The 69,392-nt window shown below is 43.3% G+C and overlaps 7 protein-coding genes and 1 long non-coding RNA gene across 12 annotated transcripts in view; 3 read left to right on the top strand and 5 right to left on the bottom strand.

The window, feature by feature from the left end:
• Positions 1-3,553, bottom strand: part of fdxr (ferredoxin reductase) — a 9,401-nt gene extending 5,848 nt beyond the window's left edge. The window contains exons 1-3 of the mRNA XM_070852189.1: positions 3,420-3,553; positions 2,904-3,007; positions 1,256-1,351 (exon numbers count right to left, since the gene is read on the bottom strand). Of these exons, the coding sequence (XP_070708290.1) occupies positions 1,256-1,351; positions 2,904-3,007; positions 3,420-3,501 (282 nt within the window). The 5' untranslated portion in view covers positions 3,502-3,553. The remainder of the gene's footprint in view (positions 1-1,255; positions 1,352-2,903; positions 3,008-3,419) is intronic.
• LOC139220122 (uncharacterized) lies at positions 3,459-5,465 on the top strand. Its single transcript, XR_011585749.1, has 3 exons — positions 3,459-3,662; positions 5,014-5,209; positions 5,352-5,465. It is a non-coding gene; the product is annotated as an uncharacterized lncRNA (long non-coding RNA).
• On the bottom strand, positions 4,473-6,690 carry LOC139220121 (uncharacterized). 2 transcript variants are annotated; one of them, XM_070852191.1, is made up of 5 exons: positions 6,552-6,690; positions 5,249-5,614; positions 5,040-5,161; positions 4,887-4,951; positions 4,473-4,661 (listed from the first exon to the last, which is right to left on the bottom strand). In XM_070852191.1, the coding sequence occupies exons 1-5, from the start codon at positions 6,625-6,627 to the stop codon at positions 4,631-4,633; spliced, it is 660 nt and encodes a 219-aa protein (XP_070708292.1). In that variant the 5' UTR covers positions 6,628-6,690; the 3' UTR covers positions 4,473-4,630. The 2 variants fall into 2 exon arrangements, with proteins under 2 accessions (XP_070708292.1, XP_070708293.1); XM_070852192.1 differs by having other exon boundaries at positions 4,473-4,951; positions 5,040-5,159.
• A 4,408-nt stretch (positions 6,691-11,098) lies between these two features.
• On the bottom strand, positions 11,099-19,132 carry narf (nuclear prelamin A recognition factor). 3 transcript variants are annotated; one of them, XM_070852410.1, is made up of 12 exons: positions 18,827-19,132; positions 18,050-18,122; positions 17,896-17,961; positions 17,299-17,427; positions 17,073-17,205; positions 16,798-16,932; positions 15,390-15,508; positions 14,866-14,998; positions 14,136-14,208; positions 13,231-13,368; positions 12,808-12,965; positions 11,099-12,663 (listed from the first exon to the last, which is right to left on the bottom strand). In XM_070852410.1, the coding sequence occupies exons 2-12, from the start codon at positions 18,104-18,106 to the stop codon at positions 12,416-12,418; spliced, it is 1,389 nt and encodes a 462-aa protein (XP_070708511.1). In that variant the 5' UTR covers positions 18,107-18,122; positions 18,827-19,132; the 3' UTR covers positions 11,099-12,415. The 3 variants fall into 3 exon arrangements, with proteins under 3 accessions (XP_070708511.1, XP_070708510.1, XP_070708512.1); XM_070852409.1 differs by lacking the exon at positions 18,827-19,132 and having other exon boundaries at positions 18,050-18,213; XM_070852411.1 differs by lacking the exon at positions 18,827-19,132 and having other exon boundaries at positions 14,866-14,995; positions 18,050-18,213.
• A 265-nt stretch (positions 19,133-19,397) lies between these two features.
• On the top strand, positions 19,398-23,709 carry cybc1 (cytochrome b-245 chaperone 1). 2 transcript variants are annotated; one of them, XM_070851543.1, is made up of 6 exons: positions 19,398-19,521; positions 20,383-20,470; positions 20,639-20,680; positions 20,821-20,991; positions 21,099-21,243; positions 22,645-23,709. In XM_070851543.1, the coding sequence occupies exons 2-6, from the start codon at positions 20,383-20,385 to the stop codon at positions 22,814-22,816; spliced, it is 618 nt and encodes a 205-aa protein (XP_070707644.1). In that variant the 5' UTR covers positions 19,398-19,521; the 3' UTR covers positions 22,817-23,709. The 2 variants fall into 2 exon arrangements, with proteins under 2 accessions (XP_070707644.1, XP_070707643.1); XM_070851542.1 differs by lacking the exon at positions 19,398-19,521 and having other exon boundaries at positions 20,105-20,470.
• On the bottom strand, positions 23,634-27,874 carry hexd (hexosaminidase d). The gene is made up of 12 exons (XM_070851540.1): positions 27,620-27,874; positions 27,436-27,534; positions 27,223-27,338; positions 26,947-27,034; positions 26,637-26,801; positions 26,370-26,553; positions 26,162-26,233; positions 25,845-26,043; positions 25,400-25,561; positions 25,183-25,290; positions 24,161-24,250; positions 23,634-24,047 (listed from the first exon to the last, which is right to left on the bottom strand). The coding sequence occupies exons 2-12, from the start codon at positions 27,520-27,522 to the stop codon at positions 23,876-23,878; spliced, it is 1,443 nt and encodes a 480-aa protein (XP_070707641.1). The 5' UTR covers positions 27,523-27,534; positions 27,620-27,874; the 3' UTR covers positions 23,634-23,875.
• On the top strand, positions 27,820-48,121 carry ogfod3 (2-oxoglutarate and iron dependent oxygenase domain containing 3). The gene is made up of 9 exons (XM_070851541.1): positions 27,820-28,214; positions 29,008-29,234; positions 30,871-30,946; positions 31,088-31,130; positions 32,421-32,485; positions 33,150-33,206; positions 33,615-33,768; positions 37,400-37,523; positions 47,313-48,121. The coding sequence occupies exons 1-9, from the start codon at positions 28,147-28,149 to the stop codon at positions 47,447-47,449; spliced, it is 951 nt and encodes a 316-aa protein (XP_070707642.1). The 5' UTR covers positions 27,820-28,146; the 3' UTR covers positions 47,450-48,121.
• A 6,355-nt stretch (positions 48,122-54,476) lies between these two features.
• Positions 54,477-55,565, bottom strand: LOC139220139 (urotensin-2 receptor). Its single transcript, XM_070852209.1, has one exon. The coding sequence runs from the start codon at positions 55,563-55,565 to the stop codon at positions 54,477-54,479; it is 1,089 nt and encodes a 362-aa protein (XP_070708310.1).
• Between the last annotated feature and the right edge of the window lie 13,827 nt (positions 55,566-69,392).

Below are 69,392 nucleotides of genomic sequence, written 5' to 3'. Positions count from 1 at the left end.
AGGACCAGTGTTGCTAGGGCAACATTATTAATAGTCCGAGCACCTTATCTAGAGTTAGTTACTCAAATGTCACTTTCAGTTTTTGTCCAACTTTAAATTAAATTACATCATCATGAAAAATTGGGTTACAAAGTGGAACGATTTCATCACTCCGCTGATACTGTGACACTTTTGCTTTCCAAAGCCATTGTTCTGCGTAAGACAGGCAGCAGCACATAAACCATGAGAAATCTAAAGTGGGAAGTCAGGTTTCTCTCGTCCCGTCTCATCAAAACTGGGTGAAGTGTAGGAGGTCAGATTGCAGTTACAAAGTTGCACAAGTGCATGTCAACACACTGAATGACATCAAACTGGTGGAGTGCCTATTAAAGTGACAGTGCATTCCAAACCACTGCTGGCTATAGTTTCTCATATAACAGAGTTGTAGAAATATTTGTGTCCAACTCTTTCTATAGAAAGCAATTAAGTGTATTTCCCAAACTGTATTTCTTAGAAGTATTGTGGCAGCATGGAAGACTATTAAAAAAGATTTTTCTTTATTTTGCATTTTGAGAATAAAGTCAAAACGTTGTGACTACAGTTAAAATACTTGTTGTACTTGTTGTTACTTGTACATGTTGACTTTATTTACTTTTGTACTTTTTGTCCCCCCCATTTGTCTTCACCAAGCATGTTCAGTGTTTCATTTTCTCTTGGGAATTTTTCAGAGCTTTACTTCTGGGCTGCCATTCACATTCAGGCACTGGTTTTCAAACCCATAAGCTGTTCACTGTTCTTTGGTCACACACTCTATCGTAAGTTTCCCTTTGATGTCATAACTAATTCCTTTCTGTTCACCACACACTACTTGGACATGTTTCCATTATTAAGTGGCTGTTTTCGATGATTGGTGCCAGGGAGATTCCACACAGGCCAGAAAGACTGGTGCGAAAACTGACTGTGAAACTATCCTACATCACACGCTCTTTCAAAGATGTAAAAAAACAGGTTTGTCTTAGTTCAGGTTTTGTGCAAATTTTCCAACCGTTATAACCAACACTACTAACAATAACTGGACTACTGGTGAAGTCTTACTTTCATTGTGGCTCACGCTGTATTACAGTTGACCACAAAACCTGCAGCCTGCCTCCAAAGTTGCAAAACTAACTCAGTGGCTACTTTAAAATCTCCTGAGAGCCCTGCTCTTATACTGTAAATACCCAAATAGTGTAAAGCAACTATCTGTTCTTTGATATATCAACACAGGAGTAGAAACCTTGACTTCAGGATGATCGGGGGCCACCCCGAACCGGACCAGGCCGAAGGGGACCGGCAGCCGCTCGTAAATGTCCACCTCAACATCTTGACGTGCCTGATGGGACGAAAACGAAAGAGGCACAACGTGTGAAATGGATCATTTTGAATACATGCAATGATTGGAAAGTCTCCTTGTGAGACCATGACCCTTCAGGCACAGTTACAGGGTCCTGATGTAGTGTGTGGGTTTTGTGTGTAATGCTAAGTAGCAAATGTTAGCATGAAAATAAACTAAACTTGTTGATGATGAGTATAGCAAACATTATATCTACTGAAAATCAGCACGCCAGCATCGTCATTGGGAACATGTTAGCATGCAGGAGTTTGCAGTTACCTCAAAATAACACAGTGCCTGAGGAGAGCCTCGCACAGCTGCTAGCATGGCTTTAGACTCTTGATCTTTTTATACATTAAATCCCAGTGAAGAGAGAAAACACAATGCGAGACAAAATCTAGGAGGAAATGTACAAAATCACACACAGGTATGATCATTACACGGCAATTAAACTTGCGAAACGGGATCTGTGATGGATCATTATTGTTCTGATGGTGATGATGTGCCCAAATTTGTTCTGTTGTCTGTTCTGCAGTGACTTACAATAAAAGTTTGTCTCGTGTTGAATTGTGTTCTGTATTTACTGGAAAATGTTAATAAAAACTTGAATTACCATTGAAAAACGAAACAAAAAAACATCGAAGAGCAAAACTGCTGCATTTACAGGCAATATTTAGAACGTATTGCCATTTTGCACAGAAATGCACATAAACCTGAGATCACCGTGTACTGACAGAGGCAGGGGACTCAAAAATACCACCGTTGCTTGGTGGTCTGCAACCTATTTCCTGTCCCATTTATAACATGCCTGTGGGGGTTAAAAGGCACCAAAGCTGCAGTAACAGAGCTCGAACTATTAGGATGTGCACACCCTTTTTGTTTGTCTGATTTGTTCAACATGAGCCTGAAGGCTAAATGATTGAAGCTGCACTTTGTGCCAAAACTCTACACCTTCACAAAAGAACATTTTGTTCCTGGAATATGCTGGAAGGAAAAGTTTCTTTTGGCCAAGCTGAAAAGTCTTAAACTTAACTGCATTTAGAATAAGTTAAGTGATCCAAAACATCATTAGAAACATACCAATAATAAAAAAAAAAAGTGCACTGCATTGCCACTGTTACAGACTTGTTATAGACTGGAATCATTATGTTATAACAGTTCTCTAGAAATTAATGCAAAGATATAAAGACAAAATGTAATATGGTGAAGAAGATGTAAAAGTTCTGCAGAAATAAAAAAAAGCGCAGGTACAAGACCATGATACCTTAGTAGGACTAGAAAATAATATAAAACATACCTTGAAATCATATAAATTTGCAAGTGGCCTTATAAATAAACCTTCTTTTAAAACCATGGTAGCAATCTGTGGACTGCTTCATGGCAACATGGGATTTCATTCTAATAAATCATTATTATTATTATTATTATTGTTCAGATTATTTGGCAAACAAACAAAAGCAGGAATGGAGTACCTTCGTGAGTAAGGTGTTTAATTCACGTGTGGTTATTTTAATAAGACTGCATTCTCCAGCAACGGCAGAACAGGAAGTACCTTGATCAAATGCTGCGCCGTGTAGAAACCTGCAGGACCGCCTCCCACTACACACACCTTCGGGCTGCAAGAGGAAAAGGGAGCGCTTCCACACGCATTTACACCTACACAATCAGTAAGAGATGGATTTAAAGTAGACAGGAAAAGCCAGCCAGACAGGAAGTCACCAGGCGAGTTTATGAGCAGCAGCCCGGGTAGATGTGACCACTGTCGACATGTGAAAGACTGGCATTAACTTTTATAACTTTATATTTTACTAATATAAGACCTGCTAGCTATATTGGGCATATGCCGAATTGCCAAGTGAAGTCACATTGTTAAATATTTTGCACATCTTCAAGCAAGTCTGTAGCTTTGTCGAAAGACAACGTAGACAATCAATAAATGACGAAATTTTGGACAGGGTTTTTGGCGTGTGCTGCCTCCATACTGTGAAAAGTAACGCTCAACGCTACGTACAGTATCAAGCATTAAATCCAGCAGGGTGAACACAGGAGTGGCTTTAGGGTGCCTCACCATCATAAAGTCGACTTATCCATCTACTTCTTCCTGAAGTCCACAGCTTTAGCCTGGAAAACAGCAGCTTCTGGCCGCTCATCTTTCCCTCCTGGCTAAAGGCAAGCTTGTCTGACTTTAAACCATGAAATAGTTCAGTCCACTGTGTCCACTTGTTTTCCTGGTATTTGATAAGCGGACCTACTTCGCTGGCTCTCTGCTGTGAGTTTTGGACAGCCCGCAGGACTGGGAGCAGGAGCCAAGGTGAAAAACGTTTATCTTTTTGCAGGCTGCGTGTCCTCCACTAGTTGGCTAACAGACTCTGGGAGCTAACTGCTAGCTCACTGATGCTAACACCACACGTTAGCTACATATATACATTATGAAGAACCGCGTTTGTTCGACGATACAAACACCAACTTTATCACACAGTTTCAGTAATATCACCAAACCAGACTGTTTTCAAGGCTGCACATTGTGTTACACCAGCAACAGTCCGCGGAACACCGACAATTCGGTCAAAGGTTCCACACGAACATTAGCTCGTTTGGCTAATTTGTATGTGAGCTAATTTGCTTTGGGATATCCCACAACAACTGGCACTGTGCCGTAGAGTGTTTTGTACAGTAAAGACATGTAATGTGAATGCTATTATGTATATTTTGTGTATATTATGTGTGTGTGTGTATATATATATATATATATATATATATATATATATATATATATATATATATGTGTGTGTGTGTGTGTGTGTGTGTGTGTGTATATATATATATATACACACACACACACACACACACACACACACACACACACATATACATACATACATACATACATACATACATACATATATATATACACACACACACACACACACACACACATATATATACACACACATATATACACACACACACACATATATATATATATATATATATATATATATATATATATATATATATATATATATATATATATATATATATATATATATATATAATCAGTAATGAACAGAAAATATCCTAGTTTTAATGAACACATCACATCAGACTTTGAAAGTTTGTAAGTTCAAAATCACTTTATGAGACACACAGGAAACGCAGAAGAAGACTCGACAGGTCAAGCCAGCGTGTCACATACACACAGCAGGATAACAACAATGTGTTGTCTGCAGTTTTTCTTCGCGAGCTCTGCTCACATGCATCACACCTGTACACCCCACATCAGCCAGGATGTGGTAGCTCAATCACTTTTCTGCAAACAAAACACAAATTTGTACATAAAAGGAAATGAAAAGCAGAGAAAAAAAAAGTGAGACATCTTTCCAGGGTTGAGCAAAAACGTCTCAATCATCCGATACAAATGTTCTGTGTTCATCACATTGACTCTTAGCATTACAGAATTCCCCTGAAATCCAGAGTCTCTGTAGATGTGATTAAGTAGGGGCAATGTTGAGCTCTCTGATGATGGTAGACATGCCTGTCAGACGGCCTGTCAGGTCTGGATGGTGTCACAGCTCCGGTCACTCTTAAGCGCCGTTCAAACTGTTGAAACACAAAGAAAATGTTATATCTGAAACATGTCAACATTGTCTTTTTGAGAGCAGGTCCGTCCGCTTGCAGCAGAACTCACTGTTTTGCATCTCGCGATCAGTGCTGCGATGAAGACGAACAGTACGAGAGTTAATGCTGTCACGCTCGAGGTGACCAAGATGAGATCCCAGCTGTGGTTGCTGCATTGCTGAGGAGCCCTCTCTGTGAGGAGAAGTGGCAGAAGAGGACGGTTAAATCGAGGACAAAAAGGTTTGTGCTGTTTGAGCTGTAACAATTGCTTCTCCCCACCTCTGATAATGATAACGGTGCCATTGCTGGACAGGATTTCTCTCTTCTCCTTCTCTGAGTTGAAGTAATTCCACCTGCAGTAATACATGTCTGTGTCCTCCAGCCCCAGCAGAGACAGGCGCAAGGTGAACCCATAGCCCTCCCGGATCTGCTGGTCCCGACTTGCGTGAATTCGGCCTGTAAACTCGGGAGCTATGTTATTCCTGGTGACTTGTCCGTTGTCTATGGACAGGTACACGATGCTCCTGTCGCTATGGAAACGCCTGTGCAGGGAGAATCCCATCGGATCAGACCGAGATGTGGAGCAGGTGATCTCGGCAGTGGAGTTGACTCTCATTTGACTGATGTACAGGGGGCTTTGTAAAACTGTTGGGGAGAGATTGACTGTCAGTGATTGCATCACATCACCAGCTGCAGCTCATGATGTCTGCGCAGACGTGTCGATCAATTCAGACACCAAAGCTGAAGCAGAGAGCCTAGGGAGAGCTTATAGATGCCTCCAGACAGCGGTGGGAGGTAACAAAGCGCATATAAGTACAATTCAGAGGTACTTTACGTGACTATTTCCATTTCATACTGCCTTCATACTTCTGCTTCATTACATTCCAGAGGGAAATATTGCACTTTTCACTCCTTTACCTGACAGCTTTAGTTACTGCTTACTTCTTAGATCAAGAGCTTACATAACATAATAATTTGATAAAATGCAATGCTTATATAAAGATTAAACCAGTTCCCAAGCTTTTCGGCTTGTGATTGGTTACAGTGATGTAGGGTCTAGTTGGACACTTCAGGTCAGGCTTCTTTTATGGTTTCATTTAAATTTAAATGTTTTGAGGGTCAAAATATCCAATAATTCACAATAAGCAATGATTAAAGAAAAGTTTAAAAGAATGAACATACATTTGTGTGGCACTACTTTGTGTTTTCCTCTCTCCCTTTCCTCAGAATCGTCTTAGTGGGAACCTTTAGCTGAACTATCTTCACCTTTAATAATAAAATGCTAACATGAGTCATAGGGGACAGTTTTCTGCAGAATGACCACCATTACTTTTTATACATAAAGAACATTTTGCTGATAAAATTATAATTTTATAATTATAAAAAGATACTTTTTGCAGTGGAAAAACCATCTGCACTTTTCTACCACTGTTTTATGAGGCCAGGGCAAAAACAGGATGAGGCTGCAAACAAACAGGAAAAGATGACTCAGACTCACCCTCGAAGACGTCCTCTTTTTTTTAGTCTTAAACCAAAAACTTCATCCATTTTTTGCACTAATTTATCGCTCACACACACTCACCTTCCATGGGGCTGAGCGTTGCCTCAGCAGGTATGCAGAGTAATCCCAGCACACAGCTCCACCAGTGGCCTGCCATCCTGCGAGCTGGGTGGCAGGCGGGCTACTGCAGACTCAGCTCAAGACGCAGCAGCACTGACTGACAGACAGGCCGACTGTCACATGAGTGTTTAAAAACAGCAGCGTGGTGCACAAAGGAAATGTGACTGTCACACTTGTTACTTGATGTTTATCAGCTGTGTGTGTGTGTGTGTGTGTGTGTGTGTGTGTGTGTGTTGTGCTGCATCAGATCAAGGATGTGGAAGTCCTGTTTACTTACAAAACTTTATTCAAAGACATGTTCCATCTACCCACACAATATAATCTGCATTAGTCACTTCTTCAACTTTCACAATATCACATTAACCTGTCATACTTCCAGTAAATTGTTGCCAAGTGCGAGGGACTCAAATGTCATGCAGCAGAGACTGAGTTCTTCTCATTTTGAACCTCTTGCACAATTATGTCTGATGCATTGAGTCAAACTGTCCATTGTGAGCACAACAATTTACTTTTAAGAAAGTTCCCGTCAGAGCATCAGAGGCTGTTACACAACTGTTCACAGTAGCATTCACAGTGACTGGGCTGGCCTTGGTGTGTAAGATTAGAGGGATGTCCTTTTAAGCATTGCATATCTTCATATTTACATGGATCAATCTGTACAAAGAGCTCAAAGAATTCTGTGGAAAAAATAAATTAAGGCAACGAGCTATAAAGGCAGCTATATATTAATATAAGAACACCAAATATTTGTACAAACACACATTTCAGCATTCATCCATCAAGGTGCTCTGCTGTGCAGGGTCCATGTTGGGTTCCTCCTGAGTCCCCTCCTTGGTACATTTGAACACATTTCTGACTCTTTTACTTAGAAACAGGAAAACCAAAATGCCAAAAACAATGAGGGTGGCGAAAACACCAAGCACGGCGTGTGTCACATGAGTGTTGGCCTCACCAAGATCTCCTTTCTTAGGGTCTGGTGAAGGAGAAAATACATCTGTTTCAACATGTGGATGAATAGAAATGGATATTAATGATGCACACGTACACTCATTTGCATACATTTGCTAAAAGAGTTAACGATGATGGTGATCTACTCACAGGTGTGGGGCTGTTGAACTCGTACTGTGACAGACGACTGAGCCTCGCCACAGTCTGTCTGTATCTGAATTCTGTACGTTTCCTCTGGCTGCTCAACCTTTGAGATGTTCAGCAACACATAGGTCCGACGATCCCATTCACAGGTGTAGCTCCAGTCCCCGTTACATGTTCTGTCACTGGATGTGTTAGTCCAGAGATATGATATGCCCGTACAGTTCTGCTCCAAGGAGAAAGATATATTGCAGGACAGTGACACCGTTTCTCCAGCCACAGCTTCCACCATGTCATTGCACTTCAGTGACACTCCTGGATGAGAAAAAAGAACAATAAATGATGGGATTTTTTTTTTACTTCATAATGTTTTTACAATATAAAGTAGATTTAGTTCAGGTACATGCAAAATCAATATACCATTGCTGGCTGAGGCACTGCTTTTCAGATGAGTAGCAGCACAGAGCAGAGAGAAGCATATCCACTGGCAGGACATCCTAGAAGTTTCAGTTTCGCTGGAAGAAAGAAAAGCAGACCATAATGAAGGCCCAGGTACTGTGTTGTGCCAGATCTGAAGACGGCTCAGCTGATGCCACGCTGTCATAAAGCTCATCAGATAAATGACATCCAGGGGAGACGGAGTTCGGTTGGTGCGTTTGCCTTCAAGGCAATATTTTTTATATAACCTAAAAATGAAGTTCTTTTTGTTCACATTCAAACCAACTGAAGACGGTTTACACGCCTGCTTCTCTGAGCCCCTCTCATCAAAAATGATTAAAAGGTGTACTTTAATTTATTTGCTTATTGCTTTCTTGCAGAGAGGTAGATGAGCAGATTGATATGGTTTTCATGTCTGTAGGGAAATATGGAGCTTCAGTCAGCAGACACCGGCATAAAGACTGCTGTTATGGGAATTTTGTGTTAAAATGCTCACGTGCTTGGAGCGGCAAAAGCATTATGAGGTGCATGTTTGCATGATGAAGTATAACTTAAGAGTGAACTGTTGTGAGGCTGTAATGATGCTATTCGGCCTCTGTATCTGTGCAAAAAACGTCCAACTGCATGACAACCGTTGCCGGGCGAAGAGCGCGAGCACGTAAAGGCTGCTGAACAGGAAGGAGGGAAACGGGCAGACTCTGCCTCTGGTCTGACCGTGATGTTGAGCGTGCACGTTTGTAAAAAAAAAAGAGAGACTCAACTGTCCTCTGTCTTTTACACGAACAGAGAGGCTGTTTAAATCAATAGTAATCCCTTGGAATAAAAGATCAATCAATCTTTGAGATGCAGACAGATGCTGCGTTGCAGTATTTAAGTGCTCTTCATCTCACCCTGACAAGAAGCAACATGTTTGACATGTGTGCTGACACGAGAACCAGGGAAACATCTGTAATAACTGGTTACTGAAAACCTTACAGTATTATCACGGTGTAAAGCTGTTAAAAAACAGCTGCTTTGTTTTTTTTTCCACACATGCAGCAGAGCTGGAGCAACATTAGCAATGATTTGGAGCTGTAATTCTGCCTACTGCTCCTAATCGTGCCCAATATCCACTCTGTTTGGTTTGGAAGCTCGTCTCTGCCAATGTGATGGAGAGGGAAAAAAGTCTGAAACTAATGACTTGATATCTTAAGTCATCATTTTTGAGAATGTCTCTCATATATGATGACTGACAGGACTTTTGTCATCACACTGGCAGTAACGGACTTCCATAGTGGCTCAGGTCCCGTTTGGCAACACCTATGTTTCTCAGTGTCCTCCTGGATCCACAGTCTTTACATTAGATCTCTAATCTACCTGTATGTGCAATGTTGTGATCATAATGTGTGTACAATGTGAGTTTATAATTGGTCTGTTCTGTCCATCTGGTGCATGTCGGGATTTTTAGGGGAATTCCGCTTTATGTAATCCGAAGGTTAGAGGACAGAGGGATATATTTGGGTTGTAAATTCCTTTGCTTATTAAAAAGCGGTCTGTTTTATCCTTTTCCTCCCCCTCTCAATATTCTACTGTCACACATTCTTTAAGGATTCACGATTAACCTGCATTACACCAGTGATTGAAAAGTACCCAGTTTACAATGCTAAGTTAGAACTCAACCAGCCACAACATTAAACTGCTGCTATGACATTGCTGCATCATGTATTATCCAACACTGATATTGTCTTTATGACCTTTACTGTAAATGCAGGGCTTTCATATTTGCTTTAATACACACTGTTGTGTTACTACTTTTACTGCAGTAAATGAAATGAACACTTTCTCCCCCCACTACAGATTAATAGCAGCCCCTCAGCAAACACGTTAACCTCTTTCAGTCAATATTTTGTTCCGATAGAAATTTTGTGAATGATCTTCAGAGTGACTCATTAAATGCTTCAAGTGCATCAAAGCAAATAAACACACCCCAAAGCGCACGTTTACATGGATACACACAGAGAGGGAGACTTGACTTACCTCACAGTGCGCTTCTTTCATTGAAGACAAACATTACAGGCGACAGTATTCCAACCAACCCTCAAGCTGCCCACACCACAGCTGGGGGAATTTATAGCAGGGAAGAAGGGAGAGTAAGAGAGAGGGAGGGGAGAGGAGAGGAGAGGGATTTCCCGAGACAGCTGATTAATAGTATGGAATTGCTTTCACTAGAGGCACTCCTCTTACTGGCAGCTGCTTCCCAGGCTGTAAACCCTCTTTGAGTGGAACTGTGGTTGCTGTTTTCTATTAGCGACAATTAAATGTACTCATCTGTCCTGATGAGAGTGCAGGTGAGAAGTAGAAGAAAGCCCATGGAAAAGCATCACTGATCTTAATCCACATATATCAAACTCAACACTAGCACTAAATGGGCGAATGAACAATTTAGTGCGCTAAACTAAATGCATTGTTTTAGGTAGAGCAGCATACCTCGTTATTAGGTGTTAAATGAGATCATTTACCGTCTTGGTCTGATCAGATTGATCACGTCGTTACTTTGATGGTATTTTTAAGGAACCTTTAATTTCCAGAGACATTTAAAGACTTCAGACTGCACAGAACACAGCAGCCACATTCACGTTCTCCTTTGTTCTTTCTTTACTATACAACTCTAATGGAGAACTGTGGAGCCTTGAGTAAAATCTAGGCATCTGGTTTATTCATGTCAAATACTTTCTGGAATAATGCACTGAAACTGGTGAACTCATGTTCAAAAGATGGTAGATAAACATGGTGAAACTTGTTTGCCAGGAGTAAAAGTATGCATCTCTCCGTAACACAACAAATTGTTGTTTTACTTTCCTTTCTTTGAACGGCTCGGAAAAATGTGACACGTTTCTGACTCTCACAGGTCTTGGTAGGAAAGCATACCTATTCCTGTAAGCCCGATCCTTTATATTCAATCAGTAATGACATAAAAAAAAAAGAGAGAAGGAGCAAGTGCCTAACTTTGAGAAGCTGGAACTGGCATGTTGGTCGATTCTGCCAGTTGTTGACTTAGAATCTGATTTTATTTTCGGATCAATAAATTAACAGTTTCAGCTCTATGGTTTTCCACACTGTACAAATGAAGCACCTTTAAAGACTCACGTCACTAAAATAACACGCTAGCATCTCAGTTACCCCTCATGATAACTAATCGTACAGGTAGTTTTGGTTCAATCTGCTACGGTTCTGAGATGTGACAATAAAATAAAAGTTGACATGTGATATCATTTGTGGTGCTCACAGCGATGATGAAAAAAACAAACAAAAAAAAAAACACTGAGGAAGTGTTTCAGATCAGTGACATGACAAACTGTTGTGTGTTTTGTGGATTAGGTTTTGACCCTACAGGAGACAGAGCTGTAATCATCCACAGGGACTCAACACACTCCGTTTGTCAGAATAGTTTAGTGCTCAACATGTGTGTTCGGTCCTGTAAAACAAAGGACTAAAACATTTAACTTAAAAAGACTGGTTTGTGGAATGGGAACAAAGTGATAATACAAATAAAATGTACCATTAAAATAAAAATAAAAAAAATCCCTCTGATTCTTGACCAGGACGGATAAAACAAACACTGGGCTGGTAGTTACACGTAGGCAAACACTCATAGTCTGGTTATAAAGTGTTAAGAAAAGGGCTTTAACCTCAGCCATACCTTCTACTGACTGACTCACTGCTCAGATAAGACAGACCACACTGTTGCATAGTAATCAATGTGTTTGAGAACACACTGTCTTGTCTTTCAGTGAGAAGCAGTGGAGACAACTTTAACACTAGGTAAAACAGTGTGTGTCATATTGGACAGTTTGTATTTGAAATACCTTAGACTCTTCAAGTGTACATTCAGCATCCACGAGTTCAGCAGACTGACGTGAGCTCAAAGCTTCCGGTATCTTATTGCTCTGTAAATGGACATTAATAGCTCATGCTTGCTCTGGACATTGCTCATTCCTCAGAACAGCTGGCAGATCAGACGGCTCTGCACCCAACTTCCTGTTAGTCATTATTTGCAGATCATTGATATCACTGATTCTGGACTAAGGACCCTCAGGCTCAGGTTTGGCACAGGAGATCGACCGATTGTAAATACAGACACTGCCCCCTTGTGACCAAATGGAAGAACGGCACCTGATGCAACATCACTGGTCCATTGTGCAGTGTGGCTCTCAGCCAGTCCGTCATGGTGGCAGCATGATCGATGAGATGGTCCAAGCTGAATCGGTATCAGCCAGAGGCTGCCATCATGTCCTTAAAGTGAAACTCCCGGCCCCTGCTCACCACTGCATGTGTGGGGGCTGTGTGTGGATCTGACTCTGATTTCTGTACTGGGTGTGCAGGAGTGTGCTGGACTGCGGCGAGTCCTGGCCCTGCAGCCAGTCTTGATAGAGGGTGTGCAGGGCGGGGTTCACCTCTGGGAGTCGGACTGGCAGGCTGCTGTAGGCCTCCTCCATCTGCTGGACAAGGGCTTTATCCACCCGGCCACCCGCCTCGTTCTCTGCCTGACCGCGACCGCTCAGACACCCTGAGTGGACACATGGGAGACACAAGAAGGGTTCACAACAGCAGGTCCATGCTGAAAGGTCAGCATATCAAGTCATGTCTCTACCACAGGAAGGATTAAATGTAAAAACAAGTCCTTTTTTCACAGCAGTAGTTCTGTTGTTACCTCCCGGGCAAGACAGCACCTCCACCAGCTGGTAAGGCACACGCCCTTTTCTCATTCGGTGAACCAGGGTTTGGATGTTCCTGAAACCGTAGACGGCAGCAAACTGCAGCAGAGTTTCCCCATCACGCTCCAGAGTCACTTCCTGAAAGTCCCGGTTCCTATAAAACCAACAAAGTACAAGGGAGAGTTTAGAGTTTGAGAGAAAGAAATTATATTTGTGTTATGATATGACAATATGATACACTTGGTGCTGTTCTAAAGTATTCACACTCTGGGATAATGATGCTGGAACAATAGAGCTGAACTATACATCAGCTCAGATGGAACCAGGGCATTTAAGGCGCGACTTGGATGACTGGACTTCCACTGAGGCTTCAGTATATTCCACCAGAAGAAGCCTCAAGCCTCGTCTGTGTGGCTCACCTGAGGGTCTTGTATGTGATCTCGTGGACGTCCAGGCCGAACAGCTCTTTGGCAGCATGCTTGAAGACGTGTTCCAGAAAGCCCTCAGAGCCTCGGCCCTCGTGCCTCACCAGCGCCACGTCTCCAGCCTCTCCAAGCCTGCAGCGACAACACAGCCTACTCTGAGGCTACGCTTCTATCACAACTGAAATGTAAAATTCTGAGTTGGACTCTATTTTAAAAACATGTAGGTTGGACGGACAATACAGTAAACAAAGTGGGAGGGGCACTTGCAATTCATTTTTGTCGTGTGTGGGGGGGCCTGAGTCTGACCTCTAAGTCAAGCACCATTTATGCAGTCTATAGGAGAGCTACTGTACTGTCATGGCACCAGCCTGGGCTTTCTAGTGATCTAACACACATGGGTGTTAAAAACACGCTTTGTGGCAGTGAGGTATTTAAGTCAATCAATCAATCAATCTTTATTTATATAGCGCTAATTCATAACAGCGTTATCTCAAGATGCTTTAAGTGACCACATTTATAAAGATACACTGTTCCTGTCCATAATGTCCTTTATGGGAGACAGTGGGACTTTGAGCTTTCAGTAGAAGAGAATGAAGACAGCCAGAGAGCAGGGCAGGTTTTAAAATTTGCTTTACATTTGTTTCCCAAATTCATCAAATGAGAAAGAACTGTTAAAGAAACGTATTGTTTTGTCATTAGGAAATGATGCTATCCTTGAGGGAAAAAAAGTCTGTGATATGTTTCTTACATCCCAAATACTTTAATTATGTAAAAAAAATCTTAATATTAAAATCTTATTTTCTCCTGGGTCTCAGTAACCAAACAGCACCACGGAGATATGTCTTATCTTTTTCTCTCCAAAGATAACTGACAGGGTGACAACCAGTCCAGCTACTCACACGTGGTCCAGTGGAGCGGAATCCAGCTCCTCCACAGAAACCTTCCTCTGCTCCATCAGGTAATAGATCTCCCCTGAAACATAAAAACAAAATCATTGGTGTGCAATGCAAATGGAATAATGGGTTAAACTACCCAACAGAATGCAATAAAAAAAGCTAATCTAAAACCCACAACTTGCATAAGGCTTTAATGTCTTCACCCAACATCAGGTACCAAACTGCCACAGCTGCTCTGTTTGCTAGCTGTATGAGAACAAAGGCAGATTTCTTTGTTTAGCAGCGCTTTCAGCTTCTCCACAGATAAAAACAAACAAACTGAGGAAGGTCACAAAAGGCCACTTTGAGATGAACCGTGATGACAGGTGTCAGGTGCTGCCTGTCTCAAATGCATCTAGACACAAATGGACGGGTCTCAACAGGGCAGAATGAAAAATAAATGGAGATGTAGTGGATTTGGCTTGTTAGGGTGTGTACGTGGAATATTTGGCAGCCCACTTCTATGTGAGCTCACTGATGACTGGTAATTAATAGTATAACAATAAAATGTATTTGATGCTAAGACATGATTAAAATGAAATATAATCAGTTATCTACTAACTGTACACCACAGAGTCTCCACAGTCACCGAGGGTTCCCTTAATAATAAAACTGTGTTTAGTGGTAAAAACAAACTCGTTTGCAAATGTCATTTGGCTGTGGGCCGCAGTGTGTACAATAAAGAGAGCTGCACCTGAGGTGAGGACACAGTCCACATCTCTGGTCTCCAGGAGGCTGTTGTAAAACTCCTCTCTGACAGCCTCCAGCTTCTTATCAAAGCAGGGAGCCACCAACACGTGATAGACTTTCTCCGGACTCAGCTTCTGCTGGGAGACAAGGCACGAGGGAAAACAACATCATCGGGCAGATTCTTTGGTGTATTATGAATTTTACATATATTTTCACAATAAAAGCTCAGAGAATACCAGATTACCATTTCCATTGTGCACTTTCTCATCCCAACTGATCCCAACACATACTCATATCCTTTATCTAAGTTTACAACTTGACAGGACAGAGTTGCTCTACTATACTACTCAGTACACTCATTACATACATAGACAACTAACACAGCTTATACATTTGTAATTTGGCGCCACCTTATTAATCGGTTACTTCCAGCTTTTACCGATACCACTGCTATAACAGCAACTGTTGGTGTTGAAAATAATGTGTAGAACCATCGACAGACGGCTAATTATGACCGCTGATGCTCACCTGCTGTTTAGAGAAATAGTCTTTGACCAGACATCCCATGATCTGCTGAGGCGACCTGGCTGTGCAGATATGAGGGGTGACCAAACTGCCCAGGACACGCTCTGAATAGCGGATCCACCCTGTAAACACACGCACACACACACACACACACACGCACACACACACGCACACACACACACACACACACACACACACACACACACACACACACACACACACACACACACACACACACACACACACACACACACACACACACACACACACACACACACACACACACACACACACACACACACACAGTTAAAATAGGTCTTGATCCTCTGTGCTCCTGAATCAGATGCTTACATTTATAGACAAAAAAACATACCAAAAGATAACACAGTCAAAAACAAATATACAGTATAAAAAGCTTCATATTGTACATTGTCCAAGGGTCCAATACTTTCTCCAAATCCTGATGGAGCCGCTCTCGGTGTAAAACCCTTAACTATTCCATGTGATTCCAAACCAATAACAAGTATTTTATTCCTTCCTGATTTTCTGATGTTATAATCAGTGTGGCTTCCACCGGAGCTTGGCTAAAAGTCACCATCAGCAAGCAAGAAGAACATCAATAGCCAAAAATTTGAATATTGCTTAATCATCAAATCATTTATACACAAAACTGATCAAAAATACCCAAATTTCTCAACTTCCAGCTTCTCAATTAGGAGGATGATCTACTGCTTCTCTCTGTTTTAAGTCATTTTAAGTGTAACGTATCCTTAGCTTATGGTTAGTTGGGTAAACAAAAAAGACATTTTAAGACGTCACCTTTGGCTGTGGAAAGTGTGATTTCTGACAGTTTTCTGACAATATAAAGACTAAATGATTAATCACTTAGTCATAAAATTGAGCTTAACCTGTATATATAATTATCAAAGCATTCTGATAAAATCACCCATTTGTAAACTTCCTCTGGAGTTGTGCTACGCCACATTCAGGACCAGTTGCAATCCTCCAAACTGAATGCCTGGAAGTCTATGCATTTGTTCCTGAGAAAAAACATGGGAGGCTGGAGGGGTGCTTAACTCTCTCTGTTTCTATCTCTGAGGAAGGGAGTGGTGAAAGACAAGCTTTCTATCTGCCCTCACCAGCACACCACTCCTATCTCTACTTCTAAAAGAAGCTCTGTCTCCCCCTAGTCAGCACACGGCATGCAAATGAACTCTCTGCACAGTCAGGAGCCTGAGGAGCAGCAGTACGAAAAGGGAAAAAAGATGAAAGATGAAAACTGAGGCAAATATCAGAGGGAAGAGGGTAGAGTCCATTTGGCTGGAAAATCGCTCCGACATTTGGGGAATAAAAACAGTGCAGAGGTAGACAAGAATAAGGAGGGACAGGGTGAGGAGTAAGGTGGCTTTACCTGGGCAGGAGGAGGTGAACATGGGCAAGGCGTGGGAGTCGTGGTGCCTCCTGCGGTACCTCTGAATAAACTCCTTCTGACTCTCTAAGATGCTGAATCCTGCCGCCAGAGTGGTGTCAAACACATGCTGCACCCCTGAGGGCGAGAACCCAGAGACAAGAACTGAGAGAGTGACACAGGGAGAGCAGTAGGTGGAGGAGAATGTCGAACATCCATGATAGATACTGATGAGTAGGTGGTGGAGGCAAACAGCGACATGAATCCCACTTGCTCACCTAAACTCTTGAGGAAGCCACAGACTTTGTGGGCAGCCTCAGTGATGTCCACACCAAACTTGACAGCAAAGAAAGGCAGAGACTGAGGACATATAGACGCTACCAGCACCTTGTGCTTCGACACGTCACACTTCTGACAGGGACAGAGAAACAATGGAGACAATGTAAGGTGTTGCTCAAAGTTACCTTTCTCGGGTTTCAGAGGCTGACTGGTTGCGTGTTGTACCTTATTGAGTGCCAGAACCCGCTCCACTTCCTCCAGATTCTGCTGAGAGATCTTCAGGCTCTCCTCTTCTGAGAGACAACCATCGCAGGACAGACAGGCACTCAGCAGCAACTGGGACCCTTCATGCACCTTGAGTGTGTTACGTGAAGACAAATCTGATAGTTTAAAGGGGTATTCCAGAGATTTAGCTGTGGCTGAGTCCACAACTCACAAGATATTTGAAAAAGAACGGTCAAAACTGAAGTGACTTGACTTGACTTTTGGTTACTGCACTTCCCATTATGCATCTATGTCTTAGATTCTCTTATACCTTCCATGCCTGGTAAATGCCCATTGCACACCTCCAGTTTGAAACACAGGCTTTCATTTACAAACGCATATTCTTTGAGCCCAAACTGAGATACATCTGGCTTATTTTTCAGACTTTAGAGCCCCCACCCCCAAGAGCAACAGGAGACATTACTGAAACTCTCATCACAGTCTGAATGGTACTCTTTGTGATGAGTTTGATATATAAAATAAGTGGATCCCCTTTCATACACAATTTGATGAGGACGGATTTTTAACAGATCAGTCAAATTAGTGGGTGACCATTACCTGTACGTTCACTTCATCTTTCTCCTGGTGTGAGTCGGCACCATCGTCACTCTGTTTCTTGTTGCACTGTGTGGAAGATCAACAATTAAAATTCATGTATGAGAGAGTCGACTGACACGGAAGGCGGTGCAGTGATACAGATGCAGAAATTCACCTGTTTGGTGCAGTTCTCACACTTCTCCTTGCGCTTTGCCATGTTGACCTCTGACATTTTCCTCGGTGGTGATCTGCAAAAACGAGTGTGATAGTCATGTGCGTATAGATCAGCCCTATCAGCTTCCCAGTGCGGATCACTTCCTCACAGCATGTCTACTCTGAAGCAGGGTGAAGCATGATGACGGCGCCTGCAGCCTGCTGCTGTGTGTGTTCATGTGTCAGCTCCACCCTCCTCTCGCTGCCCCCCCCCCCCCCCCCACTGTCCTATCATAGGCAGCCCGCTTATCACAAAAACGCTTTAATGGTGGGAAACTGGCAATGAACACAAACCAGTACCCTGTCATTAAAATTTAAATGGCTCGCCTTAATTACATACACAGAGCCAACAACAGCAGCCACAATGGCCATGACATCACACTCTAGTATCCCGTGACAACAATACAGCATAATGCGAACAGTGTCACTCTCATGTCATGATGTAAAATACGAAAAATGTCAACTATGGAGTGAATATTTCACCACAGCTCGCATTAGTTCCACTCCAAACTAGTGAATTCAATCAATAATTTGTTAGGTAATGTGTAACGTGAATTAGCACCGCAGAAATGTATTTTAGCTAGCTAACTGTGGGATTTTAAACATGCTATTGCGACACGGGCCGTCTTTCCTCTGCAGACGGGTAATGTAGTCAGTATGTTTGTTGAGCTGTGCGTGGGTTTGACACAGTGACAGGCCCCGTGGTACCACAACAAGGTCGAATATTAAGGAAACTCACCGGACGGTTTCTATTTCACAGCTCTTTCAGACAAAGACATGGACAAACTGCAGAGGACAGTCAGAGGAGCAGCACTGATACAGCACAGCAGGTGAACTCAGCCTGACCGTTACTCAGCACTCTTTTAGGTTCAAGTACCAGTCGTCTGTGGGCGGCCTCCGCGCCACTGCTCGCTTGAACCCAAGCGGTTATTTCATATTACATAAACTCGTGCTTTGAAATGCTTCTATTACTCAAGCCAGTCGTGTCTATGTACGTCCGACTCCATTCTGTACCCCGGCGAGCTGGGGCGCATGCGCAAATGGAATAGCGGTCTGTTCTGAAAAAGTGGGTGTTGTCAAAATAATAATAAGTTCAACCTTGTTCGGCACAAAACAAAAGAAAATATATTTTGAAAATGCAATTTTGTTGTAGAAAATATAAATACTTTCGTAGTAAAAATGACTACACGGCCAAATACGTATTTTTGCTGATATTTCCTACATTTTAAGCTTTTATTTTGAAGGCAGCGTGGACGTGAATCCATCCAATCAGAACAGACGGATCCAGGAAGGAAGTATCACCCATTCAGAGCAGTTGTTGCAATAATATGAATTGGACTTCCTTATAATTTACTGCATGTGCTTCCTCCTACAAAAGCTTTTTTTTGCTAAATCTACTGGGCGAAAGTTTAGAGAAAAAAAGAAGAGTTCAAGGTAAGTGATACAAAATGTCTCGTACTTGGTGTCGTTGTACATTTCTGGTGAAACTCTGATAAATGGACAATTATTATCCATCACATCCAGCCACCATCATCAGCAGAAGCATCTTTCTTGCCCGGTTGGGATAGATCGAATTAAAGGGTCGGCTGGAATCGAAAAATATGCTCTGATTTTTGTCTCTGCTGCTCACAGGATGGAGAAATGTCTAATCAGCCATTTGTAGCAGCTCCAGTGAGAATATCCTGGTCAATCTGGATAATACTCAGAGCATACTATCAACAGATTTCAGTTTTGTGACTGTTTCTACAAGTAGAAAAGAGTGCCAATGAAACTGCGTATTGTCAGCAACTTATCTGGATGATCCAGAGTAACTAGACATTGTTTCTGGACAGGACTGACCTGCTAGGGGGCCCAATGGCCTCCACTTATCCCCACTTCCCTACAGGGTTTCTAAAGAAGATTTGCTGCCTGGTAATTTGAGTGAGCTCATTATTCAGAAATATGGAACTTAGTAACTCAAAACTGAAATAATAATAATTAGACACAGAGAGTCTCTGTTCATACACATTAAGCCTGGAGCATTTAGAGGTCTGGGGCCCCGGGATATTTGCCCTACCTGTGCACAGTTGGTAGTCGAGCCTTGGGAAGACATGGCACCAAAGTTCAGTTCAGTTCAATTCAATTCAGTAGTTTAAAACCAATAGTCTACATGGCTAGATACCCCTAAGGACAACTGAGAACATCATTTTTTTGTGATATGGGTTTGCTGATCCTTAAGGTAAGGGTATTATAATCATGTAAAGTTAACTTTTAGTATATATGAAGTACTACATTCCTGTTTTTGCCTCCGTTCAGATGGGATACATGATGGTAGAGGAGCACAGCCCCACCCTGCTCCACCTGAAAAGATCCCCGGGCATTCGTTCCTGGTCTCTTCTTGTCGGTAAGGATGTGCATATTCATACAATCTATACATTGAAATGTTCAATAAACATCTCAGAGTAGGTCATCCAATGTCCCCTTAATACATTCAGACTCTGTAATTAAACCATCTCCTCCACTCTCTCCCTGTATTGCCTCTAATATTATAAGCCTCTCATTTTAAATGCAGGTATAGCATCTATTGGGCTAGCAGCTGCATACTACAGCTCAGGTACACACACACACACACACACACACACACACACTGAATTTACATAATCTGTTGACCAATTTGCAACTTTCAATTTACCTAACTTTCCACATTTGCTTACTGCAACTCACGCCGCTTTGTGTGTTGCGTGGACCACACAGACAGCACCCCGTGGAAGCTTTTCTACGTGACCGGCTGTCTGTTTGTTGCCATGCAGAACATGGAGGAATGGGAGGAGGCTGTGTTCGACAAAACCAAGAACCTGATTGAGCTCAAGAGCTTTAGCTTGTATACTTTAGTCCTGACGTTATGGAAGAAGGGGCAAGAGAAAGGTCAGTAACACCACAGACGGGGGGGGGTTTACTCAGCACAGCGGTCTCCACTAGTTGTTTGAAATTGCAGAATATTAGATCTTACGTTTATTTTTCTTTTCTCTCAGTTGTGTTGGATCTGACACAGCTGTGTGACGTCAGCGTCCAGGAAGAGAGGGTTCGCTATTTAGGGATGGGCTACCTGCTGATGCTGCGGCTGGCTGCAGGCTTCTCCTACCCCCTGACTCAGAGCGCCACACTGGGGGGACGCAGGTAGGTATCTGCTGCTGACAGTTCCAACGCATATAAGTTATAATCTGTTCAGTTTTTAGTCACATCACATCCTTTTTTCAGCAATAGTCATTCAGACTTACAGATTTTCAGTATATCAATTTTATTGTTGTTAACATTGGGTCAAATGACTTTGTGTCATGTGAAAGGTGTCTCTTGTAGTAATAGAATGACCACCTGCTCTATGCAGCGCTTCAGCCTCTCTGAGCTCACTGCTTTGGTTTTACTACACACAACTTTACTGATTTGGTTCAGTCTCATCGTTCCCATCAGCCTCAGCTCTGATAAACCCTCTGCACGCTACCTGCCCCGCACCAAGTTAGAGACATGCTGGTGAACATAGTAGAGTGTATAGCAGCTGAAGAGCGTAAACTTGTCTTGAATGCAAACACAACAAAGTATGCTCACCTTACCTTGGGATATTTATTGATGAAGAGCTGTCTTTTAAATTGCATGTTAATGAGCTTGCTTAAGAATAAAAAATGGGCTCGTTTACAGAAATGGATCATGTCTCTCACGGCCTAATGGGAAGCTTTTATTTTAAGTTTACTCTCCTGTCAGTACCTGATTTATAGTGACGCTATCTATATGCACGCTGCCCCTACCACCTTGAAACACCATGACACCGCTCATTTTCGTTTTATCATCGGGGATCATTTTAGAATGTGTCATTGTACTCTGTATGAGCCAGTGGACTGGCTGTCCCTGGCTGCCAGGTGAACACAGCACCAGCTCCTGTACGTTTTTAAAGCAATCTTAGATACAGTAAGCTACTTAAATACCTGACATCCCTCATCACATGGTGCTGTGGTAATTACCAGAAAAAGTTGTATCTTCACGTCTCTCAAGTGAACACTGAGTTAGGAAAATCTGCAGTTATTGTGCTCCAGGAGCATAGAATCAAGAGTCAAAATGGATGCCTTAAGCAAATTAAATAACTTAATGAAGGAATTTGAAGTGGAGGAGTGATTTATACTGTTTATTATATTGTATATTGTCCATGATAATGTCAGTATGTCTTCATGCTTGTAACCGGGGCACCATTGCAAAGGAGACCAAGGTCTCAGTCTCAGTTTTTCCTATTTAAATAAAGCTCAAATACTTTTCTCAGTAATTAGTGGAGACCAAAACAGAACTAAAAGAATAGTGAATGTTGGATTTACATTTGTCAGGTGGCTAGAAACAAGACTCACAAGTACATGTTGACTCTCAGTTGTTTCCTTGGATTTTGAATCTTATTATGGTCTGATTATTAAAGCCAAATAATAGTTGCAATTAAAAAAAAAAAAAAAGAAAAAAGAAAGACAAACATGCTTGGTAGAATTTACACTAGATAATACAGTAAATCCCCGTTCTCCTTCTGTTCCATCTGTTACCTGCCAGTGATGTGGAGGAGATGGCTGCACTGCTGAAGCGCTTCCTGGGGCTGGAGGAACTGCAGCAACGCAGGCAGCGGGAAGAAGAGGCAGAATATGGAGAGGAGGAGGAGGAGGAGGAGGAGGAAGATTCTTTGGACAACAGCAGTGTTTCCGATGATGAAGCAGACGAACTCTGATTCCTCTGTGACCTGCAACTTTTGCCCTAACTTTGGGTGGAATGACTTGGGGACAGTATGGCATTGCTAAGGCATCACAGGGAGCTGTTCTACTGTTGGCATGTGCATGTAACCCCAAGCACATAGCCTCTTTGATTGTCTTCTTGCCAACCTCTTTTTTTTATGTGTAAGGTCAGGTTACGGAGGCCTTGGGAGGCTTTTTCTTATCGAATTTTCATGTCAACTGGGATGGAAAAATCCTCCATCTTAATGTTTTGGCATGCAAATGTTTCATAGTGTAGTCAAAGTTTTCTAAAGCAGTCCCAGGAAACATGGAAAAAGAGGCATTATCTTTGATTCTAGTGTAAATGTAGCTCTCTGTAAATGAATATCATAGCCTAGCATTTTTGATCTAATTACTATTTGAGAGTACACTCCAGATTACAGAGTTAATGTGCCTTCCTACTGAACTCTAATAAGTGTTTATGTGTGCAAGTCAATGGAAAGTGCTCTTCCCACAATTTTCTGGACCACCCAGTCGATAATCACGTTTTGCATGTTTGTTCATGCCCAGTCTGCTGTCCGGATGAATGCATGTGCGAACTGTAATCAAGCATGAGGGATTTCCATGGCTCACTCAAAAGTGAATTACGTGTGAAATAGTTGCCACTCGTTTCACATTTCTGTACTTTTTGTAAACCAAAGACTAAATCTCAGGCAAACACTTTGGTGCTCTTTTTCCTCCTGAAGGGTCTACAGAATCAGGGCTGTGTAAAGGCTGATGGGGAACGTCGGTGTGTTCTGCCCTGCTTGACAGAAAATGAGAAGATGATTTGTTTCTTGATTTTATTGTCTGTTTACTTTTATACACTTGCAGAAATTCTATAAAGTTTTTTTTAATATGTGAAGCCAAAGTCGTTAATAGTCTTTCACATCTTTGCTACATTCAGTGCAGTTTGTGTGCACCAGTCTGTTCCTGGATAAGCGCAAAATGACATAAAATCACTCACTTGTTGTTAAATTCAGTTGTTGCAAACCATTAAGAAAAGAGCAGTTTGACTCTGAGCTGGCAAAAATATCCTATGGCACCATCTCCGCGACACAGACTCTGATATCCTCTGATATCCTCTGCAAAGGAGCCACTATGGGGCTGAAGTGCTCCTCTATCCACTCCTGGGCTGTCGATTCAGGGTACAGACGCACCATCTCCTCTCTCATGGCCTCTGCTTTCTGTTGTAAAGTAGCTAAATACCTGAGGAGACAGATCAGATGGGGTTCCTGTTAAAGGCTAAACAGATTTCTTAACTATTCTCAGAAAGACAATTGAGTGAGTGGAGGGTGTCTCTGTAATTGAGTTATTCTCACGTTGACGCATGGCTGTGAATCTGCATGATGATGAGAGGGCTAACCATCTTCCTCTGTCGGTGGTAGGGGCTGAACCATCCTCTTACAAACCTACAGTAGCGCAGCACACAGTTATTCAGCTGTTATCTTTAAGAACAGAGGTTAAAATGTTTATTTCTGCAAAAGGTTAAAGGAACTGTTCCACATTTTCAGGAATATGTGAGACTTACATTAGAAGGTTAATGACATTTTCATGTCTGCACATTAAATACCTGCAGTCTATTAGCTTAGCGTGGCACAAAGAGTGAAAGTGAGTGAGAGGGTCTGTCCAAAGTTAACAAGATCTGTCTACCAGCAAGGGGACATACAATCCAATATGTAATATGTCTTTTCAGCATAAATGTGTCTCCCTGGTGTGTCTAGAGACCCTTACACCATGAGAGAAGACCATCCTCTCTGTTTAGATTTGGTCCCACTCATGACGTCACATGCAGGACCTGTTGAACATCTGACCTCCAGCCCTTCAGCTGGCTGACTGTCCTGCCCACTGAAAACCTGAATCTACTTCACTGTTCGCCCATGTAATCTTCTAGTAATAAGATGTCAAAGTTAGGATGAAAGCTCTAAATTTTTACTGTACTTTATGCTGTTTAGCTGTTTATTTGGCAGGTCAGTCTATTAAACGTGGGTTAGGGAGAAAGGGGCAGTTTGCTGTATCAAAGATACTCTGTAACTAAATATGGCGCATTATCAGCTGTGCCAGTGGTATGAAATGGCCTACCCTTGCTGTCTCCAAAGTGGGAATGGTCGCCAACAGTGAGTGGATGGAGGAACAACAAACTACGACCTGCACTTAGCAATAGCTGTTTTCTTCTTCAGGCTTTTGAGCAAGATTGTGTTTTTTGAACATTACAGCGTGTAAAAATATTTTAGTGGGACCCCTAAATGAAAATATGTAACTGAAAATGAAGATAATATGTCTCTCCAAGACTTAAATAATGATAATGATGAAATAATGGTGATTTCCAATGTCCACAACTCACATGTTGTTTTCAAAGAATCGTATGTCCTCTGAGTTCAGCAGTGAGTTAAGCTCCACAGTTAATTCAGCCAGTCTCCTTCCTGGGAACAGAGAGTCATCTGCAGACGTCCTAAAGGCCACGGGGAACAAAATCCTGTTAACCTGGACGGACATACATACATACATACATACAAACATGTACATGTGTGTGTACTTCATAAAACAATGTCGGACCTCACCTCTCCATGGCCTCCACCTCCACTGAGGAAACGCCCAGTTTCTCAGTCACTTTGCTCTGGGCCTCAGTGCTGAACTGACCGTGGCTGAGCGTCTGGAGACAGGCTGCTAGTGATGGAAGAGCCACGGGCATGAGCTCGCACAGCACTGACAGGTGGTCATACCTGGCAGTGTGACAGTAATGGACCATGTTAAAAGCTCTGTGTTGACATAGATGCTAAAAACAATTCTTAGTATAGCATTACATCTGGTACAACATCTGGTTGGTGAAGTCCTTTAGACCCTAATAAATTCTAACATTGGAGCCTGTATAGGGCAGTTATGTTCTACATAAACACCGGCATATGTGGTGAGCACAGTGCTACCTAGTCTTCTACCCTCTAGGCTTCCACCACCTCCATACTGGCATCTACTAAGCAGAAAGTGAGAAATTCCTTTACTATTTACCTTTGCCAGCCTGTGATGGCGATGCCCTGCAGGTTTACACCAGCAGATACAGAAGCAGCCACCTTCAGCCACTCCAGATGATTATCCACATGTCTCTGTGTGCTGGGCACACAGGTGTAAACACTGGTGGAGCCTTTAAAGGAGCTGGCCGCCCACAGGTCTGACATACCGGCACTGCAGTACTTCTCCAGCAGAGACACTTGGCAACACAGTTAGAGAACATAAATCACGACCACCAAAGCACCTGCTGCGGACTATTTGATGACGAATAACAGCCCAGTGTTTAAGTAGACATTTTCAGCGTATGCAGTTCCTACCAGTTGTGTCCACATCCAGATTAGGGGTGTAGTCCCACAGCATGGGCTGGACGAGTCCTGCTAGACCACTAGCTGTCACATGGATAATGAAAGAAAAACAAGACTTATAATGAAAACGGTCAAACATCACACTCAGTTAATCATTAGAAGTAACTCCACTTTTAAATATTTGAAATATAATTTGGGACCAACTGTATTTCCTCCTCACCTTTTAGTGTGTCCTGGCTCATGCCTCTCATCATATCGTCCCACATAATGATGGTGATGTGTGGCCACGCCTGTTTGATAGCCCTGGCCACCTTGGTCACATGACTCAGGAAAAGTTGCTCCACCGTGTGTCCAGGTGAGGCCAGCCACAGCTTGGACTCCTCCCCCTCGCCGAGCATGTACACCTTGAGGAAGCGGAGGCGGGGGACATGAGAGAACTGGCGATACTTCGGAAATAATAAAAAACGGCCGGCAGACCGATCCTTACCTCATCTGCTCCAATGTGCAGTGTATTTACGTCTGGATGCAGCTCCACCACCTGCCTCAGTATCTCCATCACCAGCCTCACCCCACCCTCTTGGTGGGGATTCAGGGTGCCCACACACTCTGCCACCTCCCTCAGGCTCCACATGGGCCGATGCTTCAACACAAACTATGACAGAGGACGGACGGCAGCGGGTCACACAGACAGCTAAAATAGGGACAAACACTTGTGCTGAACTCCATCTTAAAATTGAGCAATTCTAGCCATGTTACAGTCAGTTATAAAAAGCATTACAGCAGGATGTCTGCCTCACCTCCATGTGACCAAATGTCTGCACGAGTGGGATGACCTCCATGCCCTTAGATCTGGCTAATTCCTGCACGGATAATATCTCCTCTCGGCTGCAAACACAACAGCCAACAGAACTTATCGAACCAAAGCGTTTTATGGCACTCCACAAAGGAAGTTTACACACACAGGAAGGATTATAACTTTACTACAGGACCTCAAAACATGATAGGCAGAAAGTACATGCAATCACGCTCTGCCCATAAACCCAGAGTGGAATAGGCAAAGTCCCAAAGTGCACCTGTAGGCAGGCTGTGCTGTGGCCTGCAGCAGCTTCAGCTCCCCCTCATAAGGAAACATGTCCTCATACTCCACCAGCAGGCCATCGACTCCCAGCTGAGAGAAGAGCTCGATCAGCTGAGGAGATGGAGTGAATAACAATATTTAAACAGAGGGAGGGAAAGGTGTGTAATCGTGTGCTGCAGCAGGTAGCAGGAAGGTGCTGTGCTCTCACCTTGTGAAGGTATTCTACTCTTGGGGGGGCACCTTTCAAATCCAGGTGAACCAGTTTCTTTCCTTTGGGCCAAGGTGGGCTCTTCATTCTGACTACAGACTGCAGGCGTGAACAGAGCTTCCCATAAACAGCAGTGTAGATGGAGTTACAAGTGAATGAGCATTAGATCATTTGTTTGACTCACCGGGGCAGTCCAGACCAGGCCAGAACCAGAACCAGAAAGTGATTGTTGTTGGGAGGCCTCTGTCTGCTTCTAGTCGTTACAGTGCAAACGCACACAGTGAATCACAGTGTAGGTAATCGATTAATTTAGTCTCGGCGGGCAGAGCAATAGATGGAGGAGTGCATGCCATAGATGTATACACACGAATCCGTGATTGCATGCTAAAGGCTAAAGAGTTCAACGTGTGCGACGCTTAGCAGAGAGTCAAACACAGAACCCGGGCGGAGCTGTACAGTAGATCACTCTGTTTCAGCCACGCTGCGCGTTGCCATCACACCCGATTGGACGAGGTCCAATGAAAACGCCGCTTTCTCTTCCGGGCAGCCAATGGCGTTTGTCGATACGCGTCCACCCGGAAGTGGAGCGTGCTTCAGGTGGTGGTACAAGCTGTTGGCGGGGAGGACAGGACAGTATGGCCAGCTCGGGGCGAGAATAACCGTGTGTGACGGTGTTTTTCAAATGCTACACAGCACACGGTTTGAGTCAAAATGGCGCTACTGCGACTGAGGAACCCGCAGGGCGCGAACGCGACAGAGATAGAGAAGAAAATCAAAAGGTGAGTGAGTTGTGTGAAGCTGACGGGGGTGTGCCAGGCGGATACTGCGTCGCCCTGGTACTTAAAACTACGACCAGGGATGTGTAGACGTGTGTTTCCACCCAGTTGCCAGTTTACTAGATACACCCAGCTAAAGTAAAGCAGTCTAATTAACCAGCAGTGCAATAAAGCCTCCTCTCTGAAGGCTGCAGTGCTCAGTTTCTGTTGAGGTGTAGATTATAGTGTAAGGGAGTTTGTGGCTCTGCTGCTTATGTTATTTACTAAATGAGATGGACAAAACTACACTTCCCAGAAATAACACAGTACAGTTCAACAGCACCGCAAACTACATCCTCCAAAATGTCCTAACAGTTGACTACACACCTCCACAATCTAAAACACACAGACCACTCCTAGCACTTGGACTTTCAACTAGTTATTTGCTGCTATTAGTTAACCCTACAGATAGATAGATAGATAGATAGATAGATAGATAGATAGATGGTGTCCAGTAGCTCACACAGGCAATTGACGAACAATAAAATGGACAAATATAGATAATAAAAGTCTGTTTTCAACAGATTATTATTTACTAATTATTCAAACTGATTAGACACTACTCATAGCTATCTGTTTTATCCGCTGTGTCCCATAGTGGCCATGTTGGGAGAACTGACAACAGCAACAGTAAATGAAGAGAAATGTCCTCATCATTCTTCATTGTAGCCAAGAAGATTAGATTGACAACACTGCAACAACAACCTGTCATATCCAGGTGATCATCTGGGCCTTTTTTTTCTTCTGTCTTGGTCAGAGGTAATGCCCTCCGTCAGGGCTCTGCATGGAGGGGGTCCAGAGGGTCCGTGGCCTTGTTGCTGGTCGCCCTGTCTGTGTGCGGGGCGGCCGTGTGGCTGTACGTGACCTCTGTGGACAGCGACGTCACAGAAACGCTGGTCAGCCACGGTGAGCTGGTCTCTCCCCTTCCCAGAGTCTACACCGTCCGGTGCTCTGAAGACTACGAGAACTACAAACGATATCCAGGTGAGGCTCTGCTCCTTACACTGCACGGTGTCACGCACTCATGACTGGGATACATATCTTGGTAATTCAGCTGGTGTTGGATTGTGCTCTGCCAACAGCACCAGACTGACCTTCTGTGACTTCCTATTATCATAATAATAAAGACTGTTACTTGAACTTACACATAAAACCCACTAGATGGCAATATAGCACAGGCCTGTTCCTTTCTTTATTACTTCATGTCTTCATTTGTCATGTGCGCTCTTTGGACATTTTACTTCTCAGGCTCCCTCCAACAATGCTCAAACAATGTGTAGAGGAAGAAACACTTAAGTTAAAGTAAAAAAGAACCTAAGGCACAGACATAAAGTGGTGCAGAAGGTAAAATACAAGAATAAACTGTGATTATAGATAACAGGATATAATGCAGTCTTCAGAATGTTGTGCACTAACGTATGTGCAGAATGAGATCATGCAAGAGCTAACAGTATTAATAGATAAGTATGTGGACATGTAAACAAAGGTGAGAGTGACGTTTATCAGTGTGGTATCAAAGTGTCCTAGTCTGAGCTCGTGAGTTAGAGCCACAGTCATAGAGTGAAGCTAGTCTTCATCCTGCACTGTTGGGTGAAAAGGTCTTTCATGAACGGCAGCTCTGTCTGATGCGCAATTGCCATACCAGTGCAAGGGTGTTTAGCTTCTGAAATAATGGTTGCAACCAAGAGAGCAGCGCATGGGAGCAAATACTAACCAGCATGCGTGCGCTCTTAAATACAAGGCTAAAAAGCCGGGAGATGCGTTTATACCCATGTGAAGTCACTGTGGTCAGAGCAGTGAGTTCAGGTGGAAAGAGGCAGCACTGAGGACATTGTTTGTTGAAGTTGAACATGCCTCAGCATGAGTGAAAATACAAGGAGGAAGAGAAGCTGGTCTGGTTACTGCTTTGGCTTAATGTCTGTTCCTCACACTACAGGACGTCCCTAAAAATAATAATAGTTAAAAAAAAAAATGGTTCCATGTTTGGAATCACTGAGAAAGTGATATAACTTTAATCCTCTGAGCAAAGGTTCATGAGAGTGTAACTGCAATAAGCTGCTACTGTTCAATTTGCCCAGTGTTTTTTTTAATTAGCGTGTAATCGCTCAGTCAAATTCATCAAAACAACCTCCCAAAGTCCAAGGTGACGTCTTCAGATGCCTGACCAACAGTCCACAACCCAAAGCTGTTCAGTTGACTTTCACATGAGATGGAAAAGCAGAAAACCCCTAAAACTGAGCAGCGAGAAACATTGAATGTTTGAAAAAGAACAATTAATCACAATTAAAATAGTTTCTCCTTTCCTGTCTGCTTAATGTCCTGTGAAATTTGTCTTATTAAACATGTGCTGCGAGGAGTTCAAGTGTGTAAAGAAAACACAAAGGGAGGCTCAGACTTTGACCAATGAATAATAATTGCCAGAGGTCGGAGGGCCGCCCTGAATTTTGTGGCCTTAAGGAGCAGAACCCCAGTAAACTCCTTACCTCACCTTTTTTTTTTTTTCTCTACCAGCCACTCACACTCTCTGCTATGGAGCCCAGAGCCTCCAAAACCAGAGGATACTGCACCGAGGTACTCTGCTATTATTTTTCAAACCCTGTCTCACATGTCTCCCTCCCAGGATGCACCCCTCAGAAGTGTGGCCGTGCAGTCACAGACAGCGTGGTGACGAGGGAGGAGGCTCAGGTCCTCAGGAGGTAAACTCCGTCATTAAAATGTGCAGGGTTTCTCATCTTCTCTCCTCTCTCCTCTGTCCCTGGTTATTTTTCACATTCACTGTCTTGTGTCTCTGCGGTGCAGCTGAATCATGTCGAACGCTTCCTGTCTCTGACACACAGGCTGGCTGAGCGAGGGCTGGCGTTGGCTGGGTCAGAGGGAGGAGTAAGTATACCGCACGATGGGATCGCTGGAATGAATGAGTGGGCAGGCAGGGGTTAATACGCACCTGGTTAGTGTGTGTCCGACTGAATGAGGTTTATTTAATCAGAGACTATTCCAATCTACTTGTTTTTGCTAGTGTTAGAAAACTCTTTTTGATCCAGTCACCTTTCTTCATATGGTGATAAAGGCCAAATTGGTACTTTTGCATGTTTTTGCCCCCTGAACTTTTTTTGCAGACCATTTTCCAAAGCACAAACACATATTTAAGAATGACCCGTCCATTCGTTTCAGAACTTGAAAATGAACTCGCAGAAACTTTCCTGTGCTATGAATTCTGGGATTGAAGGCTGTTTTCAGAAATGCACACACAACCACATTTTTTTTAAGCTGAACTGACTCAATAAAACACACTAAACGTACATACACGTGTGCTTATGTACCAGTTTCTGAATTTTGTCTAATACATTGAGTTCAGTCCCAGCGCAGCACTCAATGCTTTTAAAATGCTGCCTGTGTCTTATGTTGAATCATGGTTTCACACACACACACACACACACACACACACACACACACACACAATACTTATTAGTAGAATCAATTCATAGTTTTTGTTAATTTTATGGGAGCTGTCAGTAATAAGAGGGATGTAGAAAACCACCAGCCGTATCCTTTGACAGCAGTAAACGCCAAGTGTTGGGCAATGTGTGTGTGACATTTCTAGATAAAATGTTTCCATTACTGGATCTCCGCTCCTTACATAAAAATGAGCCCCTTCAGTGAAGATGTATTGCTACCTTTATCAGCCCAGAAAGTTTGGCCCAAAACTTGAGACGCTTCTAGCACACTCTCAGATCACTCTGATGTAATGGACCCCTCCTGACACTAGAAGGCAGCCTGGCACAATAAGCAGATGTTGAGCCTGGCAGATAAAACGGGAGTGATATTCCCGCTCCGAGATGTCCGCGTGTGCTCCGCTCCCTGCTCTCCGTCCCCTGCAGGCCTGGTCCTCGGCTAATAAAGGAACTGTTTATGGAGTGTCGAGACACTTAAGTGAAGGGACAGGGAGCAACAGGAGGACTTCTGAGAAAATGACTTCTTTTTTTGGCCCGTGAAAAACAGCAGCGTCCCAAAGGAGCTGACAAGCAATAACAAGTAAAGGGCAGTGTGAGCGGGCCACAGAGGGAACCGCACTAAAGCTTGAGGCACACGGCCCGCATCAACAGCCAGCACTCATTTGTCCAACTGATTTGTCTTTTGCACTAATTCCTGTTTGTCTTTCGACCCCTGCAGGCTTCCATACTTGACCTGCACTCTGGAGCGTTGTCGATGGGGAAACAGTTTGTCAACATCTACAGGTGGGCAAGTACATCTTGTCTTGTTTGTCTCTGTGCTTACACTATTTTTGTGCCTGCAGGAATCACATCCTGCATGAAATGTAACATTTGCAGAAGTATACTCCCCAAAGTATATCATCAATCTTGCTGATGCTGCCCCTTGTGAGACATCTTCTCCGGGTCCAGTGAACCATTGGGCTCTCATTCATCACTGCCCAGCAGAACCCAGTTTTACTTGGATCACCTGCTCGTCTCTATCCTCCTCCCTTCGTTCATTTTCTCCCTCACTTTCTACCATCTCCCTCAAGTCCCACCGGGCAGGAGGCTGACACCGGATCCTCTGGGACCATCTGGACGATTTTAATCAGGAAGTGATGACGATAACACTCCCACCCTTCACCCCCCTCCCCCACTGGGCACTTCCTCATGCGAAGCAGTCAGACGTTTACTATCTGCTGTGTTCGGATGGCTGGGTGGCACACCTGTCTGGGTACTGGTGCAGCGTGCCATGCTGCGAAGCGTTAATTTATGCTAACAGATCCCGTCTCCTCTGCTCTCTCTCCCCCCCCCCCCCCTTCTGCTGTGGCTGTGCTTGTGTTTTTTTTTTGTCTGTCTGCTCTTGCGTCTCTGATTGTCTGCGTCCCGGACCGTCTGTCTGGGATTGTGCGACGGGATGTGCCTGCAGGTATTTTGGCGATCAGATAAAGGATGTGTTCACGCAAGAGGATTTCCAGCTGTACAGGTGACAAAGGAACCTTAATTGAAAACCAGCCATGCGTTTACTGCACATTCTCAGAGTTTTGCTCCAAAATGAGAAACTTGACAGTGACAAACTGAAATTATGGCAGTTGGTAGACAACATTAGAATGAATGATCGATATCGTGCAATGATGTTGGATGGATAGCTTTTACGGCATCATGTATATGCACACCTATTGGATTGTTGAATATACCAAAAAATAGAACGAATACCTAAATGAAAAGATTTAAATGTTGCCACAGACTATTTGCTGGTAGCAGCTGAAGTCTGAAAGTGTTTTTATGGATATCAGTCCTCATAAACCCTGACCTGTAACTGCAGCTGAGATAAATAATACTAATGAAGTCAGATCTTTCAGCCTGATATGCTTTGTCTGTTTTCCACCGTCAGAGAGGTACGTGGGCGAATCCAGGCGGTCATTGCTGAGACGTTTGGTTTGGACCCGGCACTGATGTACCTCACCAAGCCCACCTTTTTCTCCAGAATCAACACCACGGAAGCCAAGACCCAACACGACGAGTACTGGCACCCGCACATAGATAAGGTAACGCACAAAACCGAAACTCCGTCTGGCTTGGAGAACTTCATCAAACAGATAAGGTATTGGCTAGATGTGACCCACTGTCTGAATTTTAGATTTGGCAGTGGGAGAGGAAAATTGGGATTGGTTCATCCCTAATGACGAGATGTGATCTGCTCCCAAAGATGAGGGCCTGCGCTAGCTCAGTTATAATGTGCCGCCATTACCATAAAGGGAAAGCTACTAAGCAAAGTTACCACACTTTTTTTTTTGAAGGCAAATCCAAGGAATCAGCTTGACTCCCCTGAAACAAACTTATCCATCATTCACAAGGTGCACTGAGCACCAAATGGATTCTTTTAGATGAGGTGAATCTGGTGTAAAAGGTAAATACAGTGCCAGAGCCTTTGTATGTAATTAAAACCCACAGAGACTCTGGCTGAAAATACACATGTAAAGAAGAGTGCCCTGAAGTTTTAGATCTCGCTGAATTAAGTGGTTGTTTACTAAGCTCATTCCTGTGTTCTGTTACGTAAACCATTCACACCATACGTTGATTATTCATTATAAATATTCATGGCTTGCAACTGTTTATGGCTCTGCGCTGGAGACAGTGTAACTGAAGGCATTATGTTTTCAGGTTGCTTGTCCATCAGCCTGTCCGTCCCATTCTCATGAGCATAATACCTCACGGAAACCTTGAGGGAAGGTCTCCATGTTTGGCACTTATGTCCACTTGGGACTTAAGGATGAACTAGATTTTTGCGGTCGAAGGTCACCTTGGCCTCACAACACACGTTTTTGGCCATAACTCAAGAATTCATTTGCATATTCTAACAAAATGATCATGCAAATGTGTAGCAGGATAAAATGATGAAGTGATATGTCAAAAGGCCAAAGGTCAGCATCACTGCGATGCCAAAATGTTCTGCAAAACATTTTTTTCTGGCCGTTGTTCGATGCTGTAGCTCAGGAGCAGAAGGGCAGACTGTGACTTGGTCGGATGCTGAATTGACAGTCGTCTTGTGTTTGGACAGGCATGGGTGGAAACTGGATGTTCGGTACATTGTCGTTAATATCACTGCTTTAATCTTAATCTTTTGCTTTGCACTTTGTTTGCTGGCATGGGATGTTAAAAAGTTCCTCTGGGATTGAAAGAAGACAAGTTTTAAACAAATGAGGTGTCTGTCGGAAAAGCCTCAATGCTTTGCGACTTAGTTTTTTTTAAATGTTTTTGTTATTGTCTTGCATTGTCTAGTAAAAATCAATGCAATATAGTGCAATACAGCTGACATCCCTGAAAGCTGTTTTTGAACTATAGGCCTGGAGGCATTATTTATCGGCTCATAAAGCTGTTGACTATCTAAATATTGATCTGCATTCTTCTCTTGCTACATGAGAAAAAAGGACAGGAGGAGCTGCACATATTTACTTAACACATGGTATTTTTTGAAGCACAGCCTCATCTCTGTCAATATTTGCTGCCACATCCTCTCCCGCTGGCCCTCAACAGCTGGAAATGTAACCTGAATAGACCCACCTCTCTTCCCCATCTGTCTCTCCGCAGCCATTTTGGGGCTAATTGGCTAACCCAACCCTCATTTAAATGTAAATGGACCCCGATGTCTTTGGTGGTGAATTTTCTCCCCATCGATCATATAACTGACACAGTGTTATGGCTCCGCTTGTAATATGATTGCATGGAAAGTGTGTTTCATCTCATTCATGGCAGCGATAAACTTTCCCTCGTAATGAAACTGAATTATTGGTGCAGGCAATAATGTCAAATGTAGAATTATCATTCATGGTGCTGATGTACAGCAGCTTGTTAATATGCTTGTAAAATAGCTTCCAACCAGACCTGGTTGATTTTGAACTTGGACCTACAGATCTTGAATCAATTTGAAAACACATTAAAAAGTTAATTCACCCAAATTACAAAAAAAAAAACCCACCCATGTGGACATGTGGTTTGACTCCAACTATAGAGAATGAATCAGAAAATAAACATGCATGATACTTCTGAGTAGCATCTCATGCCCTCATGCTTTCTCTGTCCTCTCTTTTCTCATTCCTTCCTCCATTCTGTCCATAGTAGTCGATGGCATGACTCGGTTTGCAAACGAAAAACCCAGTTTACTGTTTAACATGCCCACAAAAAATTGATGCACAACACAGAGCACCTCAGTCATCAACAAAAAGGCAGCTGCAGGTGACCGATGCAGGCAGAGACACAGCCGTCCAGACCTATACATGCTGATAGTTTATATTATATTTAGATATTATTTCTATAGTTTTTTATTAATTCAGTGTCATGTAATATTAAAAAGTGTTGAAATTACAGAACTCTGCTGAAAACACCCACGAGTGCTCTCTGAACCAGGCTTGTTTGAAGTTGTTGAAGCGATTCATGAATCTGTCAGCAGTTCACTTTGTTTTACTTTCTTTGAGGTACGATGGAGCGAGAGCACTCTATTCTATACTCTACAGTCTAATGTTGCTGTTTGTCTCCTTGAAAAGGCGGCCTCTCCCGCTCTCTCTTTTGATGTTTCATTTAATCAGCCCCAAAGGTCTCTCGAGGAGAGCAGTTCAGGTGAGGAGTCAGCAGCAAGTGGAGTCCTTGGAGACTAAACACTCCACTCTCCGTCAAGAACGGCTGACAAAGAGGCCGTAGACACTAGAGAGATACTGTGTCGTGTTCTCTGTGTGGTCAAACAGTCAGTGGAGCTCACCGTATATAAACGAAGCACCCTTCCAGTACGAAGAATTCTGTCGCCAGAAACACGCTGTCTGCAGTGATCACGAGGCAGCACTGAAAAGCTTTTTGGAGCTTTTGAAATCGGTGCTGGGTAAGCTGTCACAATCCATTTGGGGAACAAAAGAAGCAGCTTGTCCAGAGTGAATCTGATCCACAGCAGTGATGCAGTGTGCACAGTTTAGAGGAGCCACAGTTGTACCCCAAGCAACTTTAGACATTTTTGTGAAAATGTGTGCAGCTGAGATTGAGGAATCCTGACTTTTAGTGTCTGGTATTGGCCACACACCCTATAATGCAATGTTTGAGTGTCTCTTATCAGTCCGCCCACATCTTTCAAACTCCAGGCCCCTGATTTGTAACAGAGGCGTTTTGCCTCAGCCTCAGCTGAAATAACCCCTAAGACATCAACAGGGGTGACTTTGTCAGACGGAATAACACTAAAGACATTACACTACATTCCTAGGCTGAGAAGTACTCCCCATGACAGGTAGAGTGACCTTTTCTCAACTTAACCAATCACTGATTAGTGAAAAAGAAGTATTTCAGTTCAAATGTTGGCGTGCTTTACTTTAGGCTGGAGCTCAATTTAATTTTTTTAACCATTTTAGCGGCACAGGTCGGAACTGAAATATCTCAACCTTTGAATGGATTGCTATGGAATTTGGTGCAGACATTCGTGTTTCCCTCAGGATGAATTGTAATGGCTTCAGTGACTCCTTGACTTTTCATCTAGCGCCATCATCGGGTCAAAGCTTTCATTTGTTCAGTCCCATCGGTCTTGGTTGTACCGCATGTCGACACTGTCGGTGTGAACATGTTGACAAGCAAAAGCCCACAGAATCTGAATTACTGTCGGTTATAAATCAGCTACTGTCTTCCTCTCTCACTCTCTGTCAGGTGACTTATGGCTCGTTTGACTACACATCACTCCTCTACCTGTCTGACTACGGCTCTGACTTCACCGGAGGAAGATTCATCTTCATGGACCAAAACGGCAACCGCACAGTGGAACCACGGGCAGGTAACTACCAGCCATTAAAGGCTAAATCTGCCTAATGTAGGGCAGGATAATGTAACTTCAGACACTCAGTAGTAACACCTGGATTTGTCTGTATAAGCCTATTAACCCACACTTACATTAAGTGATGCAGTCTAGATAAAGGATCTCATTATCACAGCTGTGCTTTAAAATTATAATTGCGGTACTCGGCTCTATTAGAAAATCTGGAGGTGGTTTTAGCACTCAAAAAAGCGGGTGTAATCCTTTGTAAGTGGGTAATCAGCAGCATTGACAGCTGCACAGGGAAGGTGCTGGGGATTAGGCTTTACCTAATAGCACCCGGAGGGTTAGATATAACATCTTGATCTCTAAGGAAATGTATCGCACTATGTATGTGAAAACGCTCCGTATGTATGGAAAACAACACATGGGTACGCCGGTGATTAAACGGATATTTTAAAGTTGCTCGTGCAAAAACCACATTGCAAAATAACCATGGGAACATGACACTTCAGAAGCAAATGTAAGGCATTTAAAAGCAGGACAAGTGGATCAGTTATTTTTGGGAGTGTGTGGAAAAATCTGGGAAGTTTCCAAGCTGGTCATTTTATAGGAATGTGCCAGAATGAGTTTACCAACTTGTTTCAAGCGAATGATGACTTCTCTGCACTTTTGCGCTGCCGTTTTGACCGCGTACCCCCCTGCAACTCTTTCAGCTTTTCAGCTTCATTTTCCCGAAGGCGAAAGTTGTTTTCCAACCAAAGGAAACAAGCAACTCACACAGCTTTGCAGCGTTTCTGAGCTCAAAGAAACTTTGAAAGGTCATGGAAGCAAGGTTGTTTACATGGAAAAAGTAAAAGTTGTGAATGGTTACATGAGTTACATTTTTTTTACTTTAGTCCAAAATCATAAATTTGTCTCTTTAATGTGTGTACAGCAGCCTCTATCCTTAGGTGCCAAATAAAAAAAAGTTTTTATGGGGACTTGTTGGAACGGTAGTTGGTGATCTAACCAGTAACATGCTTGCCACTTGGGACTTGGAATGTGCTAGCATTAGCCAGCAACAAAACTAGCCATATTTTAAGGTGGTGGTTCATGATCTGGTTAGTTACTGCACGACAAGTTTGCTAACTGTCTAACAGGTAAGCTAGCTCTTTCACTACGCAGCCAGTAGGCTTATTCATGAGACATATTTGTACCATAGTGGATTGTAATCTAGGATTGCAAGCTACACCTGTTCTGTGGAGCAGTTTATACCCTGATAAAGGAGGTTTGTGTAAAATGTAAAGTTTAGCATTGTCGTTCTTATCAACTTTAAGCTATTTGGCAATGGCACAAATTTGCACGTTTATTTCTGCAGATTTCATTTTCCTCTTGTAGTAGATTTTTCTGACAGCAGCATTTCCATTCAAGTAAACAGATTTTGGTCCAAAATGTAGCAGTTCTAAATGCACTTGTAGTGCCCGAGCCTTTAAACAGTTTCAGGCTAAATATTAAGGGTAATCTGCAATAAAGTCGTGAATCGTATCTCCCCGCTTTGCTCTGTGAGCGCTGTTCATTATGGAAAACCTCTCCCGTGGCCGTTCCCTCTTCCTGACAGCATCCTGTCATATCTGACCGCATCCCCAGCCATCCCCAGCCATCCCCCGCCGTCTCCTTTCTTTCACTTTATCCTCTGCTGCACTTCCCGGCTTCCCTTTACCTCACCCTCTGTCCGTCATTTCCTGAAAACTGTGCGATTAGGGAAAAAAGTGCTCCTCCTCCTTCTCTTTCCTCACCTACAGGTTTTCACTCTTCCTCCTGCTCCCTGCCCATCTCCAACGAACTTCCCACTGACAGTGTCCTGTGGTGGAGCTGTGAGCGACTGAAGGATATATGTTAATAAAGAGCGACTGCGGCTTGCCTGCTGCCTCATTGCCTGTGACAGCTTTTGTGATTAGCACTGCCACCTTGCACTCGTGAAGCGAGAATAACTTCCAGACAGCGCAGTGAGTGTTGACGGCGTGATTTTAAGCCCCGATAAAACCTGCAGGGAGAAGAGGAGGAGGAGGAGGAGGCGGAGGAAGGGCTGGGACAAGAGAGAAGTAGGACAACTCTCTCTCCAAGGTCCTCCTTGATAGATTTCTAATTCTCAGTAGAGATGGCGCATGCATGAGAATCTGAATAGGTGACAGGTGAAACTCCATCACTGTGGTTACGACCGTCACTGTCATTTTTATTCAGAGAGGCGCATCAAATAGGAGACACAGCAAAACCCCATGTGTAACGCACCATTAGGCCAGATCGTTTGGTTTACATTCATTTGTCTAAAACAAACCTCACTTCATGTAGAAACTCATCTGGCGTCATGCTGGGCAGTTGACTGGCAGGCTTTGATCAGGAGTCTGATCCTCCTATCTGGACGGATGATTAGTTTGCTGAGATAATCATGGCTCTTTGAGGCGACAGCCATGAATAGCGTGCAATTATAACACCAGGAAGACAATCAGGACTTGGCTGCTAGAGCGCACAAAAGGAAAGCCAGTATGAGAGTGAGCACCGGGGGGGGGTGGGGGGGGGGGGGGGGGGTGGGGGGGTGGAAGTGTTGTTCAGGAGGACTGGAAAAGAGGGAGACAGATGACGGATGGATTTGCTGAACGTTTGAAAGCGTCCCCTACGCAGAGTGAGGGAAGAGACGGTATGGATGGAGGGTGGGAACAGTCAGAAAATGGCTGGTAGATAGATAAAGAGTAGATATGGAGAGAGAGAGATAAGGTGTTTGGCTGGGAAAGACAGATAGAAATAGAGCGATGGAAGGACAGAGAGAGAGAAGAAGGCACGTCTCCCGGTCAGAGGAGCCAATAGGGGTCAGCCAGCCAGCTTAGACATCCACAGGGGAATTCGATAACCCCAGCTGACTTCAAACCACCAGCTTCACCTTGATGTCTGTGCTACTGCAAAGATAAGGTCACTGGATACCTGAAAAGTATCGATTGATTTTTGGCACACTGTGTTCTCCATTTGATTTGTCAGATTTGTGCATGTTGTGTTTTTGTTTTGTTTGATAATTGTGGATACAATGCACTATGATGCAATTTTGCACCCGACTGCACTTTTTTGACTGTTTTGTCATCACACCTGATGAGTTTGTTCTCCTGCACACATGTTTCACAGCTTTGTGGAGACTTCCTGTGTAGATGCTGAGTACACTGACCTTTTAATTATTCGCCAAATTAGCCAATAAAAAAGTGAATTGTCCATTACAAATTAGCTGGCAGCGACGTCTTCAATTTCCTTATTTTGTCTCACCAACAATTTAAAAAAAAAACCACACATTTAATTTGCAAATATTAAAAACTCTAAATCCCCACATTTCAGAGACTGGAGCCAGACGATAACTGATTAATTGAGTAATTCTTTCAACACTAGAACAAATTCTGTGATGTTTTTAACTGAAGTTAAATGTTTTTTATGATCTCAGGTGAGGTGACTCACCTCGGCTGCTGTATGAAACACTGAAAAACCAAACATCGCTAACCAAAATCATAAACAAGTGACGAGCCTCTGCTGGCCCAGAGCTGCTCTGTAGGCTGATACGCAGTGCGGTGGGAAGGAACAGAACATTCTTTTTACTTTCAGCCCTCTCCAGGGTTTTACGTCTCAGCCAAGTCACAATGTAATCTAGATGATTGCATTTGGAAACCTATTTTCCAACTGAGATTCATCCAGAATGTTCACGCTGCTTTTTAATTCATTGTTACCCCACTTCATCTACCTTGCCCGGCCTCCTTAGGGACACCAGACTGCCTGTGAGATTCACCCCCCACTAATTGAGGCCGTGGGAGTCATGGAAGCGATCGATACATCGACTGGACTGTGTGTGGATGTGTTGTGCGCCCGTTGACTTGGGTGGTTTGTGTTGGTGGGCATTTTGCTGCAGCAGCAAACCCCTGTGTTATCGGCATCTGATGAGTTACGCACTGCTCAGCATCCTGTTAGCACTGCACACTCATCCCGCTTGACCTCATTTAGTGCAAATCGGTAACGTTGATTAAACGCTCAAACAGACGCCGTTGCGTTTCAGCTGGACATTTCTTGACGTCATGTCAGTCAACCAGTGTTTCAAGAGCTCAGACATCAATAATAATAAAAAGAGTAATGTAACAGTTTGTCCATTACGTCTCCAGGACTGGATATTGCATTTTGGTGACCAACTGCACTGCAGTAAGAATTTAAGGACTAAGGGTTCTTTTTTATCAGGATGTATTTGTTTTTTTTTTCTCTATAGCCAAGATCTGCTTGTTTCTGTAATTTGTGAAGCACAAACATTGTTTCCCACCTCTTGCCTATTGGGATTGGAGCTTCTGAAGGATAAGTGGGTGTAGCCATTGGAGGGATGTTTCTATCATAGCGAATGCAATGTTTAGGCTTTTGACTGTTGGTTGGAGAAAACAAGACTTTTTCCCTCTAGAGCAACAAAAGACTTTATATAACTTTTTTTTTTTTCCCCACATTAGTAGTTTACTCCCCAAGACTTGTAAACAGACTTTGATGCGAGTTCCCCTTTAATGCTTCTTTCTAGTCAGTTTGAACAGTGTGTCCCAGATTATGAACACAGGTGTCCTAAACCCCCAAAATGCATTATTATTATCTGATGCTCCGTGACGGCTAACGTAATGTATGCTGCGGGAAATTTGTAATCATGAGTAACTCACAGTTATGTTCTGTAATACTCTAAATACCTCGGGACAGTGAGAATTCCTGAATGCCTCTTGATGTGTCTACAGAAAGCTGAGAGAAGCAACACTTGTAGGATTAGGGTATTTAGAAACGAGCCTGAAGAATGAATTTCCTTTGACCTATTAATTAAATTCCATTTTTGTTGTGCCTACGCTTTGCCTCAAACAGACTTACCAGTGAACCAACGCAAAGCAAATGGAGCAGTGGCAGTTGTTGCCTTTATCAGGAAATACCACACCTTGACCCTTAATCCAGACCTTTTGAGATGTTTATGAGGATAGTACCATTTAGAGCCTGACATTGTCCATCCATCCATCCATCCATTGCACATTTGTCAGCCAATTTCATCTTATCACAGATATATTTATATATTTCCACCCATGTGTTGACTGATAATCAGCTATTTGGAACATTTGAGAAGCTTGTTCAGCCTTCAACAGACTCCCCCAGGTTAGACGCATCAGTGCACAACGGGACAGAGATCTGAAGATGTGAATGAAACTGAGATGTTTTGAACTTAATTTCTAGTAGATTGCTGGATGTCATTAATGGAACAGGGCAGAGAAAACGATTTGAACTATACTTGAGCTTTTTTTTTTTTTTTTTTTTTTTACATCAGGAAGACTCCACGAGATCAACAATATTATTTCCAAATCACGTCCCAGGTGCGAAATAGAGACCCGGACCCTTATGCACATGGTGTGTAAACGATACAAGAACAGTCCTTGGAGTCAAGGGTTCATAGACTTTGCTCATCCAGTCTTGTCCTGCATGGGGGCCGCTCCCCTCTGCTTTTTCATCAGAGGCAGAGTTTATTAAAACAGATTGATTCCTGGAAACAAGTATATTGCTGTGACTCAGGGAAAAGAGTACGTTTCCACTTCTAGAAAATGAAAATAGTTTCATATAGGGCTTCAGTAAGATTGTTTACTCTCTGAAGAAACGCGGGCCTCTTCGATGTATATGGAGAGTGTGACATGGCTTTTTTTTTTTCATGATACTCGGAAATTGGGATTAATTATTGTGATTGCACTTTGGAGGAGGCTACTAGAAGCAGCACTACTTTTTATGCCTTTTGATTGCCTGCAGGTGTGAGTGTAAGCGTGAGTGGGTACCCCGCCTCTCGCCCAAAGTCAGCTGGAATTGGCTCCAGCTTCCCTGACAGATAGGCGGTATAGATAATGAATGGATGGACGATGTGCAGAGGCAAATAAAATGGGTTCCATTACTAGTTGTATTTGCAAAAATATGCTGCAAATATAAATGAATAGGATAATGTCATAATGATATTTACCAAGACACCATTTAAGGAGAAAAAAAAATGCCTGTGTAGGCAAATTAAAATAGCAGGCTGAGTAATTTGACTCACCTGTGTGAAATGATCCTGTCAGCCACATTCAGTCCCATGTTTTACAGCATTCACACTAGTGCTGTAACTTGCACGTGTTGTGTGAAGATGTTTTGTTCTTCACGAAGAGCTCCCATACATAGATGCTGCACCTGCTGCTGGATCGTACGGGCAAGTCTGGCCTGTAAATAGTACATAATAGTACATAATAGTAGCTACATGGAGTAGGAAAAAAAGTTTTTTTGGGAAAAAGAAAAGAAATTCTACTATTCACATGATTTTTACCCAGGAAAGACGCAGCCCCTCTGTCTGCTTGTATGTGTTTACATGCCAGTCTTGCCCAGTCCAATAAAGCATGTTTTTAGCGTTTTTCTGGGGTTTACTGTCCATATTTGAACTCAAATCTGCATCCTTGACTGCTGTCACTATTAGAAATGAAATTGCTGATTATTTTGTGAGCATAAAAAACTACAGACAGCCCTTATGAGCATTACAGTGTGTCAGCGTGGGTACATATTATTTTTTTAAAGCTGAAATCTCTGCTGTCTAAAGACTTTGGCAGAATTCTCTCCTCTCTGTCCTGCTGTCACTGCAGACGTGTCTGAACTAACTGTGACCAAGCGCTCATGTTTTTTCGTTGAGCTTCGACGTGTTTTGTCAGAAGTCTCGGTTTCACTAAGGCTCACTGCGGGTGGGGAGGTTTCACTGTGTAATGTCAGCTGGTGCTGCTCAAATGCACGGTAATCCGAGCAAAACTCAAATGTCACAGCTCTGCTATAGTTTGACATGAATAAGTGAGCAAATAAAGAACAGATAGAACTTGATTTGTCAATGCAGGAAACTGTTGATGTGACTGAATTGTTTGCATTTCCCCCCCAGCAAGAAAGTGGGAGGTAGTGAGAGCATCAGTTTCTGCAGGGACAGCATGTGACAGAAAGGTCCCCAGCCAGACTTGAACTGGGAATGTTGTAGTTCAGGGTCAGAATCTCTGGGGTTCATTATGATGAAGTAAGTTAAAAAGCTTCAATAGACTGTAGATTGTAAAGTTTTTACCATACGCTGTTGAGCAGGCAGCACCATCTGCAATGGCCACAGGCTGCTAGTACTGTGATGAGTTACGCAAATATGAACATCTATTATTTGTATTGATCCATTAGAGTCTCTTTTTGCAGGGGTAGGGGGCATGTGACCAGGGGGGGAAATGTGGGGTAAAATTGTGGATATAAAGCAACTGTTCCAAAAGTTTTTGAATAATGTCTGTAACTGCCCTGGAAAGAGATCTGTGGAAGAACCCTATGTGAATATCTCTCCATTGTTTGCCACTAATCTGCTCTGCTGACTGTACAGAACCCTTTTACAGTCAACACTGGGAACATTTATATTGACAAGTGCAAGGGATTATTTTCAAAGATTACTTCATTGTGCAGTTATCTAAAGCCTGTGTGGCAAATTTGAACACTTGAAAATGACCTCATTTTCAGTGATATAAAACAAGGAGACCAGCACTTATTGTTTGCTGCTCACATTCTGCTTTTGTGCGTTCGTTCTCTTTCTTCTTGTTTGCTTTTTGGTGGGTTTTCAGTGTGAAATTCATTGTTAAACCGAGCACTGATTTCCCCTGACATCATCCGCTAATACCCAGCCAGGGGAATTTATACACACGCACACGCATAGCTGTTAGTGTTTCTTGGAGTCAAAGTAGAGCAAACAAATTGGGGCACAATGATTCCAGATTTTTATTCATATTCACATAACGAGACAGCCCCATAACCCAAAGTGAAAGTTTTGTAACAAAACCAGAGTGAAAACTTTTGAAATATAAATCTCTTAGTTAAGGATTACAACCACAGAACAGCGCTGTAAACATGAACGCAAACGTCTGTCTAAGACAGAGCAGCTTGTGTTGAGAAGGAGCCACCCTGCTAAATGGTACATTGTAGCTGGTAAATTGCAATAGCTCATTAGCCGGCCCAGCGAAGCAAAACCTTTAGATAAATGAAGAGAGGCAGCCTCTCCAAACTCCACACTGTGTGTCGGTCCAAGAAAAAAGGGTTTTGAAAATTTTTTTTTAAAACAGGCAGTCAAGAGGATGCAAGACGACCCAGGAGTGAGCCACTTTACCTCGTCATAAACCTGGCTTCTTTCTTGTCTTTTTTTTGTGTCGTGTCGTGTCGTCTCCTCTGAAGTTTTCTTCCGTGCCATAAGCAATACTGCACAGTGTGCGTACTTGCTTCTTAGAATGGTACAACATGTTTTGGAAACAAGTTTATTAACTGTGTATCCAAGAGAGAAGAGAACATCACTGCTGCTCTCATTGTGCACTTGCAGAGCTGGAGTCAGGACGTGGTCGGCCTAGCTTAGCATGAAGACTAGGAAAAGGAAAAGCTCTTTTCAAAGATAAAACCTCTGAAGCTGGTTGGTGGGTGTTTTTATTTCACTTTCCCTGCCTCCATGCCTCTGGTCTTTAAGCAGCAGCTAGGCAAACCATGCCACCACTTGATATCAATCTTCTTATCTCAGCTTCGCAAAGAAAGTGACTTAGTGTATTTCCCAAAATGACGACCTGCTTTCTAAAAAAGTAGCTATGTTTCTTTTTCACAGTGCTATTGCTAGTTAGCATATTATTAGTAGGGCAGGACTGAATAGAAAAATGTGTGATTTGCTTGTCCTGGTCGAACACTTGTGGCCACTGAGTGGGGTTTTAGATGGGCCTTACTGCACCAGCCTGATGCTGGAGAATGAAGGGATCAGATGAGTCTTTTCCACGTGTATTGTGCTTTCTAGGTCAGGCAGAGTGGACATGTATTTGCCTGACACGGCTCCTTCAGGTCATTTATAACATAGTTTCATTCAGGTGGTTTTCTATTTGTTTGGTTTTGTGCTGCTATTTAACATTAAAGTGTACGCTGAGTGTCTTCCCCCAGAGAGGGGAGCACTCCCCGATGTGTGGACCTTATCTATACTAAGATAGCGTAACCACGACTAGCTGTGCTGGATGCCATTTTTTTCCTATTAAATCTTCTATTGGGGAAGGCAAAGGAGGCTTGAAATGTCTGCGGTCATATTTTATGACATCATCATCATAAAAAAGAAATAAAAATCCCCCACAGAATCCTAAATTTGAATAAAGTGATTCATCACATGGCTTCTTTTATTAATCCAGCCGTCTTTAATGAATAGAACTTGTCAGTTTTGACTACATAAATACATGTAAATGATAGCACTGTTGTAGGGGTAGTCCATAAAGGAGACTAAATCCGAAACTTGGTCAACGAAAACAAGACCAAGTGCGAGTAATAAACAAACTCAGGGCGGCTACGTCCATACTGCAGAGGATGGACAGGAGCCGGGTGGTTTGCTGGTGGATTTACGTACTGGATGACGTAATTGTAGGATAAAACTACAAGCTATGGACCTTTTGGCTAGTTGCCAGGTATTGACAAGCCAACGACTGCTTCCTCTGATTCATCCCTGGTCTCTCTCTCTCTCTCTCTGCACCCTCCCCCTCTCCCTCTCTGTCCCTAACAGCACTGTAGTGACAAAGCCTCCCCCTTGATGTAACAGCCCAATGCAGCAGAGTAGTAAATGTGACGTTTTACCGTTCTGAACGAAGCCTCCAACCATTCATCACAGTCCTGACTGATATCACCCTTCTCATCTCAGCAGCAGAACCAAAGCAAATAAGCACATTTACCGAAAATGTCGCTCTCCTATAAAAGTCCCCTTATTTCTCCCTTGCCCAGGACGAGTCTCTTTCTTCTCCTCCGGCTCGGAGAACCTCCACCGCGTGGAGAGGGTGACGTGGGGGACGCGCTACGCCATCACCGTGTCCTTCACCTGCGACCCTGCACACGGCATCTCTGACCCCACCCTGACCTGAGGCGCCCGCGGGAGACAGCAATGCCCACTGGCTTGGAAAAGCCCTGCAGCAAAGGGAGAGACGAGGAAAAAGGGGGGAGGGAAGAAGTGAGATTTTACAAAGGAGGTTTTGCTTGCAACATTCTGTAACATCTGTAATTCATTTTATTTTCAGATATTGACTTGCTGCCTCTTACTGGCTATGCTACCAAGGAAAAGTGGTCACCTCTTCTGTAGAGATGCTTTCTCAGCCCTCACTATTTTTTATCTAATTTTCTACAACGCTTGCTTTTCTTGTCACACCATGATAATTGCTAGTATTAGGTGCGTTTGGGGTCCCCACACATTGTTCCTCTCGCTCATTTGGGAGGCGGCTTGGGCAGAAATTGCCTCTCGACTGAAGCGCTTTCAAAGAGGCTTGAAGTGGGATCGTGGGATTGTTTCCTGTGTGTGTCTCGGTGTGTAAGGAGAGCTGTCAAATCCCGGAGGATGAGAGATAAATCTGATGAATCACCCACTGAATCAGCCTTTCATCACAAAATCCCCACTCATGCTTTGCCCCCCGCTCATGACCCAGGAGGTGTTTTCTTCTAAGAAGAACCCTCTCCTTTTCCCGGAGTGATTGCTCTTTCTTTTATGGTGCCATTTACTTCAGCGTAGTAGGTGAGGGTGGTTTGAAATAAAATACTGACACAACCTGTAAAGCCCTCGTCTCTTTGCCTCGTTTTTTAGCACTCAGTCTTTGGTGTGTTTTCCCTCCAAAAACCACGATTCACTTACCGGATTCACATTCAGCTTTCACTACAATAAATCATTCCTGTGTGTGTAATACCTCTATTGTTTGCTCCTGCAGTCCTATCTGCACTTCCTTCGTGAGCCTGACACTCAAACAGTTGCGTGATTGAAGTCATCGCCCGTGCCTTTCTTATTTTCCGCACAACTGCTCGGGACGAAGCGCCATCTCCGTTCTCGTTTCTGCTTTATATATTCAGGAGTTCATCCATCATTAATTGCGTGAGTGCACACTTTCTTTAACATTAATTGATGGCAGTTTCCTTGCAGTGTCATTTTGATCATTCGATTTCCATTGAAGTTCCTTCCCCGCTGTAGTGCGTGGGATCGTATAAGAAGCGTCGCAATATGTGAAACGTCAGTAGCAGTTTGGGTTCCAGCAATCAAAATGTTCTGTTTACTCTTGACGGCATTCAGAATCATCAGAGCAAACTAAATCAACTGTTTACTCACTGATGGAGCCACATGATTTTGCTTATGTGTGCAGCTCCATCACCAAAGTTGGTTTAAAGTGCCAGCAGCTGTTAAGACAATACCAGTGGCTTTGCATGCTTAGTTACTTCAATTCACAACAACATCATATACAAACTACATTTCCAGGCAGCTATTCACATCCATTCATTTCTGTATAATATAAATGAAAATCTATTAGCAAGTGACACTTTTTAGAGTCAGATAATCCATCACGGTAAACAACAAGACTGCTTTGCTTGTACTTGTTGAAGTCGCATTGCTGTTATTGGGCAATTTGTTTTAGATGAATTGTTTTTTGAGTCAGAAAATAGAAAGATTGTCTGAGACTGTTAGAGATTCACGAGGGTGGTGACAGTTAACAGTAAAGCAGTGGGCCATAAAATCAAAACATTTTGCTGAAAGATGCTAAATTGAATCGGCAGATTCCAGTGATGCATGACAGATTCATGCATCTGACAGTTTTAGGGCTTTTAATTATCGAACTTGTTGTCTTGAAACGTCTTAAAATGCACATATTTAGATCAGGGAAGTTTTTTTTTTCTGAGGGAGCATGCCCTCGAACTCCCTCTGCCAGCGCAGTTTTTGGACCTGAGTATCACTGAAACCCTGCATTTGGCCATAATTTGACAAAGTTGTGGCTCAGAGGTAAAGTGGGTTGTCCATTCATCAGAAGATCGGTGGGTTGTTCCCTGGCTCCTCCTGTCCTTCGGCTGAAATGCCTTTGGGCAAGACGCTGGATCCCAGATAAGTGTGTGAATGAACGGTCTCTTCCAGCCCAGTTAGGTTCCAATGTGAACGCTGTGTTAAAGCGCTTTGCGTGGTGCAAAAGGCTAGAAAGGGGATGTCAAAGTGAAATCCATCTACCATTTCAAATACTGATCAGTGTGGCTTTAAATCTACATTAGCGCACAATAATAAAAAAAAAAAAAGAAGCAGATTTGATATCTTCTGTCATGGAATAAACTTAAACTAACTGAGACTTCCACTGCAGATGCACTGACAACTACAGTGCCTATAGCACAGTATTGCACTCCTCACCTCCTGAGGGACCTATTATCACATTCATTAGTGTTGAGAGAAGCATAGCGGCAGGTCTACATGCGGGGGAGGGCTGTGTGGGCACAATGCCAGTTTTTGTGAAGACAGTGCTGCACATATTATGGTAAAATAGCAACCGACAGAATGTATAGGGTACATTGTGCGAAGGTCATACCAGTCGTGTGTTTGAGCACCTTGTTCAAGATTTCTCATCTGCTCATAATGAGCAGACCCATAAAGTTGGTGGGTAGTTTTTTCCTTCAAAGGAGTCACTGAGCTTTTATCTTCAAAGTAAAAGCTCTTTTCATTCTTATTAAGCGCACAATCAGGCTGAATGGTTCGTGTGACATATTGATTATCCAGTTTAGAGGATTGTTTAGTGGTCTGAACCTCAAAGGACACCTTTTACCCTATTTGTTTGCCGTCCCTCTAATGCTGTCAAGGTCAGTTAGTGATTTCTCTTTGTTTCGCGGGCGACTGTAAACATTTTACGCAACCTAGAAAATTGTCTTGACCCCGACAACCTCAGCTTAAAGACTTCAGCTCTGAAATCAATCTCACCAAGACCATTTCACTTATACAAAGAATGGAGATCGCTCGAGTGTTCGCCAAGTCCCTCCCGTCCTGGTGGCCTGTCAGGATGATCCGTGTAGACACTGTGGAAGTGTAGCAGTGCAGCCTAAAGCTAGTTAGTCCCAATATTACCAGACTTCATTCTAACACAAGTTTTTGGGCTCACAAGCTCACATACTTGGACAAGCAAGCAAGACTTCCTTTCACTTTTCACTTTTCATTTCACTTTTCATATTTTCAAACAGCGTGTTCCACTTCATTTAATGTTACTAAAGAAGGCTTTTAGTACCGTAAATAGCTTGTCCTGTCCAGTATGCATGAAGTCAGTGTGCTCTCCCTTCACCTATTAGAATCTGCACACAGTATTACTACCAACCTTTGGCAGCCATAAGCAAGGACGCAGCATCACTTAGGGCATTCTAAAGGTAATCTTAGAGTCACGGTGCAATGTCTCACTCAACAGGTGTCTGCCATGATATAAGCTGTGTAATTAATTGTGCCGTGTGTCTGGTTACCACTTGTATTATTATAAGCTTGTGACGACAAATAGACGACACTCACTGGCATTGTGTTCTGTCTTTTAAAGGTCACATCCTACAACTGTCAATGTAAGCTCCAGACACTTCTGTCTCCAAAGGGAGTTTATGTGTCAAAGTGTGCATTTTTTAATCTATTTTTAGACCTCTCTCTGCCCTTCCAAAGCACATGCTCATTAAAATCATTATGGATTAATACCCAGCCATTAAAAACTATTTTATCGTATCTCCTGTGCCACTGGGGAGCTTTGTCGAGTCTAAGTAATCACTTAAGGGACGTCACTTGTTCATCTCAGCAGGGGCTAAGAACAGAAAGCATGTAGTGCAAACTTGGGGGCATGATTGGAAGATATGGACATCTACCATCAGGGTGGCTTCAGGTCCTTAAAAAGTCTTAAAATGCCTTAAATTCAAATTAACTAATAAAAGTATGAAGTAGTCTCAAATTCTGTTTGAAAATATGTATTCATTGAATGCTGGTCTAAAATCCACTCCAAGAGCAAAATGCCTGAATATTTAATCTCTGATGAAATCAGACTAGAATTCAAATGTGTCTGTTGTCTTGTTGTGGTTTGGCTGATGTGCAGCAGAATGTATGTTCTTAAAGACTTTTTGCTTTTCATATTTGCAAACTTTGTCCCCTTGTGACCACTGTAGGGTCTGTCTGGATGCCATAAAGGAGCCAGCTAGTTTTCTAACCTGCAGACTTTACTGCATCCATAGCTTCAACTTCTTTTCTCTCCAGGGCTTCTGTCCAGCCTAGTTCGTGTCACCAGTTCACTCGTCAGCTTGAACTGGTGATTTGCATCGCATAATCCCTCACACATGTAAAATATAAATATGAGAAACATGTGTAGGAAACAATAACAATACATAGCTGTCAATGAAATGATCTTTAACTCAACCAATTATTGTCATTTTGCCTTACTTATAATATTGAACTTAGAGTATATGTATTTTCTCTGAAAAGTGTGCCTGTATTTTCACATTTGATGTTTACCTTTATTGGAAAATTGACCTTAAATCTAAGTGAATCTGTTGGTATTAAAAAGTCTTAAAAAGCCTTAGATTCAACGTGCTGATGCATGTAGACACCCAGGCAGGGTCAAATGAAATGCGTCGCAAGCGAAGTGTAGGTTCCACCATTTTGGAGCTTGGTCCATACTTAGCGCTAAAAGTCAGGAGATGTTTGCTTCTGCCGCTCCAGTTTTGACCATTTGGTTTTTAATATATCTTTACTGCTTTGGTTCACTCTCGCCGCTCCTGTTTACAGCTTGTTGGGCTGCCCTGCCAGGTGGCCAGAAAATCTATCAATGGAGCTTGAAAGGCTGTAACTGATGCACAGTTTACTGTAGTTTTGATGGATTTTACAGAGAAAGGAGAACCTCCATATTTTTTGGGGAAAAATATGTTCATTGTTACCCTCCATTAAATCAGCGGCCCATTACATGAAAGTCAGTTTGAACTGCTGATGAAATACACAGACTCGCCTCCCCTAAGTCACCACCTGGAGCAAAAACACTGGTATGATGGTCAAGTGCTTCATGAAATAATAATAAAATAATAATAAAAGTGCCTCTCCCCATGAGAGATGAACAGATTTCAACAGATCCCTCCCAGACTTCTCATGAGTCTTGAATTTATGCAGCCACGAGCTGATGAGTCCCACACAGGCCCAAACGTATCTGGAATTTGCATCGAAGGACATGCTGCGAAGAATTGTCAGACAATGTGGGGAGAGGAGAGCAAGAAAAACCAGGAGAGGCCATTTTGCACATCTTTGCTCTGACGTTGGTCGTGAAGCACCAAGGAATCGGCTTCAATGCATTTATGCATGAGTTTGTGACATTTGACGCCCAAACACACACACACACACAACGTGAAAGTGTACCAAAGTGTGGAGACCAAACTAGGACATTAGTTTGAAAATGTCACGGCCCGAGATGCCATTGAGGTACTTTTCATAATTATAAGGCAGCGAGTGTGTGTTTGGAGAAGACTGCAGCCTTATCTGCACATGCATAATATTACTGTCTGTCTCGCTGTACACACAGTTTGTTCTACGGTTCCTGCCTGTTGAATCTAAAGAGGAAAGAGTAGCTTGACAGCAGATGGTTGTGAGAGCTGATAGGACTTTAACGAGGCAGATTACAGTAGAAGAGCTTTCCTGAGGGCCATTAATTAAATTATGAACTCTCCATAAAACATGAGGCGTGTTTACGCTTCGCATAAAAGACGAAAGGGAACATCCTGAACAGAAGGGACGTCGATCAAATCACGCGATCACTTACTGAATCAAAGAAATGTGTCACTACCACATAAAAGCAAAGCTGTGATAAGGTTTCAACACTGCAGGCCACAGTTCAGACACAGCACTCCGTCTCACCACTGGGTGTTTTTTGCAAGTGTGTTTGCTTCTGTGGGAGGATGCGTGCAAATTAAGTGAAAGCGATTGGCGACGCAGGTGGAGGGTTTATATGTCTCCTGCCAGAGAATACTGCCTCTGAGGAGCAGGTGTGGGTTCAACTCAGTTCCTCTGAGATAAATTCAGTCTCAAAGCAAAAAAAAAAACGCTCACCTACTCACCATGTGGCCGGAAAGGAAATAGATCACTCTGAGCTTTAATCAGCGATGTGATTAAAAGTTAATTTCTTGCACAGGACCACACATGTCAAAGGACAGATTACCACTCAACTGTCCCTCAGACCCTCAGGACCAGAATCAATTTTGATAATTTAATTAATTGCAAATTTGTTAAGGCATTTATACATTATCCCTTTCGAATGGCCCTGCATTATTAACCAAAGGGGTGCCTTGTAGACGGCTTTAAATGCGTCACTATTTTAGTTTGTATTATGCTTATTCATTTGAGTAGCTATGTTAAAGCCTTTATTAGAGACTTTACAGAACGGAGATGACAGGACGTGAGGGGAGGAAGAGAGTGTTCCTCATCCCGTGGGCCACAGGAGCACTCCCATGATGTACTTGGGTTTAATCAAATTACCACCTGTTATGTACTCCACGGGTGTATGTTTTAGCGCAGGGATTAATGGGAATGTAGTGTCAGGCTATGTACATATGGGCACACAGGGCAGTCAGGGCCAGATTAATGCACTAGGGCGACAAAATAAGCCCTAATGGAGCTTTTCTCATGGATGACACTTAGTTTGTGATAATTTGGACCAACATTTATGAAAATGGAGCATGTAAGCAGAAGAAGTACAGCAAATTAAAAGTACTAAAACTTGATTCACCTTACATTGCATCTTTATCTTTATGTTATCGTCAACCTTTTGCTTCTGCAATTAGCAATGCTGCCATCAAATGAACACAGCAACGCTGTAGAATCAGCTTTTCTAAAGGGTATGGAGGTGGGGCGGCAGGGGAGATGTGTCAGAGTGCTAATAGGGCTCAGTGGGACTAAGATTTCCTCTAACTATAAAGGATTCTGCTATTAAAAGAGAGCAGTGTTGCATGAACACATTCCATACAGAAAAGAAACTGTAGTCAAGTATTAAGTCTGTGACTTTGGTCACCAGTGCGCAATTTTACGCACGGCCTGTGCGTAATGGAGAGACTATCACTTACTTATTCCGGTTCCAAAAGCTTTGTCTGCTCTTCCACGCGATTCATACGTCACTTCAGTGTCCCCATGACCAGCGTCTCGGAGTTGAACTCAAACTGGTTGCTGGAGGACGCAGACTTCCCCCAGGAGTAGAGGCTGGGCGGCCGCTGCTTGAACGAGGACGTGTACCTGTAGAAGCTCCTGTGCCTGTTCTTCAGGTACTCCCTGTAGTTCTTGGTGAGGAGCGTGTAGAGGAAGGGGTTAATGCAGCTGTTGCTGTACGTGAGGCTCGCCACCAGGTAGTTGATGCAGGTGTGTGTCTGCGAGGCCAGGCTCAGGGGCTTGGTGTGGTACAGAGGCAGCAGCTGCCAGATCCAGAACGGCAGGAAGCACGCCCAGAACACCAGCACGATGGTGAAAATCATGATGAGCACTTTCTGCTTTGGAGACCGCTTGCCGCCTTTGTTGATCACAGAGTTGCGCTGGGACTCCAAATACGTGCGGGCTAACTTGACGTACAGGTAGCCGATAACGAGCCCCGGTGCCATGATGCTGGTGCCAAACAGGACGGTCACGTACACTTTATAAGCCAGGGGGGCCCAGGTGGGTGCGCACATCCTCTTTACACCTCCATCTGGTGTTTTTTTAGTGGTCTGGGCTACCATTATCATCATGGGCACAGTGAGCACCAGAGAGAGCAGCCAGACGCCCCACGCCAGGGCTTTGCGGTAACTCTTGGAGCGTCTCACCGTGTCCAGAGGCTTGGTGACGGCCAGGTAGCGCTCCGTGCACATGACGGTGAGGGTGAAGATGCTGGCGTGCATGGTGAGGAGGTCCAGGCTGAGCAGGATGCGGCAGCCCACATCCCCGAAGTACCAGTCCTTCAGGAAGTATGTGGACACCACGAAGGGGATGGTGGAGAGGTAGAGCAGGTCCGCCAGAGCCAGGTTGATGATGGAGATGTACATGGATGTGGCGAAGCGGATCGAGTGGCACATCACCACCAGAGTGTACACGTTCCCCGACACTCCGATGATGTAGACAACGGAGAGAAGCGTCCCGAAAGTAGAGGTGATGACGAGTTCATGATCCACAGTCCCGGAGCCGCCGCCGCCAACCCGCGGCGGACTCGTGTTCAAATGAACAGAATTGTTACTCATCCTCTCCTGGGGTGTTTGTCTTGTCCCCGTGCTCTCGGACACCGCTGGAGAAGTTTGGGGAGATGCGCACCGGCACAGGTTGTGTGTCGCTGATCCGCCTCTCCGCTCGCTGCCTGCTGCTCTTTGCTCCTGACGTCACCAGTCTAACAGTCACACTGAAGATCTCCCATCAGAAATGTGTAACATATTCAACCGGCTCATGGGTGCAACTGTGAATGGAAGAAATGCCATTCATGGCGAAGTGTCGGGGAGAAAAGCGGAGAGGATGCGCACCGGCTGACGTGATTAAAATAAAACTGATTCAAATGCTTCATTAAAAGTTTGGTAAGCAGTGAGTGTGCACCTGATGGTACATTACATTAAACCTAGTGAAATGACCTTGATAATCGTCAGTCAAAGCAGCAAAGAATCCATTTTACGCACAGACTCGCTGCATTAATTATCATACAGTCGCTTTCTTATCTCCAACTTTATCTCCAAAGTCCAATTTCCTCACTGCAGATGAGACAGATGATAATGACTGGGACCAGCAGAGATAATTAATTACCCCCCCCCCCCTTCTTGCTCGGACCACATGCAGACTGAGAGCTCACCTGGGAGCTTCTGATCCAGAACCAGAGATTCAGTGAGTGTCTTTTCTTTGTGCATATGGCCTCAGCCTGTTATCATGGCATGAATGTCCAGTGATTATCACGGAGTCTGCGGGAAGTTCACCAAAAGTTATTGAACATGATTATCTGTCTAGAGGCTTTGGAAAGTTAGTTTATACTTTTATACTGTGGTCTCACATCAGTCTGTTTATCTTATAGAAATATCTGTTAATGTTGCAGCTTCAGTTTTATTATTATTACTATTTAAAAATAAGCAGACACATCATACATTTTACTTTTACTTTTTATATACTATTACTTTACTAGTAATACAAACCAGTGCAACAAGTGACGTGTGATTCCTTTTGTACACAGCAAAGCACTTGAAACCACTTTTTGTGAACAAGCTGCTGCGAAGCTGCCTTGTGACGTAACATTGCTTGAGTTTAAATGCAAGCAGAGAGCGAGCAGAGGTAACCGGACAGTCGAGCCTCATAAATAAACTTCTCCCCTCTGTTTGTCGAGGAGGACCATCCCACCATTTCGGAGGAGGTACCGTGTTGAGTGAGGAGCCCTTAAGGTGGGAGGGAGAAGCATGCATGTGCACAACATCACCTTCATCAAGGCATGACTGTAGAGTGCACGATTGCAGAAGAGAAACTTGATTTGTTTCAACACAAAAACTCGCTGAAGGCTCACTTATGCATGACAAATACACTGATTGCTTAACCATCAGGTTAACTAACTGTTGGTGGGATGAATGTGTTCAGAATTAAAGCATGGCTACGTCTAATAAGCCTATTAGGAAGCAGACACACGCGTTCTTTTATTATTTCCATACACCTACAGTGTGTTCCCCATTTTATTCATAAACTTGTCCTTTTGCTGTGATTCTTTTCAATTTCATCGGTGGACTTTGCTCTTCTCTTCCCAAAATTGATGAATATGTTCTGAGCCAACGATCATGAGCCAATAATCTCTCCCAGGCGGCGTAGGTGTCCTCAGACTCATCCATCCACGCGAGGGCGATTGATCTCCGAGACGGCCGTGATACTGTAGCATCCATCCTCGGAGCTAAAAACGACCGTGTGCGCAGAGCGTCTGTGCATCAGTCTGACTTTCAGCTCACAATGTAACATTAGCTGGGTCACGTTGGGCTGAAAGTGCAGTGGGAAAGGCGAGGGGGGTAAGTGGCAGTTAACACCGTGACACCCACTCTAGTGTGTTTCTGTAATGTCTGTCTTCAGCTGCTTGTCACCTTCATCCTCCCTCACACACACACACACACACGCTCAATCACATACCACAGGACATGTTTTCCAGGATAGAATTGAACGCCCCTCCTCTGCTGGTGCATCACCTTTGATCTCGTGTGGCTCCGCACTTGGTCAGGCAGATTCTTACAGATAAAAAAAAAAAAAAAGGACTGTACTTCTATTGCACCTTTCTTGTCTTTTTGACAACTCAGAGCTCTGAAACACCAAATTCATATTCACCCATGCACACACACACACACACACACACACACACACACATTCAGATACTGATGACAGCGGCTACCATGTGTGGTGCCAACCTGCCCGTCAGGCAGACACTAACCATGATTCACACACTTTCTAGCGCACAGCTTCAGGAGTAATTTGGGGTTCAGTATCTTGCCCGAGGATACTTTGATGTTGTGGGCGATCCGTTCTACTACTGAGCCACAGCCACCACCAAGGTGCAGCTGCAAGTCTTATTAGATTATTGTTGAACTGCTGCTTTACACATTTTTAGAGGATGTGCATATGTAATATGCAGAGTACATTATTTCTGTTGCATAATTAGCCTGTGGGGATTTCTCTTAATCAAACGCAGTAAAGGTTTCATTGAAATGTATTGTGTTTATCCTTGAGGGCTGACAAAGTATTTCAGAGACAATTCTTTTTATTAGCTGCACTAATCAATATTGTTAGATTAACAATAAATCAAATGAATGTTTAAATGTGAGAACGGTTGCTTGCAGAAACTTATCACCCAACTCTGCAGTTCCTCTCAGCTCTGCAGAGCGTTTTAACACCTTTCAGTTAATTGTTTTTTTTTTTGGCCCACAAAGTTTTTTCTTTAGTTCACTCTCACTGCTATAAACGGTGTCTCCTCAGCAGAAGGTTGTTTTCAGGATAATATCTTTAATTAACTCACTGTGCACTGCCTGTCTAGCACCAAACAACAAAATGGTGAACACAGTGGAGCATTTAGCTGCTAAATAGTCAGATATTTCTCTCAGGAGTTGGCTGAGACGACAGGAAGGAGCTAAAAGGACAATGTCAGATGAAACACAACTCCAGGTGAATGCTAATGTTGCTCCATGTCCGCTCACGAATAAACATTTGCCTGTGAATAGGGGAACTGTTTGCTGACATAATCGCTATATCATTTTTCATAATGCATCAATCTTGTTTACCGGCTGGCCAAAAATCAAGTTCTCAAGGTTAAAAACTTTTGAAGCCTCAATATTTGCAAGAAGCCAGTTTGGGTCTGGCCATCGGGAGCAGCGGGAGAATTCCCAGTGGTAAAGATGGAGCTGAGAGGCAGCACATTAAAAGGAGATAAGCCCTGGAGGAAAGTGCTGGGAAATGCTGCATTACTGATATGGTTAGTTAGCTCTCAGCAAGGCAATGTCATCACAGCTACCCTTCCCGAATTGATTCTATATTTTAAATGACTAACACTTAATCATGCTGCGTAGGAAAGTGGGGGATTCACATGCATGGAAATGATATTGAAAACGAGGAGCTGTATGGTCTTTAGTCTTTTCACCCAGTTACTCAGAATTTTATGAATGTCCTAATTATGGAGACTCAAGTGACCCTTCATAACTCTTGAAATAAACTGTTATGGATGCTTTTTAAAGCAGTTTTTGTGTGTAGTACTACAGCCGAAAATATGTTACCCCTATATACAGTAACCAGTGAAAATATTTCAACAAAAAAGTGGAGATAGGTCTGATGTTAGATTACCCCAGTGTGGCGTAGTGTGGAGTAGCATTACACAACCATTTAACATTTAGCTAACTACTACAACACAGCTGTCATCGGTGTAGTAGGTACTTTGTCCATTTGTGGTGAATAAATATGGGAACTTTGACTGGGTAATGTTAATTTATTCAGGACTCTTTATCTTTAATGGTCACTTATATAAAACTTAGACCACTGATGAAGCATTAAACATCTGTTTGCTACAATTACAGTGGAGTAATGGTGACCTGAGCAGAGAGTGAAGTCACACTCCCCCTGTGTGGGTTGTAATCTGAGCTCGTCAGTCCTTTGCTTTGCTGTGAAGACGCCCACGCGTGCATGTTAGTGCACCTGAGTCTGTGAATTGATCGCTGAGCAACCCCACAGCCCAGTGAAGCCGAGCTGAAAAATGGTCAGAGCTGCTGCTCAGGGACAGACTCAGCTCCACTACTGAGCTAACACAGAAGCAAAATAGCTAAGAGAGGATGTCAGTCAGCCTTTGTGTGCAAAACAGATGGAGGAGGGAAGACAGAGGTGTGCATTTTTTGGTGTGAAATGCTGAGTTCCCATATAAAAGATCTACAAAAAACTTTGTCCAGAGAGACATTTGTGGAAGTTTTTTTTAGCTCAATTAATTTTGTTTTCACTTTTAAAGGGACTTAGTTAACTTACTTACTTTTTTGGTGAGGGTTACACATTCAAAACCCTTTCTCCCCATGTTGTGCCAGTGAAACTGCTAAAGGCGGCGTTGTAATGCTGATGAGATTGTTTCATGATAAAAGCAAAGCCACGGACCCGGCAGCGCAGGATGTAGGCAGAAATTAAAATACTGTAGATCCCACGGCCTCGCAAATGTGGGATGAGCACTGTATGTTGCACAGCATGTCAGTGTAGCTAAAGTAGAGATAGTGTGTATTTATTTTTCCCATGTATGGACTTGTATGCACATTAAGTAGGATTTGAGTGGAAGGAAGAACACAAATCATGGGAATCAGGGTGACAGGTCAAAAGAGAAAAAAGAAAAACAGGAAAAGAGGAGTGGAAAGTGCGAGTAGGGAGAAGAGAAAGCATCAGCCAAGTAGAAAGAAGTGGTGCTTTTCTGCTTAAGAAGAAGAAAAATGTCCTTTCTGTCGAAGCAGAGATGGCTTTGTGCAGTCAAGGCCAAGCTCTATTTTCAGGCACTATAATCATGAGAAGTCTTATGCAAGAGGTGACATATTCAGGAAGTTATGCTGAGAAGTCATGGAAGGCGGGGATATTATTCATAATTGTGTAATTTTTGAAAAATATTTTCACTTTGTGATAAGTACATGAAGTGTCTCCAGTAGTTCTCGCCACATTGGAGTCATCAGCTGATCGTCAGCCGCTGCACAAAGTGTCGGAGGGCAGTAAATGACATCATGTCTGCTGCTTCTTCCCAGCGGAAACAACATCTGCTGTTTGATCGTGCGAGACCCACTGTGAGCACAGATAGAGATGAGATTAGCCGTTTGATACATTATTTACAAGCTGCTGCTTTATATCCAGATCGTGGGATAACACAGGAGCATAGACAGACTCATTAGTTGAATGGCCCTTTTTTTTCTCCACTGACTTAAGTTGAGAAGTGATCTGTTAGTGGGCTGAGGATGTCTGAGGATGAGTGAAGAGGCCCTCTATGTATGGAAATGAGTGTGTGCAATCGCTCTTTTGTCTCGGTTTGGCATATATGTAATCATGCAAGAATTAAATTGTCATACTTGCTCATATTACATAACCTCTGATATATAGTTTCCCAGATAAGATGCATATGTGCAACTTTTCCTGTTTATTCTTGGTTTATGTCGATTCTGCATAGTTTCCACAGCGACAGTCACTGTATTTTTGTTGTATACCTGTGTACATAGAGATGCCTGGAAACGGCTTATCTTCCCCAAAACAAAAACCTCAGCTGATGATTGAAAGGCGGGAACATAGCCTGTCAGAGAATGACAGGAAAAGGTAGAGGGGTGTGTGACATGTGAAGTGTAAGGAGAGGTGGCTGTGGTGGTGGTGGCGGGGGGGTGGGGGGCTGAGGTTGGCAGGTCCAGATTTACATCGGGGCGACTCTTTCGCTTAGCTGCTCGCAGTTACACAAAAATCAATGCTTGTCTCCTGCAAACTCAGTATCTCTGCTTCTTGACCTGCTTTTAAATCAACTTGCACTTTTTCGGATAGTTTGTCACTCTCTGCGTCCAAACAGCCTTCGTTGGTATGCCGCATGGATCAAACAGGAGCTTCCAACTGCTTCAGTAGACTACCTCGACAAGGTAGTGAAGATAAGTAGCGACGTCCTCTGCAGCAGACAAAATCAGTCTTACAGGGAACACTTTAAGTTTCACCACACGTTATAATCAGAGTGATTTATGTGTATCTCCTCTTTAATTATGCATTCATCCGTTGATTTTCTATACGTGCTTAACCTCTTCAGAGTGGCCTGCATGCTCACTGCATGAGATTATTCGTGGGTAAATATGCATTATTTGTTTTATGAGGACAACATGACAACCGTTGGCTAATGTCATGTGTGAACAACATCCCCGCATCCTACAAAGTAACTGCATAATAAACACAGTAACAGAGCAGTAAACATGCCTTTGTTCAATATATGTTCATTAAGAAGTGTGCCCTCAAACCCTGAATCACGGATCACGGCAACATGCTCAAGGTCTTACCTGTCAATGAAAAATGAGAGCCATGCAGCCCAGCCGACACTCAACAGCACTCATGCAACTCAAAATAACCTTAAGTGACAGCAAAGCTCAGTCAACGCATAGAAAATTGTGCTGTTAATGTGAGGTGTGAATCGCTATGCACACCAACTATATCAAAGAAACTAACATTCTATCATGCACAGATGTTTTCAGTATTTTCTCTGGTAAGATGATTTACCAATTGTCTTGATTGCACTAACAGAATATTTTCCAGTATTCAGGAAAGAGGTTTCCAATGTCCTTTACGTGGAACTGCCAGAATGACTACCCTGTAAACACCCAAGTACAATATATGAGAAACATGTGGCTTGATGAACCTCTCAAACGTGAACTTGTCAGGTTGGGCAAAGCCAAATCTTTCCAAACGCTCCCGTCACCAAACCCACAGACGCTGGCCTGTCGCTGTAAGCGTAGGATGCAGCCGTGGTTTCCCTGACAGCAGCTGTATCATTGCTGGGAATCATGACGTGCTTGTGCATGCTGACGCCACCAGCATAACTGCTAAACCCTCCACCCTTCACATGTGAAATATACATAAGAAGAGCATATTAATCATGCCAGTTTTCAGGCTTGTCATGTGATGCTGTACATTCAGTGTAGGTAAAGCCTCTTTTAAGTTCCTGTTTTCATTTCATCGCAGAGTCTCATTGTAGCGTGTTCATGTTCTCATATTCTTCCACCCTCCCTTTGCCACGCTGCCTATCCTCTATGGGTTATGTCTTTCCTTTATTTTACTGTGGTAGTTCCACTTTAACTTTTTGCTGCTTTCTCTCTTGTCAGCTCCTTGACCTTGTCAGCTCCACCCAGTTTATGTCCACAGACCAGAGTCCACAGTTTGCTTCTACACTCAGGTCAGTGGTTCAATTAAGGCAACAAAAGCATTTGATTAAGAAACTCATTTTGGCTGAAAACAACTGAAATCAAATGAAATAAAAAAAAATAAAATATGTTCAATTCAATTCAATTCAATTTAATTCAATTTTATTTGTATAGCCCAATATCACAACAGAGTATCTCATAGTGCTTTACAAAGTTCACTGAAATAAACAAGTGTAAGCGAACAAACAATCTAATGAAGAGTCCAGCAGTCGATGAGGCCAGTGGAGCAGTCCGATGGATCAGTCCGATGGATCAGTCCGAGGCATCACCTGCCCTTTATGACCCTCCTTCTTCGGGAAGGAAAAACTCAAAAAACCCAGTGGGAAAAGAGAAACCTCCGGGAGCACCACAGTGAAGGAGAGATCCAGCTCCCAAGGACGGACAGGCTGTAGCCTTGGACAGACGCACATCCATTGGCTGGTGGAGAACCACATCAGCGGGGCCAGGACCAGGATCCATAGGAACCAGGGAACCACATCAGCAGAACCAGGACCAGGATCCACAGGAACCAGAGAACCACATCAGCGGGACCGGGACCAGGACCCACAGGAACCAGAGAACCACATCAGCAGGGCCAGGACCAGGATCCACAGGATCCACAGGAACCTGAGAGATGAGAAAGCACAGAAACGCTCCGGGGAAGATAGCAAGTTAGAGGCAGGCATTTGACTGACATGAGACATAACGATGGAGAGGAAGAGGAGGAGAGAGAATAGAGGAGCTCAGTGCACCATAGGAGTCCCCCGGCAGTCTGAACCTATAGCAGCATAACTAGGGGCTGGTCTAAGGCCTGATCCAGCCCTTAAATATATGCTTTGTCAAAAAGGAAGGTTTTTAGTCTACTCTTAAATGTAGAGAGAGTGTCTGCCCCCCGAACCCAAACTGGAAGGAGATTCCACAGGAGAGGAGCCTGATAGCTGAAAGCTCTGCCTCCTGAACTACCTTTGGAGACTTTAGGAACCACCAGTAGACCTGCATTCTGGGAGCGCAGTGCTCTAGTGGGGTAGTACGGTACTATAAGATCTTTAAGATATGATGGAGCCTGACCCTTAAGAGCCTTGTAGGTGAGGAGAAGGATTTTAAACTCTATTCTAGATTTTACTGGAAGCCAATGAAGAGAAGCCAGTACAGGAGAAATGTGGTCTCTTCTTTTAGTTCTCGTCAGAACACGAGCAGCAGCGTTCTGGACCAACTGGAGAGTCTTTAACGACTTATTGGGGCAGCCTGATAGTAAGGAGTTACAATAGTCCAACCTAGAAGTGACAAATGCATGGACCAATTTTTCTGCATCATCAGTGGATATGATGGGCCTGATTTTGGCAATATTACGTAGATGGAAAAAGGCAGTTCTAGAAATCTGTTTAATGTGGGAGTTAAAGGACAAATCCTGATCAAATAAGACTCCCAGATTCCTCACAGTGAAGCTGGAGGCCAGATTAATGCCGTCCAGAGCAGTTAAGGTAGTGGAAAAGCTGTCTCTGAGGTGTCTGGGGCCGAGCAAAATAACTTCAGTTTTATCTGAATTTAGCAGCAGAAAGTTGCTGTTCATCCAGGACTTTATGTCCTTAAGGCAGATTTGAAGTTTAGCCAACTGATTGGGTTCATCTGGCTTTATTGATAAATATAATTGTGTATCATCTGCATAACAGTGGAAATGAATGGAGTGCTTCCTGATAATATTACCAAGAGGAAGCATATATAAGATAAAGAGTATTGGTCCAAGCACTGAGCCTTGTGGAACTCCATGTCTAACCTTAGTGTGGACAGAGGATTCATTATTAATATGTACAAACTGAAATCGATCTAATAAATAGGACTTAAACCAGCTTAATGCAGTTCCTTTTATACCAATGAACTGTTCCAGTCTCTGTAACAGGATGTGATCGTCGATGGTGTCGAAAGCAGCACTCAGGTCTAACAAGACCAGGACAGAGAGAAGTCCTCTGTCTGATGCCATAAGGAGGTCGTTTGTAACCTTCACCAGTGCTGTCTCTGTGCTGTGGTTCGCTCTAAAACCTGACTGAAAATCCTCAAATAGACTATTAGAGTTTAGAAAATTACACAGCTGATTAGCTACAGCTTTACAGCTTAGCTGATGTTGTCAGTGGTTGTTTTACTGCTTCGTTCATAAGGTACATTAATTAACATCATATCCTCACAATGCTCATAGAAAACACAATTCAGTGTACCTGTATATAAACATACACCACTGAAATGCTAGTGTCGATAATATGGTTCTTGGTTCTGGACTTAATCTGACGAACTTAGATTGTTTCTCCAGAAACAAAGGCGCTGATCAATGCACAGCTAACTGCTGACTCAGGCATTCCTTGATGCACTTTTAGCTTTCTAGGAGCAGGTACCTTCTGCCAACTCAACAGAGTTCCTCCGCCTGTGTGCATTACCATGCTCCAAATGAAAACCCCCACAGTTAAGTCAAATAGTTACGTATAACTTACTTATCTATACCCATATTTGCATACCTATGTCTGTCCAAAGGCACGGGATACATTGAAGTTACTGATTCAGGATTACGGAGACACAAATCCAAACCTCAGTGACACAAAGGACATGATGAATAACAAAAAGGCTGTGATGTCACCTTGAAAGTACGAGGCAACTTGAAATTGAGGTGCCTGTCCAAGCAGATCAGCTACCAACAGTTTATGTTTCACTATCCACTTAAGCTTAAGCTTAAATCAGGTCTAATTCTGTCCTTTTACTCTTAGGCAGAGAAAATACTGACACACAGTAAAGCTTATCAGTCCGGCCTACCGGCTCTACTTCTAGAGAAAGGTTTTATCACTGTCCCACACGCCCTAAACTATGTTGAAGTGAAGAATAACTTGTACTTTGAGTAATTTAGAAGTACTTGTACTTTTACTTTAGTATAGATGTTCAGTGCTCCAACCACCCCATCCAGTTCAGAGGGCACCTTGCCATTGGTGCTTTCTGTCAAGCTGTGAGTGACCACGTTTAAAGTTTCCACACTCCCCATCCATCATTAGACTTGACGAAGCGTCTTGGGTGATTGTTGAAATGTGTACAAATCCAGCTGGTCAACTTTAAACTAAATTCAGAATCCACTGAGTCAAACCTGTGCCCAACAATCAAACTAACTTGTGCTGGATGTCTGGCCTGCAGTGCTTTCTCACACATCAGCACTTGACTGCTTACATCTGACTGAACTGCTTGTCTCAACTTTTTCCCAACTTCTAAAAACTCAGAAGCCCTTTTATTTCTCCAGACATCCAGACAAGCAGGTGTGATGTAACTGATTAGCTGAATCAGACAGGATCTGATGCATCCTCGCTCATCTTATCAATCTAGATTAAACACTGGTCTTACTCATTTACGGCCTTTTCGTGGCCCTTTTTGCAGATTGCGGGTGTGTTGAGGTCATGGCTCAAGTTCTTGTTGATCACTTTTCCCGGGTACTTGCAGCCGCCCACCATCTCAACAAGTGAGCCCTTACTTAGTTATAGTTGAGAAGGTTGAGTGGAAGGTTTTCCTGAAGTCGATGGCCATATGTTAAGTTTTGTTGACGGTGGAATCTAACCATGCAAATAAGTTTGGGTTGTATGTGCTGTGTTAACGCATAATTCACAAGACATCTAGGCTAGACTGTGCCAGAGGGCACGTGGGAGACTGTTAAGTTGAGAGTTGTGTCCTCATAACCCACCTTTCCCAGCATACTGCCTGGAGCGTCATGCATCATGCAGTGGGAATGTTTGTCTGCAGCAGCCCCTGGAAGACTAGAGGGTAGAAAGTAAACGAATCTAACAAATACAAAGAGTTCCTGGAGGAAAAACCTGCTGCCATCTGTAACTGCCCCTTTGTCTTTTAGCAAGACATCAGCCGTGCACATGGAGCTAGTTCCACATGAATCAGTGGTGATGTGCTGGAGTCCAGACCTCTGTCATTTCAGAATTTGTTGCTGGACTTTAAAAATGGCTTTTTTACCCTTTACCAACCAACTGCATGCAACTGCATGTGAAACATGCATGTATCTGAGCGAGTAATATAGTGAATGTATCGAGTACAGAGCTGTGATAAATCCTCCACTCATCAGATCAGTCAAAGCTAGTACTTTGTTTGTTTAGTCGACTTCTCTAACGTTCAGCACAGGAGCTGGCAGCCTCAAACCAACAATTCAATCAATCACTTTCAATCAATTTCTTATTTATACAGCTCCAATTCATGGCAAACATTATCTCAAGACACATCAATATAGATTACATGCTGTTTAATTAGGAGAGATCCAATGATTCAAGAATCCCCATCAACAGGTCGAAGCCTTGAACAGAAGCCGGCTTAGAGGTGGGTGGCTTTCTGCCGAGCTGAGCTGTGTGTGGTAGACAGAGATGGACAACAACTATGGAAATAATAATAATAGGAACATGACTAATAACAATAACAATAATAACAGTAATACAGTGGTTGTCACACTGGCCCGCGGTCTGCACAGCCAGACGTACTGTGAGCACGATCCACAGGAGCCACGAGACGAGAGAGCACACTGGTTCTGGGGAAGTCACGCTGCTCTGTGATGTGCTGCCCTCTGTTTCCACCACCTCTCCCTGTTTCCTCTCCCTAGTTAGTTTTTTAGTTCAGTCATTTTGAGACGAGGCTCCCGACAGCCTCCCATGCCGTTATCCTGCTTTGCTCTTCATACAATTCTAAAGTAAGGGTGCAAAGATTATGTGGACAAAATGCGAGTCGACTCCAAACTGCATTCAATTTTCCGATATAAACTCCCAACTACATGAGTTTGTACTTGTGGTGGAATTGTGAAAAACCTATTATGGTCTGTCAAGGCCACAGACGACCCTGACAGACATCATGTTTTAAGTAGGCTGTACAGTTGAGGATCGACAATTCTGTCCTTCACTCACACGTCGACACAAACCCTTCAGGCTCAAATGATTGTGGATGTGGATGTTTTCAGGGCTTTAATCTCACGGCGAGGCTTCAGCTTAACGTGGCGTCCAGCTACGTGAGACTAGCCGCGATGTGAACAGTGAACGCATGAGTGACAGGCCACTGTCGTGAGACCCTTCACTTTCAGCCTATGGATCGGACGGACGGCCAGTAGGGACATTTGTGTTTCCTGTGTCCTCTTTATGCTTCACTTGTTAGCCGGCTCATGTTACCGGCCATACTTCTCAAAGGAATCACCACTGTTTACTGAAATGGAAGAGGTGACGGCTGTGCTCGATGCAAAAGGGGGAAATGTCGCTGCTTGCCTGGCCTTTAAAAATACCCACACACCGGGCCATAACAACTCTTTAAATGCTTGTCAGGACTGTAGGTTAAATGTTTGTTCATCATAAATGGCTGAAATTAAAAAGTAAAAGATTTCCATCCCATATTCATGATGTGCTTGTATGAGATCTTGTTGTACCTCAGGAGAAATCTATGTGGTTGGTTGCAATGTGTGCAGCATAAATAGTCAAGCACATCATCTGTTCTGTGCGACTGTTGCTGCTCATGAATTGAAGAAACCCTCGCTCCCCTGTCTGACTGGATTAATACATTTCCCCCCCCTCATCTATACAACAAACATGTTTAGATAACCTTCATTTTCGAACTCCACGCTGACTTTGAGTCGAGAGACTGTTAGTCTGCCCTTATTCTCCTAACTTCTGTGTCAGTGGGAACGAGTGAAGCGTTTCCACAATCCCTCCCACCCCCGTGTGGTAAACATGTCCGTCTTGCCCTAAAATCAATGAGGGAACGGCGATAGAGCCTTCAGCTGCAGTCGACACGCTGTGGGTCAGCGGATCAAACTCCCAGAAAATGGGATAACTTTGCTGGCCTCAGTACCTCCTTATAAGAACAGTGAGACATTTCTGGAGTGTGATAAATGATGATAAAGGGAACACACCAGAGAATACTACTGATTTTCTTTGAAAAGTAGCTCAAAGCTCGGTTTGATTTAGAACGTCAGTGACCCTGTCTGAATGATGCAGACACCCACAGGGAGGTCAGTGATGGGATGCATCATCTGGACCCTCATTTTTGTGGTTTCACACGTCAAACTGATCTTTCAAATCACTATTGGAAAAGCTTTGCTCTAAATGTATTGGTAACCTTCTCCTGACTGAACATTTGTGAATCACAACAGATGATTTCACATATACTACCACTACTACTACTACTTATTAACAAAAGCAGCCATTTATTGTTTGAACAGATTATCCAACCTTTCCTACAGTTTCATTCCCACTGAAGTGCTTGAAATGAACGCAACATTTTCAATAAACAAACTGAATATGGTTTCTAAAGCCTGACTTAGACATTCTGTTGTCAGGACCTGCTGTTATATCCCATCCAGGTTTGTTTTCAGACTGTAGTATCTTTAGAAGCTGGCTGATACTTCACACCGTGGTCTCAGTTTCACATTCATATGGCTCTGGACTTAGTTACTAAGACACTAGATTGTGTTTGTATGGAGGGTTTTATATGGTTTAAATGAGGTCCCCATTGCTTCAGGTAAGGAACTGGCATGGATTTTCATGTTTGCTCATCTTAATGAATGCGTTATGTGAAAATAAACACCCCATCACCATTGTTACATAGCTGATGATCCATCCATTATCTCTATGAGGTGCATCCCTTAACAACAGT

This window comes from Pempheris klunzingeri, chromosome 20 (genome assembly GCF_042242105.1).
Source record: "Pempheris klunzingeri isolate RE-2024b chromosome 20, fPemKlu1.hap1, whole genome shotgun sequence".
In the NCBI taxonomy this organism is placed as follows: Eukaryota; Metazoa; Chordata; class Actinopteri; order Acropomatiformes; family Pempheridae; genus Pempheris; species Pempheris klunzingeri.
Note: the sequence above shows the minus strand (reverse complement) of the source record. Positions and strands in the feature narration are given on the sequence as shown.

Excerpts from the sequence above, each read along its gene's own strand:
- ogfod3 (XM_070851541.1), top strand. The coding sequence starts at position 28,147 with ATGGCGCTACTGCGACTGAGGAACCCGCAGGGCGCGAACGCGACAGAG. Across the intron at positions 30,947-31,087 it reads GAGGCTCAGGTCCTCAGGAG|GCTGGCTGAGCGAGGGCTGG; the intron begins GTAAACTCCGTC and ends TCTGACACACAG. Across the intron at positions 33,769-37,399 it reads GGCACCCGCACATAGATAAG|GTGACTTATGGCTCGTTTGA; the intron begins GTAACGCACAAA and ends ACTCTCTGTCAG.
- LOC139220121 (XM_070852191.1), bottom strand. The coding sequence starts at position 6,627 with ATGGCAGGCCACTGGTGGAGCTGTGTGCTGGGATTACTCTGCATACCT. Across the intron at positions 4,952-5,039 it reads TGATCGCGAGATGCAAAACA|TTTGAACGGCGCTTAAGAGT; the intron begins GTGAGTTCTGCT and ends GTGTTTCAACAG. Across the intron at positions 4,662-4,886 it reads CCTGACAGGCCGTCTGACAG|AAAAGTGATTGAGCTACCAC; the intron begins GCATGTCTACCA and ends TTTTGTTTGCAG.
- LOC139220139 (XM_070852209.1), bottom strand. The coding sequence starts at position 55,565 with ATGAGTAACAATTCTGTTCATTTGAACACGAGTCCGCCGCGGGTTGGC.
- hexd (XM_070851540.1), bottom strand. The coding sequence starts at position 27,522 with ATGAAGAGCCCACCTTGGCCCAAAGGAAAGAAACTGGTTCACCTGGAT. Across the intron at positions 26,554-26,636 it reads TGCACATTGGAGCAGATGAG|GTGTACATGCTCGGCGAGGG; the intron begins GTAAGGATCGGT and ends CGCTTCCTCAAG. Across the intron at positions 24,048-24,160 it reads ATTCACAGCCATGCGTCAAC|GTATTTAGCTACTTTACAAC; the intron begins GTGAGAATAACT and ends CTGTCTCCTCAG.
- narf (XM_070852410.1), bottom strand. The coding sequence starts at position 18,106 with ATGTCAGAGGTCAACATGGCAAAGCGCAAGGAGAAGTGTGAGAACTGC. Across the intron at positions 14,209-14,865 it reads GGACTGTGTCCTCACCTCAG|GGGAGATCTATTACCTGATG; the intron begins GTGCAGCTCTCT and ends TTTATGTTTCAG. Across the intron at positions 13,369-14,135 it reads TCCGCTCCACTGGACCACGT|GCTTGGAGAGGCTGGAGACG; the intron begins GTGAGTAGCTGG and ends TTGTCGCTGCAG.
- cybc1 (XM_070851542.1), top strand. The coding sequence starts at position 20,347 with ATGAAGTACTACATTCCTGTTTTTGCCTCCGTTCAGATGGGATACATG. Across the intron at positions 20,992-21,098 it reads GAAGAAGGGGCAAGAGAAAG|TTGTGTTGGATCTGACACAG; the intron begins GTCAGTAACACC and ends CTTTTCTCTCAG. Across the intron at positions 21,244-22,644 it reads GCCACACTGGGGGGACGCAG|TGATGTGGAGGAGATGGCTG; the intron begins GTAGGTATCTGC and ends GTTACCTGCCAG.